The sequence below is a fragment of the Nerophis ophidion genome, linkage group LG10 (genome assembly GCF_033978795.1).
Source record: "Nerophis ophidion isolate RoL-2023_Sa linkage group LG10, RoL_Noph_v1.0, whole genome shotgun sequence".
Classification (NCBI taxonomy): Eukaryota; Metazoa; Chordata; class Actinopteri; order Syngnathiformes; family Syngnathidae; genus Nerophis; species Nerophis ophidion.
In genome coordinates, this window is record NC_084620.1 from 21,203,697 (window position 1) to 21,264,644 (window position 60,948).

The following is a 60,948-nucleotide window of genomic DNA, read 5'->3' on the forward strand; positions in this document are numbered from 1 at the left end:
GCAAAAATGGCTGAATCATTAGCATTTATTTTTATATTTAAATGAACCTTGGATTTGCAATGGTGTCATGTAGGGCTGGGCAATATGGCCTTTTTTTTAATATCTTGATATTTTTAGGCCATATCGCGATACACAATATATATCTCAATATTTTGCCTTGGACTTGAATGAACACTTGATGCATATAATCACAGCAGTACGATGATTCTATGTGTCTACATTAAAACATTATTCTTCATACTGCATTAATATAGTCTACTTTTAAACTTTCATGCAGAGAGGGAAATCACAACTAAGTCAATTGACCAAAACTGTATTTATTAAACAGTTATTAAGCAATGGCACAAACGTTCATGTCATTTCTAAAACCGAAAGTGCAAGATTGTCAGAGACATTTTAAGTGTTAAATAAAAAAGAGCTGCATAGTAGGAAATTAAATCGTGTTCGTCCTTCGCTATGTGGTAGGTTTCTACGGATGTTATTAAATTATATTTTTTTCATACGGTGTTGATGTGGAAATGATTCCCTTGGCATTTTGATGGTGTGACACCGAACGGAGATGTTGATTTTTTTTAAATAGGTGGAGAAATGTTGAAGTAATATGTTGAAATGAGAAAAGGTATTTTCGAAATTTCGCGAAAACCGGGAATTGTATCAGTTCTGATTAAGAGGAATGTTTTGACGGTGGAACAGTTGAAATGCGTTGAAAAAATGACATATGGGACATTTTTCCCATTCAAAATGAATTGGCCATTTTTCAAACTTACACCATTTCCACATTTTTCAACCTATTCAAACCATTCCCCCTTCAACAGATTCCACCATTCTGGAAATTCAAACTTCGTCTTTTCAACTTCCAAAAAATTCTAGGATTTTCCAGGATTCTTGCTGTTCCAAAGCCCCATTTCCACCCTTTTTTCTGGCGACTATCCCTCCGCATTTTTCCAATGCATTTCCATTGTTCCACCGCAACTGTTGCCTGAACAGCTATTAAGGTACGACGCCATCGGTGCCCATTTTAACTAACGAACTGTAACTTGAAAGGGTTGCCTGAGCATCTATTAAGGTACGACCCAATCGGCGCCCATTTTAACTACCGAACCGTAACTTAAAAGGGTTTGCTGAACAGCTATTAAGGCACGATGCCATCGGCGCCCACGTTAATCCCCAAACCGTAACTTAAAAAGGGTTGGCTGAACAGCTATTAAGGTACGATGCCATCGGCGCCCATGTTGACTACTTAACAGTAACTTAAAAGAGTTGGCTGAACAGCTATTGAGGTATGACGCCATCTGCGCCCATTTTACTACACCACCAAACTGTAACTTAAAAGTGGGCAGGCCATCACTAATGTTGCCGCAAGGCACAGCACGCGTTGGACTGCCTGGCCGCCGGGCAGGCCGCTTTTACCACTTATTACAGGAAATTCATTAAGGATTCAGCTCTTTGTAATTTTACATTTAATCAGGTTGTGTCTTCTGCCAAGGCATCTATTGACGTCTTGAAGAATTTTTCAATCCAATTTGTCTGAATGATCACACAAGTCATGAAATTTAAAAGTTCAAGGCTTTTATCTGAACTGAACTTTGTCAGACTTCTTTACTGTCAATGACTTTTTGAAGAATCAATCAAAACCACAAGTCAAATGACAAATCCAGTTTGCAATGTCACCTTTCAACAGAACTTTGTTTGGTCCTATTGCTCTAATATGTTTATTATCTGGGAGATTGACACAGGCATTTAACTTTTCCACACACCATGCTGAATCACGGTTTAAATCATAGTCCATGTTAACTTCCAAACCGTAACTTAAAAGGGTTAAGCCTTTAAGATACGACCTAGTTGGCGCCCATGTCAAGTACTGAACTGCAACTTAAAACATCTTTTAAGGTACGATGCAATTGGTGCCCATTTCAACACCGAACCGTAACTTAAAAGGGTTGGCTGAACAATAGTGATGGGTCCTGCAACAGCGATGCATCGGCGCATGCGTCAAGCTCATAAAGCGAAACCCTGTGTCGGTGCGCGTACCGCTTTTAGAAAGTCACGTGACCGATCATAAGCTGTTTTGGTTACATGACTGATACGCAAACTGTGTCGCACTGGCACGCCACCCTATGTTTATAAGGAAGTGCATTTGTCAACGAGATGCTGCTGCCAACAGAATCGCCGCACTTCTGTCGTTTTTTATAAATTTATCGTCGTCGGAGATCATGGAGCAGCCTCCGGCAAAAAAAAAAAAGATTTCTGCCGTGTGGGAATATTTTGATCTTACTGTATATCGGAAAAAAAGGTATGTGTGTTAATTTCCTTGTCGTTTCATCCTGTTCTCTCAAAGTTTCCACTTGATCTATTAGAATTCAAAATCTCTTCAAAATGATTCTTAGTGTAAAATTAATATTTTCTGCAGGTTAAATGTCGCATTTGTAGGACAGGATTGTCGTACATATACAAATCCACCTCCTCAATGCTGAGGCATTATAGGGCCAGGCATGACAATGAAATTACAGAGACACCCGGGATAAACTCAGGTATACAGCCATACAACTTCCTCAGGTTTTTTTTTGATAATTATTTCCCTACTTCTTTATCTCCTTTTTAACCATTAAGCTACCAGGAAGCAGATGCTGGATGAGGCTCTGCTGAAATGTATTGTCAATAACTGCCAGCACCACAGCATCGTGGAGAGTGAAAGGTTCAGGGAACTGGTGCAGGTCCTTGAGACATCATGTTTTGCCTACCAGAAAGGTTTGTGTGGAAATTATCTAAAGTTGTAGTTGATACATCCAATTTATTTAATATTTAAATTGAATATGTTGAGTTGCTTTTAGTTTGACTTGGTGTTATTTTCAGACCATCAAAAAAATGCTGGTGCAAAAATATGAGGAAGAACGGGAACGAGTGAAATTGGAAGTACAGCAAGCTGTGGTAGTGAGTATCACAGCTGACATGTGGACATCTGTAAACATGGAGGCTTACTTGACTCTTACCTGTCACTACATAAATGATAATTTGCAGTTGTGTACATCTGTGTTGGGAGTGCAATACTTTCCACAAAGTCACACTGCTGACAATTTGGCCCAGGTCAAAAGGGGCATGGTGGCAGACTGGGTCATAACTAATAAAGTAAAGTGTTTTGTGACCGACGCAGCACCAAACATCAATCAATCAATGTTTACTTATATAGCCCTAAATCACTAGTGTCTCAAAGGGCTGCACAAACCACAACACAAACCACTACCACATCCTCCGTAGGCCCACATAAGGGCAAGGAAAACTCACACCCAGTGGGACGTCGGTGACAACCTTGGAGAGGACGAAAGCAATGCATGATTGCATCCACTACACAGCTTCAAATTCGACACTCAATTTGCATTGCACATAGTGTTAATTTATTAGTTAGAAAATCATGTGACCAGATCCCCACACTTACATCCATCAGACACAAAGCTATAGGCACATAGTAACATAATTTAGATCGAGCCCTACAGCTAAGGAGAAGCTTACTAAAGTGCAGCAACAGATGGGACGGCCAACCCTGAAACTCATCAATAAGATGGCAACACGCTGGAACAGTATTTATGAAATGCTGTCAAGGCTACATGATGAGAAGGAGTCAGTGTGGGTATCTCTGGCCTCGCTAAAACAGATTTGACTCCACTTACAGCTGATGAGTTTAACATCGTCGGAGAAACACTTATTGTGCTTGTTCCTTTCCATCAAGCCACAGTGGAGTTGTCTGAGGAGAGGCGAGTGTCAGGGTCAAAGGTCATCCCGATGATGAAAATGCTCTACATTCCACTAGAGCATAGTGCTTCAACCTTGCAAACACAGGCAGCCAAACATCTCCATGAACGCTTGAAGCGTCGAGTCACAGACACTGCTTCCAACCTGGAGTCATTAAGTGTGTTGACCATAAGAACACTTCTTGACCCCAGATTTAAATCACTTGGGTTCCGCAGTTCGGGTAAATTGAATGACGCCATCATTCGGCTATGTTCCGAATATGCGTCTGTCATCGGATGCACAAATGAGCCCATGCCAGGACCATCTGCAGAACAGCTCTCTGCACCCACTTCAGGCATTTATGTTGTTTGAAATCATATAATAATATGCATATTTGTTGTTTTTAAGATAACCTTTGGAAACATCTGGATATGGAAGTGGGAAGGCAGACAAAAAACTCTACTGCAGATGCCATTCAAGACGTCCAACGTTACCTGGCAGAGGGAAATGTAGCTAGGTCCCAGGCATACTTGCCAACCCTCCCGGATTTTCCGGGAGACTCTCAAAATTCAGCGCCTTTCCCGAAAACCTCCCGGAAGAAATTTTTTCCCAAAAATCTCCCGAAATTCAGCGGAGCTGGAGGCCACGCCCCCTATAGTTCCATGCGGACCTGAGTGGGGACAACCTGTTTTCACGTCCGCTTTCCCACTATATAAACAGCTTGCCTGCCCAATCACGTTACAACATCTACGGATTTTAATAAAAAAACTGCACACACAAGGAGATGAAGCAGAAGAACGAGGAAGTTACATCCATGGCGACGCCGTCTGTAATAGAGTGATTCTATGTTGTCTGTCGCCATCTCCTGGTGAATGTTGGCTATAGCGTTATGGGGTTGCTTTTTGATTGGCCAACAATTTACGTGGTGTTGTGCACCTGACGGCAAGTGACTCTCGCCAGTACGCAAATGACAGAACAAAGGTTACTCAAATAGTGAAAGTTAAGTGTTGTTTTTTTTTAGTAACCAGCAAGCACAGTACAGTTAGTAGAACAACTGTGTTTTTATTACTGTGTATTTGATAGGTGCCGTCTGAAATTCAACCATTTTTTAATTTATATATATAATAAAATAAATACATATCGCTAGAATTCCCTGAAAGTCAAGTATTTCATACATATATATATATATGTATGAAATACTTGACTTTCAGTGAATTCTACCTATATATGTATATATATATATATATATATATATATATATATATATATATATATATATATATATATATATATATATGTAGGTGTGGGAAAAATCACTAGACTACTTCATCTCTACAGAACTGTTTCATGAGGGGTTCCCTCAATCATCAGGAGATCATCAAATCTCCTGATGATTGAGGGAACCCCTCATGAAACAGTTCTGTAGAGATGAAGTAGTCTTGTGATTTTTCCCACACCTACATATTGCGCTCTACCACGGTATCGAGCACTATTCTCTGGATAATCCAATCAAGACATATATATATATATACATATATATACATATATATATATATATATGTATATATATGTATATATATATATATGTATATATATGTATATATATATATATATATATATATATATATATATGTGTTTATATATATATATATATATATACATATATATGAAATATATATGAAATGCTCGAGTTGGTGAATTGTAGATGTAACTATACTCCTCCCCTCTTAACCACGCCCCCAACCACGCCTCCGCCCCACCCCCCACCTCCCGGAGGTCTCAAGGTTGGCAAGTATGGTCCCAGGACCCATTAAAATACTGGAACCAACAGAAGACCACCTTCCCAAACCTCTTCCAGGTGGCACTTAATTTCCTCTGCACTCTTGCCTCCTCTGTGCCCTGTGAGCTGGTCTTTTCTACAGCCTGAGAAATACTAACGAAGAAGAGAAATCGTCTCAAATTTAAGACGTTGGAAAAACGTTTTTTTTTTTTTTTTTTTATAAAAATGTGTAAATAAAATAAAAGAAAAAAAATTCCCAGTCCACAAGTATCCTCATTCACAACACGTTCTCTTAGATTTGCATGTTATGATACATGTTCACATTATTTATTGACTGTATCTAAAAAAGATAAAAAAATATTTTTATTTAAATGAAGATATGAAATAATCCTAAATTGAATACAATGACTTGGTTTATATTATTGTATATACAAGGTCATAAAATCAGTGTCAGTTGACTGTAGGAATTTTTAATGTCCAGCAGATATCAGTATTTAGTGACACAGTATCAATATAGTTTTGCAATGTGCCGAAACGCTACATGACGCCTCATCAACCCATCACTACTGAACAACTATAAGGGCTATACGCCTGCCGGGCAGGTTCTGGCTAATGTTGCCAACCAGTTCGGTAGTTAACATGGGCGCCTATAAAAACTGTAAGACAGGATGGTGTGTAGAAAAGTTAAATGCCTGAGTCAGTCTCCCAGATAAAAAAAACATTTTAAAGCTACAGTTTGAAACAAAGTTCTGCTTAAAGGTGACATTGCATACCGGATTTGCCATTGACTGCTGATTTTGATCAGCTATCCAAAAAGTCTCTGACAGTAAAAAAGACTCACAATTTTCTAATAAAAACAAAAGCCTTGGACTTTGAAATGTCATGACTTGTTTGATCATTCAGACTAATTGGTTTGAGAAATTTGTTGAAAACATCAGTGAATAACTCAGCAGAAAACAACTGATTTAAGTAAAACTACAAAGAGCTGAATCCTAAATTAATTACGAATTAGTGCTGTTTTTAATTATTAAGAACGGTACATTTCGGACTGCATTGTACCGAGTGTGAAATTTGGAGGAGGAGGAATTATAGTGTGGGATTGTTTTTCAGGAGTTGGGCTTTGCCCCTTAGTTCTAGTGAAAGGAGCTTTGAATGCTCCAGGATACCAAACCGTGGGAACAGTTTGGAGAGGGCCCCTTCCTCTTCCAACATGACTGTGCACCAGTTCACACAGCAAGGTCCATAAAGACATGGATGACAGAGTCTGCCGTGGATGAACTTGACTACCCTGCACAGAGTTTTGACCTGAACCCGATAGAAGAGTGATTCTCAAATGGGGGTACGCGTACCCCTGGGGGTACTTGAAGGTATGCTAAGGGGTACGTGAGATTTTTCAAAAATATTCTAAAAATAGCAACAATTCAAAAATCCTTAATAAATAAATTTATAGAATAATACTTCAACAAAATATGAATGTAAGTTCATAAACTGTGAAAAGAAATACAACAATGCAATATTCAGTGTTGACATCTAGATTTTTTGTGGACATGTTCCATGAATATTCAATCAGTCAATCAATCAATGTTTATTTATATAGCCCTAAATCACAAATGTCTCAAAGGACTGTACAAACCATTACGACTACTACATCCTCGGAAGAACCCACAAAAATATTGATGTTAAAGATTTCTTGTTTTGTGAAGAAATGTTTGGAATTAAATTCATGAATCCAGATGGATCTCTATTACAATCCCCAAAGAGGGCACTTTAAATTGATGATTACTTCATTGTGTAGAAATCTTTATTTATAATTGAATCACTTGTTTATTTTTCAACAAGTTTTTAGTTATTTTTATATCTTTTTATTTTTTATTTTTACCATTTTGAAGGCCTTTTGGAGAGATGTCACATGGTTTAATTTAGTAGAATAACTCATGTTATGCAAATGTACAGTGTGTCACAGGGAAGTCTTGTCTTGGTTTTTTCTGTCTTGTGATTTACGTATTTTATTTTGAAAAGCTACCCCCTTGTTTCAGACCACGGGCCCTTCCTCTTTTGTCACCAGTCTGACGTCATCCCTGATTCCTGATTGTTTCCACCTGTTCCCCATCACTCCCACATCCTATTTAAGCTCACTTCTCCGTTTGTCCTTTGCCAGATTGTCTCGTCTATCATGCCTTTCTAGCGTCCATGTCCATGTCCTTGATTAGCTCCTTGCTCTTCTCCTGTTTTCCTAGTTACCCTAGTTTTTGCTGTAATTTTGAGTTTACTTTTTCCTCCTTCGAGCGTCTTTGGTTATCCTTCGTCTTCCTAATTGGTGAGTTTTTGTTTTTCCAATTTTCGAATTTGTTGCCTCATTGATTGAGTGATTTTTTGTTATTTATAGTTAGTGTTTATATATAGGTCGTTTTTTTTTTGTGTGTGTTTTTTCCTCCTGTTGGAGCGCTTTTCGTTTATTCTTATTAATATTCTTTTTTTGTTAGAATTTCCTTAGATTAGTATTCCTCCTTATTTTTGTGGAGTGATTTTAAGTTAATTGTTTAGCCTCGGAATTATTTTTCCCTGTGTTGATTATTCTTGTGAAAAACGTTTTGCATTGGAGGTAAAAGTTGTTTCAAAATAAAAGCTTTATTTTTTTTTACTTATTCTCTGCATCTGGGTCCTCTCCTTACTCCGAGACGTAACACAGTGATTGAAAACTCATTTGATCAAAAGGCCATTAAAGGGTTAAAATAAAATAAAAAAACATTACAAACTTGTTTGGCTGAAGTTGATCGAGCGATTTGAGCCAAAATGTTTTTCATGCACCTTTAAAAAAGAAATCACTTTCATCTCTAGTTTGTCTTTGTGGTATTGTCCAATAACTGCCAGTGTATCGTACTGAGAAAGAATTGGACATTGACATTTTAAAATGTAAGATGAAATAACCCTTTGAAAAAAAGTAATGTGTAGTAGAGTAACACAACGTTTTTGGCCAAACAAAAACAGTCTGCCTCTGTCCCCAGATTAATTTAAAAATATTAATATTATTACTAGTATAAGTTCTATCCTTATACTAACAAATGAATCTCGTGTGACCAAAGAGACATTTTGCATCTCACGGTATCATTCATCATAAAGGGTGAAAGCGGAAAGTTTTCAAAATGCAAAAAACAGGAAAAGTTCAAGCGTCTTTAAAGGGACAATGTCAATAACGTTACACATGTATATGAACACAGAGGCAAGTAGAGCTTTAAACTGCTTTACAAATAACAGTGGGAAAAGTGAATACGTATGACAAAAACAGCATTTTTTTTTTTTTTTTACCCGAGACCATTTTTTATTTAAAAAGGAAAGTTAAAAACCATGAACTGATTTAAATGTAATGAGTTCTGAACAGCATTTCTTGACATAAAAATGCATCCATCCATACATTTTCTACCGCTTATTTCCTTTCGGGGTCGCGGGGGGCGCTGGCGCCTATCTCAGCTACAATCGGGCGGAAGGCAGGGTACACCCTGGACAAGTCGCCACCTCATCACAGGGCCAACACAGATAGACAGATTAAGTGTTTTTTTTCTGAAAATGCAAACAATCAGAAAAAAAATACTTAATTTGTCGTGTCTTTAGTTTATGGTTTAAACACAGTGGCCTGCCGCTTCCGCTTATAAAATGGGTCAGGAGTTGTTTGTGAGCTTACCGCACCGCTTTTAGGTGTCAGACGTTTTTCCGCTGAACAAATTTAGTAGACATGGAAATGAACACACTTCCTGCCCTCTGCGCACACAGCAAATATGCTCCATGCCTTGTTTTGACACCTCTGAATAAGCTACTGAAGTGTTAAATATGCATGTTAAATACGATGCATCTGGAAAGTATTGACAGCGCTTTACTTTTTCCAAATGTTGTTATGTTACAGCCTTATTCCAACATCTTCACAGTTCTACACACAATACCTCATAATAAAAATGTGGGGGAAAAAAGTTTTTAATTTTGCTAATTTATTAAAAATAAAATAATAAAAATCACAAATACCGGTAAATACGTATTCACAGCTTTTGCTCAATACTTACAATTATTTTTCAAAATGATGCCACAAGCTTGGCACACCTATCTTTGGGCTTTTTAGCCCATTCATCTTTGCAGCACCTCTCAAGCTCGAAAAGACTTGAGGCTGGAATTGCTGCCAAAGGTGCATCAACAAAGTATTGAGCAAAGGCTGTGAATACTTATGTGTATGGGATTTACCTTTTTTTTTTTTTATACATTTGAAAAATAAAATAAAAAAACTTTTCATGTTGTCGGAAATTTTATTTTATTTTATTTTTAATTTTTTGTTTTTTTCTCCCATTCCCCTCCACTTATTTACCTGTATCTCACCTTTTTTGTAAGGGGGCGCCTGAAGTTGGCAGACCCGTCAGCGATCCTGTTCTGTGTCCCTGTAATGTTTGTCTGATCTTGAATGGGATTGTGCTGAAATTTATATTTTCCCCTCAGGGATTAATAAAGTATTTGTCTGATTCTGATTCAGAATGGGGTATCATCTGTAGACATTTGATTACAAAAATTAACATATCTGAGAGATATTTTTGTATCCTGTTTTAAAAAGGGTTATTATATTTTTACATGCAAAATGTAATATTGTGAGAATCAGTTTGAACCAAGAATTGTGTCCGTATCATATCGTCGTCAGTTGTAAGATTAACCCTAAAAACTACACATGCATGCACACACACACACATATGCCATGGAAAGGAGAATGTGCCATCTGTCTTTTGATTGATTGATTGATTGAAATTTTTACTAGTAGATTGCACAGTACAGTACATATTCCGTACAATTGACCACTAAATGGTAACCGCGAATACATATTTCAACTTGTTTAAGTTGGGGTCCACGTTAATCAATTCATGGTCTGATTGTTGTATTTCATGAGAGGTCCCGAAAGAATAATTTTCGGAGGGACTTTCTTTTACAGGAATCAATAGAAAGACAAAATAATGCATCCAGTAAAAAAAATGGAATGATCGCTCGCTCTGTAATACATTTATACAAGTACAAAATGCAACTCAAATGAAAAGTCAATTAAATGTTTTTCTCAAAAGCTTCTCCTCGCTAAGGAAGGGCAATGGAGCCAACTTGTCCCGACCAGCGAGGCTTTCTAAGGGACAAAGACATTGAACAGTACGAATGTGCTGTTTTTGAGTTTGTTATGCAAGTAACATGAAAATATTTGATATTTAGAAAGGAGATCGCATGTGAATTCAGATCACATTTTCTGTGTACCGCCCTTTGTCACACATTGTGCAAAAGCAATGTTAGGAACAATAATAGAATAATGACTTTGCAAACATCAGTCTACATGTTTGAGTCTCACTCCAGCGTAGATGGTGTGCTCGGGGCTCTTCTGTCTCCTGCTGTTGGACTGTCTCTTTTTGAAGTCCAGAGCCACGTATGGCAAAGCGTCCTCAATCTGTCGGAAAAAGACATCCAGCTGTTCAGTTTTTGGAGAATGATCAACAATGCGAGTTCCATTACCATGAATTGATTAACGTGGACCCCGACTTAAACAAGTTGAAAAACTTATTCGGGTGTTACCATTTAGTGGACAATTGTACGGAATATGTACTGAACTGTGCAATCTACTAATAAAATTACCAATCAATCAATCAATCAATCAATCCCTTGACTTTAATGAGCTCACCTCATCATCCACATTGTCTTCCAGGACACTTGTCTGCATATTTGCTCCTGTCAGGACGATATAGAAACGTTACGCTGTGTTTATTAGCGTTAATCTTTGTTCGATTGATATTGATCGTACCGTCCTGCAGAAGCTGCTGTCTTCTGGACTTTTGGCAAGCAAGAGCAAGTAGGATGTTGAAGAATATGGACAAAAGCAGAGCTGCAATCAGGCAGGGTGTCAACCAAGTGTGGGTCTGTCCTCCAACATCCAGCCTGGAACCCTCGCCAAAAACTATCTCCCCACAGGAGGCCACTGCGCAGTAGTACAACCCCGCGTCAGCAAGGGTGACGTCCTTCTTGGACAGCATGTAAACGCAGCGCCGCTCGGACACTTTCGCACACCTGCTGCTGTTCTCCGAGTGGACGTACGTCATTCCAAAACAGGAGTCCCGTGAGGCCTCTCGGAACCAGTAGACCCTGTGATGTCCGTTGCTGATTCCAGGGTGCGTGGTGCATTGTAAGGCAGCAGAACTCCCCTCAGTTGCCGAGATAGATGTTGGACGCTGGCTAACAGATAGTCGGCTTGAATCTAGAACAGACATTTTGCTGACTTTAATGGCCATTTTTCCTATTGCTACAAAGAACTGCAATTAAAAATGGATTTTCATTTGGAAAATTGGACACCGCATACTCATTTCTTCTCTGTATTGACAAATAAAGAACAACTATTTATTAGGCCTGTCAAAAGTAACATGTTAATTCATATTAACTCACAATATTCATGTATGTACTGTGCGCCGGTAGAGCACATCATTTTGACTGTACATGCTCCTTTACCTTAAGCGTGGATAGTTACCTGAAAAACTGCGAGGGTTGTAATGTGGTTAGTGATCAGGTCAGTGCATGAGTCAGTGTAAAGAAGACTGAGGAGTGTGCTAGCTGGAAAATTCCACTTCAAATTACACCCAAGAATTCACTTTAGATAAAACTGAACAATTAAAACATGTTCCTGGATGACAAAATAAATTGCATTTGTGTCTAAATATTGGGGTCTCTTTTAAGTTAATTCCGAATTCATTAGTGTGATTAATCTGATTTAAAAAATGTGTAATTGGACAGCACTGCTATTTTTGCACTGAAATAATCAGTCCCAAACAAGTAATCGTTTATGTGTTATGGCTTTAAAAAGAGCACACATGTTTCCATGCTTCCAACGTAAAGATATATTTATCATTTGGTGTTCTCGCTCAGCACAAAAACTGGCAATATTGGGTTTATTTTTCATTTGAGCGACCTTTTTTTTTTTTTTTTTTTTAAATAAATTTCCAAAAACGTTTAATACATTTAAAACATTTTTTTTAATTAAATAAAACATTTAAAACATGTATATTTCATTGTATTTTTTATTTTACAGTGTGTTTTGTTTTTAAGTGTATGTTAAAAATGGACTTACTTTGTGATATTTAACCGACACTAATTGAAATTAGTGTCCTGCTCCTAATAAAATGTTATGGCACATGAACCATTCGAACGGGGGACGCACATTTGATTTTATCTTAAAAGTGACTCTCATTCAATTCATGTAGTCGGATAATTACAAAAACTTAAATTAAGGTATGACGGCTGAACCCTTTTGTTCCAGAGGGTTGCTTTTAAAATGGCCAGTCATTGAAGAAAATTACAGACTTTTGTGAAATACAATTGTATTAGTAATATCCTACTGAGAAGCAGCATCCTTTGTGTTTTTATGGTGAAATTATCCTCTGCATTTGACAGGGCATTTTTTTTTCTAAAATGTGTAACTCTGACAAACTACGTTTGTAAATAGATTAAAAACAAATGTCTACTGCAAAGGATCCGGGTTCTCAGAAAACTATGACAGTAGCTCAAGAATTAATATACCTTTCACAAGCAAAAATATTCCATTGTCAAAGCTGGTGACGGTGAGATGAGTCTGCCCACAATAGTACACAGCCGTGTCCGAGAGCTCCACACCAGAAATCTTTAGGTGGAAGAAGTTTGCTCCTTGGTGAGCTGTCAGTCGCTCGCTGAACACCCCCATTTTCTGATGGCTGTGGGAATTGTCCAAGTAGACGTAGTAAGAGAGGACAATTTCGGGCTTGTCACCTGCAACCTGCTTGTACCAGGACAGATATGTGGCCTCTGAGTCAAAGAAGCAAGGAAGGGTCACATTGTCGCCCAGGCTGGCGAAGAGGACCGTAGCATCTGAAACACAAACATGTTAAGAAAAATTATGTCTATTTTTTCCGTGCAGGAAAAACATTGTGCGTTAGTTTGATAACTTACGAGCTCTAAAAAGAGCAACCGCGAGCACGCAGAGTTTGAACATCCCTCACTCTCGCCTTTCAGGCTGTTTTTGGCCCAAATGGCATTGTCACGAAAAGGGGTCAAAGAAAAAAACACACTCCTCCTCTAATGGAAAAAAACGGTCTTTGCGTCAAATATGTGAAGATTTGTGTCGAACAGTGCTTTGTGCTTTAAAAGTTAACTCTCAAATCATCTTGCATGCGCCACCCCCAAACATTTGAATCATTTTCAGTGATTATTTCTTCGTACACCAGCATTGCCAAGGCTGTTAGCCTCTTCTTTGCTTTCATTGTCTTTATTTGCAACAGTCAAACATGAGCAATTAGTCAGCATCATTAGCTTGGTCTGTTTTTGTCATCTTACGCCCTAACAACTATTTGAAATTATATACTGTATACTTCAACTAGTTTCATACTGTGAAGATCAGCAGCTTTGGAAAAATAAAGAAAAAACATATTTTCAAACCTGCCGAAATGACTTCTGAGTTGAAGTCCAGCAACAGAGTAAACTGAGTTTAGGCTAGAGGCAGAAAACTCCAGGAAATGTTTTTCTAGGTTCAGGCGGGGCCCCAAAAGTAGCATATTCTCTGAAGGGAGGTTTGCTGTGTCTCAAACCTGATCTATGCAACTGAAAGATTATTATGGTCACTTCCCCTCTGTTCCTTGGCTTCTTGGTGGACTGTTGTGGTCAAAGTGATCTGTTTGCGAGCGTTTTGGCCCCGGCATGAGCAGGGTAGTGACCTCCGCAGCTCCAGCCGGGCGTCGGCACACAGAAAAATGTAGAAGAGAGGATCAAGCAGCGCGTTGAGGCTGGTCATCCCATAGCACAGCCGGTAGAGCAGGAAGATGGAGCGCTCCAGGGCGCACGGCTCGTCGGCCTGCAGCAGTGAGGCGAATCTGTACCCGCCCACCAGGTGGTAGGGTCCAAACACGGCAATGAAGTTGACTGTGATCACCACCAAGATGCCCACAATCTTGTGGCGCTCGTGGGCCGACAAAGAGGGAGAGCGGCGAAGGGTCACTCCAATGTGGGCTGAGGTGTAGCTGAAAGATGAAGGATGAAATTACTTTTACATCCAAAGATTTAATGTAATACTTATGCAAAACAAATCACAAACTCTTGTTAAAGGAAAAAAGCAACTCATTAAGTCTTGGTTAGAATCGGAAGATATCCAGGAATAGACCAAAACTAGATCTGATCAATCTAAGACTATGAGCATGAAATGATGAAGTCTGCTCTGCTGAAAAGCGAGTTTTGTCTTTTAAGACAAATTAAACACTGCAGTTGCGATCGATTGAATGCCCTGAGAATACGAACTGATAAAAGAGGAACATCCATAGACAGATTTCTTGACACAAAGAGTGCATTTTAAGCAGTGTGTTAAAGGCCTACTGAAACCCACTACTACCCACCACGCAGTCTGATAGTTTATATATCAATGATGAAATATTAACATTGCAACACATGCCAATACGGCCTTTTTAGTTTACTAAATTACAATTTTAAATTTCCCGGGAGTTTCGTCTTTGAAATGTCGTGTAATGATGACGTGTACGCACACACACAGCTAAATGTCGTCTGCTTTAACGACATAATTATACAGTTTTTTGGACATCTGTGTTGCTGAATCTTTAGCAATTTGTTCAATTAATATTGGAGAAGTCACAGTAGAAAGATGGAGTTGGGAAGCTTTAGCCTTTAGCCACACAAACACACGGTGATTCCTTGTTTAAAATTCCTGGAGGTGAAACTTTCCTATGGATCAGAGCGCGGTCAAGAGAACATGGATCCCGACCACATGTCAACTAGCAGGTTTCGGTGAGAAAATTGTGGTTAAAAAGTCAGTTCTTACCGGAGAAAAGCTGAGCTTGTGCCGTCCATAGCTGCCGTCGACTCCCCTGAGACACTGCGCGCTAAGACACCCGTGGAGACACCCTTCCGACTATCAGGTACTGTTTAACTCACTAAAACACTAGCAACAGAATAGAAAGATAAGGGATTTATTAACATTTAACCTAGTAAATGTGTCTAAAAACATCGGAATCCGTCCCAATGCAATCGCGTTTTTTTTTCTTTTTCTAGTCCGTCGCTATCAATATCCTCAAACACGAATCTTTCATCCTCGCTCAAATTAATGGGGAAATTGTCGTTTTCTCGGTCCGAATAGCACTTTTTGTTGGAGGCTCCCATTACAAACAATGTGAATATGTGAGGAGCCATCAAACATGTGACGTCATTGTCTACAACTTCCGGTAGAGGCAGGACATTTCTCTTAGCCCCGAAAGTTGCAAACTTTATCGTGGATGTTCTCTACTAAATCCTTTCAGCAAAAATATGGCAATATCGCGAAATGATCAAGTATGACACATAGAATGGACCTGCTATCCCCGTTTATATAAGGAAATCTAATTTCAGTAGGCCTTTAATGCAGCAACCTATCATATTTCTGTGATCTGCATCCTAGCTCACCCAAGTATGGTGCACGGCAACAGGAATCCCAGAGCCACAGTGGTGATTTTGAAGTGGGCGTATTTGGGGCTGACTGGATACTGCTCCAAACACAGCAATCGATCCGGTTCGAAAACAGACGGCAGAAGTCCAAACAGGCAGAAGAGAAAGGTGAGCATCCACACCGCCACGCCTGACACCGCAGCCACCTTGATCGTCCTCACCCTGCGGCTGCTTATTGGGAACACGATGGCCAGGCAGCGGTCCAGCGCTATCAGGCACAGGAACATGACGCTGGCGTAGACATTGACGTAGAACACGTAGCCTACCAGCTCGCAAGTAAGTGGGCCGTAGGGCCAGCGGTGGCCTCCCTGAAGGTACAGGATCCACAATGGCAGGGTGAGCAACTGCAGAAGGTCGGATAGCAGCAAGTTGAGGATGTAGACTCGCTGGCAGCCTCCGTTACCTGTGCGACCCAGGTGGTAGAGTCCCCACAGGGACAGCAGGTTGCTGGGCAGGCCCAAGGAGAAAACTAGGCCATAGATGCAAGTCAGGCCAAAGACGTCTGTGTCCAAGGGAAGGCCGCAGCTGTCATTGGACATGTCTCTGCTGGACAAACGCCTTCACATGCGAGTTCTTTATGTCATTATCCTTTCTAGTTGGGTTCCAACTCACAAATCAGCACAGAGCAGGTTGCCATCACGTGGACAACAATCCACTCCAGTTTAAGCTTTCTCACCTCAGGATGCGGCTCGCTCTCAATCTCACTGTTGCTGCTATGACCTGCGCTCAGCAAGTGCTGGGAACACGGCGTCTGGACCAACATTTGTCCATTCTTTGATCGTTTCCTACCACAGGAAGTCAACGTTTTCGGCCTTAGGGGCAACATCCTGAGGCAGGAGAACGCCTATCGTGCACAGAAAAAAAACACACACTCGCTTTCAGCCAGCAAGGAGACGTGGCGATCAGGCTCGCTTCATGCATGGCTATCACTTATGTCCTTTAGTATTTGGCATTTGACACATGGACATCTTTGATAAATGTATGCATCAGCTAGCACGTGCAAAAGCACCTGCCTTTTTACCCTGCATTAGAAATGTGGCCTTTTTTCTGGGGCCCAATTTTTTTGTTTATTAAGGAACAAAAATCATCTGATGGGAAATATATTGGAGTTCTTATGAGAATTCCTCCACAACTGCTCGATGGTGCTCATAAACCTCCAATTCCCTCTTCTCCCTCGAGTGTGCTGTGTGTCAACTTATACGGCTGCAACCTACGGCATGTTTCCTCTGACACATTTTACAGAAAAGTAATAATGTTTGTAAAATCATGACTTTGTTTGGTACAAAATGAACCAAAACAGTAGAGCTGCTGAAAACAAACAAAATGGAAAAACAACTCAAAGCATTGTCCAGTTGTTTACTGATATTTGTCATATTTAGAAAAGGGAGAGAGAGCATACCTGACAAGACCTGCTCAGTGGCCTTGTGGGTAGTGTCCACCCTGAGACTGGAAGGTTGTGAGTTCAAACCCATACCAAAGACTATAAAAATGAGACCCATCACCTCCCTGCTTGGCACTCAGCCTCAAAGGTGGAATTGGGGGCTAAGTCACCAACATGATTCCCGAGCACGGCCACCGCTGCGGCTCACTGCTCCCCTAACATCCCAGGGGGTGAACAAGGGGATGAGTCAAATGCAGAAGATAACTTCACCATACCCAGTGTGTGTGACTATCTTTGGGACTTTAAATGTTTACATTTTTATTTTGATAAATGGGGAATTTACGGGGAAAATGGAAACAAGAGGGTTTCATTTCAGTTACAAATGGCTGTTAAGTCGGTGAAAAAAAATATATACCGATGTCATGATTCAACTGGGGCAAATTATATAGGGATCCTAGATGTGAGCTATTTAGCGGAATTCCGCTATTCTTTTAGCCAAAGTGATATATTTTTTAGATTTATGTACAACACCGCTAACTCAACGCTCTCCGGCACATAAATGTTAAAAGGTTGTACTTGTATAGCACTTTTCTACCCCTTTTTAAGGAGCCCAAAGTGCTTTGACAGTATTTCTACATTCAGCCATTCACACACTGATGGTGGGAACTGCCATGCAAGGCGCTAACCAGGACCCATCAGGAGCAAGGGTGAAGTGTCTTGCCCAAGGACACGACGGACGTGACTAAGATGGTAAAAGGTGGGGATTGAACCAGTAACCCTCAGATTGCTGGCACGGCCACTCTACCAACTTCGCCACGCCGTCCCCATATTGGTTAGCTGGCTGCTTAGAGCTAACCACAGCTTAGAGCTAACCACGCTAGCAGGTCGAGTACAGACTGCGAGTCCAGCCGACATTAATTGACTTGTTCAGGTTTTCTGGCGCACCTGGGCTAGCTGGCTGCAGAGAGCCAAAGGTAGCCACGCTAGTAGGCCTAGTGCAGCCTAAAGATAGGAGGTGAACCTTTTGTGAACAGAACTAGTGCAGCCCAGGTGTTTTAGTCATTTTAAAAGAATGAGGTGATCTATTGTATCAAAGGCATCGCTAAGATACAGTAGAACCAAGACTGACCGTTTTTGAGAGTCAGCACTCAACCTGAGATCGTTCACGATCTTTAAAAAGGCCGTCTCCGTACTGTGGTTCACCGTAAAACCAGACTGAAACTGAAACTTCTCCAAAATATTGCAAAGAGTTGTTTAAAAACAAGTTTTTATAAAATGTTACTTAAAATGGTAAGTTTGATACAGGTCTGTAATTATTCAAATTGTCAGCATCCAAATTGCTCTTCTTTGTCGGGGGCCTCACCACGACTTTTTAAAAAAAATTCCTCTTAAAGAATTTTATGATATTCTAAAAAAAAAGGTTGTAATTTAATCTAACAGACATGTAGTGGGTTTTAATGTGGAAAAAACTCTGTCAAGCACCTCAGCTAACGAGGTGTTTAATAAATTGAGCGTGCTCCACCCAAACAAGGTCACCGGCCTTGACAATATCCCCTCCAGATTCCTCATGGACTCTGCCACCACCATTGCCCCAATAATCGCACATATAATAAACCTCTCAATCAAACAACGCCAAGTACCTAAGGATTTTAACCCCCCTTTATAAAAAAGGAAGTAAATTAGAACCTGGTAACTATCGACCTGTTTCTATTCTCAATTCCATTTCTAAAGTAATGGAAAAAATAGTTTATGAACAGGTTGATAGATAGGATAGGATAGGATAGGTCTTTATTGTCATTGCACAAGTACAACAAAACTTTGTTTTCAGCACAAACCTGTTCAAGATTAGACAAACAAACAGTGTACAGGGTTACAGAACAAGAACGCTGATGGGTCGCCGTAAGGCGCACCGTAAAAGATGGGAAAAAGGTAAACACTGGGGAAGGATGAGTAAAAAAAGACAATCCAGACTGGGCTCCTAAGGGGGCACCGTGCCCCCTCCCCTCTCAATAAACTGTGGAGTCCCCCAAGGCAGTATACTAGGACCTTTACTGTATATATACATAAATGACATGCCATCAGCATGCGACTGTGAATTGTTCCTGTTTGCGGATGACTCGTCCCTGCTGGTATCCGTCAAGGACAAGTCACAGATGGAACAAATCCTCATATTTGCACCTGGCTCACTGACAACAAGCTATCCATACACTTAGGTAAAACGGAATCCATCCTATTTGGGTCCCATATCAACCTTAAGAAAGTCAGTGACTTCACTATAAAAGTGGGTGACATTGTTATGACCAGGAAAGATGAGATCACCTACTTAGGTTCCATTCTAGAGGCCAATCTTTCCTGTGATAAAACGGCAACCAAGGTAATCAAAAAGGTCAACCAAAGAACGAGATTCCTCTACAGAATCTCCTCTCTGGTCAACAAAAGCACCTTGAAGATTCTAGCAGGAACTCTCATTCAACCTTTTTTCGATTACGCTTGCGAGAAGGACTTTGGGTTTATTCTTATTGTTTTCAACTACTGTGGAGAAAAAAAGTGTTTCTTGCGTTATTAACCGCTGTGTTGTATATTTTTTTTCTTTTCATGTAATATTTGATGATTAGTCATTAGTTTAGTTTTCCTCCCTTTCCTCTCGGCTAACCTGCAATTTTTTTAATTTTTAATTTTTTTTTTTACTTTACTCATCATTTCTCCATGAAGGCATTGATTTTACAATTACCTTTGTTGATTTTAGAAGATGCAACAGCATCAAGGCTGTATTTGAGGTTCTGATCAAAATTGTCAACAATAAAATCACAGGGTGCAGGTAAAACTATCAGAGGATAAGTATTAAAAACTGTGATAAAATTTGCAGCCACTTCAGAAGTTTGATAGCGCTTCATCACAATTTACACTGAGGTCTCTCGCTGGATAAAAGCTGTGGTATTAAAAAACACACAGTAGTTGTCGGACACAACCAAGTCGACAAAAGAGTACACACAGGTGGAGAGACCATAAGTATTGACCAAATCCAGAGTTTGTCCTTTCTTGTGAGTTCGCTGTCTGACATGTTGGGTAAAATCCATGAAATCTAACTTTAAAAACTCACTTGAAACAGGGTTTAAAACCTCATCAGTGTGTAGATTAAAATCCCCAGCTAAAATTATCATAATATATGTTGAAATAATGATTGATAAAAACTCAGAAAAAACATTTATAAAAACAAAACCTTTCTTTGGTGGTCTATAAACAGCAGCGCACAAAACTGGGGGGCTACTAAAACAATAGCATGACATTCAAAAGTGGAATAGTGGTCTAATACAATCAGTTTTGATGTTAGGGAATGCATGGCTATTGATGCTGTGCAACCTCCCTTCCTGCCACTTCTGACTGTAAAAAGCAAAGTTAAAATTGGATGGAGAGGTGCATCTCTACCCAGCCGTATCTCAGTTAAAAGCTAATTTTTGGTCTAAAATCAAATCATAATAATAAAAGACTTAATGACCAGAGAAGGAATATTTAAAAGTGCAATGTTAATAGTGTATTAGTGACTGTTGTGTGAATGTGATCTGTATCGTTCTGTGTTAGTGATGATGGTTGGAATACATGAATGATTTGTGGAAAAATTAAGTCCAAATCCAGTGTTGTGTACAAACCCAGTTTCCATATGAATTGGGAAATTGTGTTAAATGTTAATATAAATGGAATACAATGATCTGCAAATCCTTTTAAACCCACATTCAATTGAATGCACTACCAAGACAAGATATTTGATGTTCAAACTCATAAACTTTATTTTTTTTTTGCAAATAATAATTAACTTAGAATTTCATGGCTGCAACACGTGCCAAAGTAGTTGGGAAAGGGCATGTTCACCACTGTGTTACATCACCTTTTCTTTTAACAACACTCAATAAACGTTTGGGAACTGAGGAAACTAATTGTTGAAGCTTTGAAAGTGGAATTCTTTCCCATTCTTGTTTGATGTAGAGCTTCAGTCGTTCAACAGTCCGGGGTCTCAGCTGTCGTATTTTACGCTTCATAATGCGCCACACATTTTCGATGGGAGACAGTTCTGGACTACAGGCGGGCCAGGAAAGTACCTCCACTCTTTTTTTACGAAGCCACGCGGTTTTAACCCTTGTCTTGCTGAAATAAGCATGGGCTTCCATGATAACGTTGCTTGGATGACAACATATGTTGCTCCAAAACCTGTATGGACCTTTCAGCATTAATGGTGCCTTCACAGATGTGTAAGTTACCCATGCCTTGGGCACTAATACACCCTCATACCATCACAGATGCTGGCTTTTGAACTTTGCGCTAATAACAATCCGAATTGTTATTTTCCTCTTTGTTCTGGAGGACACCACATCCTCTGTTTCCAAATATAATTTGAAATGTGGACTTGTCAGACCACAAAACACCTTTTCACTTCACATCCGTCCATCTTAGGTGAGCTCAGGCCCAGCCAGGCCGGCGCGTTTTAGGATATTGTTGATAAATGGGTTTGGCATTGCATAGTAGAGTTTTAACTTGCACTTACAGATGTAGCGACCAACTGTAGTTACTGACAGTGGTTTTTTGAAGTGTTCCTGAGCCCATGAGGTGATATCCTTTACACACTGATGTCGGTTTTTGATGCAGTACCGCCTGAAGGATCAAAAGTCCGTAATATCATCGCTTACGTGCAGTGATTTCTACAGATTCTCTGAACTTTTTGATGATTTTACGGACCGTAGATGGTAAAATCCCTTAATTCCTTGCAATAGCTCGTTGAGAAATGTTCTTCTAAAACAGTTCGTCAATTTGCTTAAAAATTGGTGACCCTCGCCCCATCCTTGATTGTGAATTACTTAGCATTTCATGGAAGCTGCTTCTATAGACAATCATGGCACCCAACTGTTCCAAATCAGCCTGCACACCTGTGGGATGTTGCATATAAGTGTTTGATGAGCATTCCTCAACTTTATAAGTATTTATTGCCACCTTTTGCAACTTCTTTGTCACATGTTGCTAGCATCAAATTCTAAAGTTAATGTTTATTTGCAGAAAAAAAATGTTTATCAGTTTGAACATCAAATATTTTGTCTTTGTAGCATATTCAACTGAATATGGGTTGAAAATTATTTGCAAATCATTGTATTCCGTTTATATTTACATCTAACACAATTTCCCAACTCATATGGAAACAGGGTTTGTATATTGCAGTTAAAATAAATCCATAGGGGCTAGGACCAGGGGCACATCAGGATATAGAGGCATGCAGATAAGAAGCGGCTGGCCTTATTATAATTAGCATTTCTTTTAACTCACTTTTATGTCCCCTACTATTTTATTCCTTTCTTCTACAGCAGCGGTTCTCAAATGGGGGTACGCGTATCCCTGGGGGTACTTGAAGGTATGCCAAGGGGTACGTGAGATTTTTTTTTAAAATATTCTAAAAATAGCTACAATTCAAAAATCCTTTATAAATATGTTTATTGAATAATACTTCAACAAAAAATGAATGTAAGTTCATAAACTGTGAAAAGAAATGCAACAATGCAATATTCAGTGTTGACAGCTAGATTTTCGTCCCATTAATATTGATGTTAAAGATTTCTTTTTTTGTGAAGAAATGTTTAGAATTAAGTTCATGAATCCAGATGGATCTCTATTACAATCCCCAAAGAAGGCCATTTAAGTTGATGATTACTTCTATGTGTAGACATTTTATTAATAATTGAATCCCTTGTTTATTTTTCAACAAGTTTTTAGTTATTTGTATATCTTTTTTTCCAAATAGTTCAAGAAAGACCACTTCAAATGAGCAATATTTTGCACTGTTATACAATTTAATAAATCAGAAACTGATGACATAGTGCTGTATTTTACTTCTTTGTCTCTTTTTTTCCACCAAAAATGCTTTGCTCTGATTAGGGGGTACTTGAATTAAAAACATGTTCACAGGGGGTACATCGCTGAAAAAATGTTGAGAACCACTGTTCTACAGCCTCCATTGTAACCAATTACACAAATGAGACAACTATATAATTGTTCAACCCTCCAGCTACTTTATGTGACGATCTGTCACATCTCATGTCACTTGTTTGTCATATTTCCTCAGTTTTATGTTTATTTCTTGGTCAGTGCTCTTATTTAAGTTCCACTTCCTGCATCTCTTCTTGAACGCTCGTTCCGTCACCTGTCCCTGATTATCAGCCTGGCACCCCTGAATGCAGTCGCCAATCAGGCTGCTATTTATGCCTGCCCCGCCCTCAAGCTCGAGGCTTGATCTATTTTACTGACTTTTAGCGCATCCATAACTGCGCCTCCTGTGTTGAGTATAACGAAAGACTTGTCTTACTTGTACGACGTCTTCCTGTCTCCTGCATCTTGGGGTCACAACTACCACAGCCATTCAAGTCCCTGACACAATAGCTTCCTTCCAGAAGGGATTGAGGACAGTGAGGATGGAGATTTGGAAGAGCAAATAAAGGAAAACATAGATGCTAATGATGAGACAGAAGAGCCAGGAGAGAAATCACTGGAGATGATTTCAGTTTCTAATTTCTGGTCAGAAAAGTATTAGGAGGCCATAGTGCAGGGAATTTTGCCGGAGGTGAGGACATCATTCTAAAACAGGCCAAATCAGTGTTAAAACGGCCAACATTTTTTCAAACACATCACGCCACTGAAGTCTCACTTTCGGCATTCCCACTTGTGCACGAGAGGCACACTGCGCATTGCCAGCAGTCACATTAGAGCAGTGGTTCTCAAACTTGGCTCTCAAAGTACCACCACAATGACCAACATTAAAGTATGGTAGCGTACTGGGCCCAAATATCGATTAAAAACAGTACAGAGGTTTTTCTTTAACAAATATATTCAAAATTTTGGCCACTGTAACATTACAAACAACTTGAACAGTATCACTGTGTCTGAATATTGGAAAATAAAATACTGTACTTTAATCAAGTGATTTTTTGGCGTACCACTAGATTGAGCCCGCGTACCACTAGTGGTACACGTACCACAGTTTGAGAATTCCTGCATTAGAGAAAGGGAATGGAAATTTGAATTTCACCTATAAGTATGAAATGAGAAGAAACTGAAATATTTGGCAAATCAGACTAATTCAGTGCATGGAAACATGTTGAGTGTAAAAAGTGACAAGATGTCAAACAAAGCTGCATAAATAATAAATGATTACTTTCAAAGTAGTAAAACAAACCTGTGCTGTCATCTTTGTCAGCAGAAATGTTCAGGTTTCAGTCTACAAGAATTCCACTTCCAACTAGAGAAAACATGCCGCAGTCAATAGTATATGATTTTTGTTTTGCACACACACACAATCTATGGTTGGAGCCCAAAAAACATTAATAAATAGCTACTAAATAAATCAAAAGTTACTCACATGTTATCCAATACTTGAGGAGTTTTTTCACAAAATACCTACTCTTACTCAAGTATTTATTTTGATGACGTTTTACTTTACTTGAGTAATATTAGTCTAAAGCAGTGGTTCTCAAATGGGGGTACGCGTACCCCTGGGGGTACTTGAAGGTATGCCAAGGTGTACGTGAGATTTTAAAAAATATTCTAAAAATAGCAACAATTCAAAAATCCTTTATAAATATGTCTATTGAATGATACTTCAACAAAATATGAATGTAAGTTCATAAACTGTGAAAAGAAATGCAACAATGCAATATTCATTGTTGACAGCTAGATTTTTGTCCCATTAATATTGATGTTAAAGATTTCCTTTTTTGTGAAGAAATGTTTAGAATTAAGTTGATGAATCCAGATGGATCTCTATTATGCTCACCAAAGAAGGCCCTTTAAGTTGATGATTACTTCTATGTGTAGAAATCTTTATTTATAATTGAATCCCTTGATTATTTTTCAACAAGTTTTTAGTTATTTGTTTATCTTCAAGAAAGACCACTACAAATAAGCAATATTTTAAACTGTTATACAATTTAATAAATCAGAAACTGATGACATAGTGCTGTATTTTACTTTTTTATCTCTTTTTTTCAACCAAAAATGCTTTGCTCTGATTAGGGGGCACTTGAATTAAAAAAATGTTCACAGGGGGTACATCACCGAAAAAAGATTGAGAACCACTGTTCTAAAGTAACAATCGTCCTACCTCAGTACAATAATACGGTGCTCTTGTTTTAAGTTGAAATATTGAAAGTCTAGTGAGGAATATTATTATTATACACATTCATTATTTATTTTGTTCCTTGTGATGTATCCATCAAAGATTGATAACAGGACTGTATTGTGATATTGGTGTTAGCGTGTAGGTCGCACAGTCAGGAGTTTGAGGATTTTCATGTGTGGAGTTTGTATGTGTCAGTTTTCTCTGGGTGTCTTTTAAACATCGTCTTTTATCAGGTCATTGTATTCTCCAGGCTTTGAATCAATAGCAGCTATCTAATTCTGGTATGTCTAAGGCCCATTCTACACTAAGCCGGCTTAGTGTAGAATGTGGGTAATTCCCACATAACCTTATCCATGTCCACACGCACACAATGCCACCATTTAAGACCCCCCCTCCGTCCACCGGCGCAACGTGACCTAGTACGCATGCGTGGAAAATGCGCACGTCTTAGTCACTTCCAGTGTTGCTTTGTGTGACAGTTCTTGAATTAAATTTAACTTGTCTGAACAATATCCAGTGTTGTGGTATTTCAATGAACTGGAATCCAGTGTGCTGTGGGGCCCCATTGTAGTGAATCACACCTGAGCCATCATAAATTATCCATCCATCCATCCATTTCCAACCGCTTATTCTCTTTAGGGTCGCTGGGGGCGTAATCAAATCTTTAATGGACATGTGAAAGTAAACAGTGTGATAAAGAACATTTTACATCAATCAATCTAGGAATCTAGATATCTGGTCAGAACACTCCACACGTTTTTGCCTTCACCTTCATTGTCCATTTGTTTTTGGTGACTTTATATACTCTGGACCTAGACGTTGAATCCGCGACATACATGGCGGACAATAACTAATACAGTCTGCTTTACATGTCCAAATGCATTCAAGGTTTTCCGTGGTCTTCCCTGGACGGCCAGGTAACAAAAAGCACACGCTACCTTTTTGATCACACCTATGGGAGCCCGCATTTTTGATGTCTCTCCTTTAACAAATGGACAAAGTTTTTCGGTAAGTAGAATCTCAGCTGACCTGGACATTTCAAAGTTCTCTTGCCGTCTGAAAAGTGTTGTATCCCAAATAGCTGCAATCGCACATTTCCTTCTATTGAGGTATTCATGTGTGATTTCCACAAGCGTCTCTACATGTCAAAGGAGAAACATGGTCATGTCTGGATGACTCGCCTTCATATTTCCAGTGGTTAGCTCCCAGTTACAAAACTGCTTTATTATGAAGCTGGCTGTGGCGCATTCTTTCTGACGTCACTTCGTCTCCAAACTCAGTTTGTAAATGATCGATGAGTCCGTACTAAGCTAAGAGCTGGAGATTCAAGAAATACACAAAGTCCTGGCATATTTGTGGTAATTTCAAATATTTTATTCAACTGGAGAAAGAGGGCACACATTTTAGCTCCCATTATCTATTTTCGTGACCATCTATTTTGGCAAAGATTTAGGTTTGTCTCTTTTTGATAACGTATGCACTGTGGCCAAGAAATATCACAACTATGCAGATTGATTGCCCACTGATTGGTATCAGCCATTGCTGATTGATGCCTTTTAATGCTGATCATAAACACTGATCCGCTCGCGCTAAAATAGGGGCAAGCAGCTATTTGTGTACCTCCATACAGTTTGGAGCCACTCCCCTAAACTAATAATAAGCATCTCCATTGCGGGGAAAAACTGCACTTCTCAGTATCTTAAATATAATTTTTAAGCATTATTATAACAGGAGGACTAGAGTAAATATGTTACACACTAAGAAAAAGCCAGGAACAGGCATGCTAATAGCTCAGCTAACCTTGTCGATTCCAATGTTGCTTCAAGTTGTTGTATTATGGCTGAAAGAGATTGTGTTATGTTGTTGTATTATGCCATACCAACTTTATTTTCAAACCCCTTTAATTATGGCTGAACATGGTTGGGTTGTGGCTTTAGTATGTTGATGTATTACGGCTTAAAGTGGTTGTCTTGTGGCTTTATGTTGTTGTATTATGGCTGAATGTGGTTGTTGTGGCTTTATGTTGTTGTATTATGGCTGAATGTGGTAGTGTAGTGGCTTTATGTTGTTGTATTATGGCTGAATGTGGTAGTGTAGTGGCTTTATGTTGTTGTATTATGGCTGAATGAGGTTCTGTTGTGGCTTTATGTTGTTGTATTATGGCTGAATGTGGTTGTTGTGGCTTTTTGTTGTTGTATTATGGCTGAATGTGGTAGTGTTGTGGCTTTATGTTGTTGCATTATGGCTGAATGTGGTTGTTGTGGCTTTTTGTTGTTGCATTATGGCTGAATGTGGTAGTGTAGTGGCTTTATGTTGTTGTATTATGGCTGAACGTGGTTTCCGTTGTGGCTTATGTTGTTGTATTATGGCTAAATGTGGTTGTTGTGGCTTTTTGTTGTTGTATTATGGCTGAAAGTGGTTGTGTTGTGGCTTTATGTTGTTTTTATTATGGCTGAATGTGGTTGTGTTGTGGCTTTATGTTGTTGTATTATGGCTTAAAGTAGTTGTGTTGTGGCTTTATGTTGTTGTATTATGGCTGAAATTGGTTGTGTTGTGGCTTTTTGTTGTTGCATTATGGCTTAAAGTAGTTGTGTTGTGGCTTTATGTTGTTGTATTATGGCTGAACGTGGTTGTGTTGCGGCTTATGTTGTTGTATTATGGCTGAACGTGGTTGTGTTGTGGCTTTATGTTGTTTTTATTATGGCTGAATGTGGTTGTGTTGTGGTTTTATGTTGTTGTATTATGGCTTAAAGTAGTTGTGTTTTGGCTTTATGTTGTTGTATTATGGCTGAAATTGGTTGTGTCGTGGCTTTTTGTTGTTGTATTATGGCTGAATGTGGTTGTGTTGTGGCTTTTTGTTGTTGTATAATGGCTTAAAGTGGTTGTGTTGTGGCTTTATGTTGTTGTATTATGGCTGAATGGGGTTGTGTTGTGGCTTTTTGTTGTTGTGACATGGCTTAAAGTACAAACCCCGTTTCCATATGAGTTGGGAAATTGTGTTAGATGTAAATATAAACGGAATACAATGATTTGCAAATCATTTTCAACCCATATTCAGTTGAATATGCTAAAAAGACAAAATATTTGATGTTCAAACTGATAAACATTTTTTTTTTGCAAATAATCTTTAACTTTAGAATTTGATGCCAGCAACATGTGACAAAGAAGTTGGGAAAGGTGGCAATAAATACTGATAAAGTTGAGGAATGCTCATCAAACACTTATTTAGAACATCCCACAGGTGTTTAGGCTAATTGGGAACAGGTGGGTGCTATGATTGGGTATAAAAGCAGCTTCCATGAAATTCTAAGTAATTCACAAACAAGGATGGGGCGAGGGTCACCAATTTGTAAGCAAATTGTCAAACAGTTTTAGAACAACATTTCTCAACGAGCTATTGCAAGGAATTTACGGATTTTACCATCTACGGTCCGTAAAATCATCAAAAGGTTCAGAGAATCTGGAGAAATCACTGCTTCATACAACCACTGTCAGTAACTACAGTTGGTCGCTACATCTGTAAGTGCAATTTAAAACTCTACTATGCAAAGCGAAAGCCATTTATCAACAACACAAACAAACGCCACCTGTTTTGCTGGGCCTGAGCTCATCTAAGATGGACTGATGCAAAGTGGATAAGTGTTCTTTGGTCTGACGAGTCCACATTTGAAATTATATTTGGAAACTGTGGACGTGGTGTCCTCCGGAACAAAGAGTAAAATAACTATCCGGATTGTTATAGGCGTAAAGTTGAAAAGCCAGCATCTGTGATGGTATGGGGGTGTATTAGTGCCCAAGGCATGGGTAACTTACACATCTGTGAAGGCACCATTAATGCTGAAAGGTCCACACAGGTTTTGGAGCAACATATGTTGTCATCCAAGCAACGCTATCATGAACGTCCCTGCTTATTTCAGCAAAACAATGCCAAGCCACGTGTTACAACAGCGTGGCTTCGTAGTAAAAGAATGCAGGTACTTTCCTGGCCCGCCTGCAGTCCAGACCTGTCTCCCATCGAAAATGTGTGGCGCATTATGAAGCGTAAAATACGACAACAAGACCCCCTGTTGAACAACTTAAGCTGTACATCAAGCAAGAATGGTAAAGAATTCCACTTTCAAAGCTTTAACAATTAATTTCCTCAGTTCCCAGATGTTTATTGAGTGTTGTTAAAAGAAAAGGTGATGTAACACAGTGGTAAACATGTCTTTTCCCAACTACTTTGGCATGTGTTGCAGCCATGAAATTCTAAGTTAATTATTATTTGCAAAAAAAAAAAAAAAGTTCGAGTTTCAACATCAAATATATTGTCTTTGTAGTGCATTCAATTGAATATGGGTTGAAAAGGATTTGCAAATCATTGTATTACGTTTATATTTACATCTAACACAATTTCCCAATTCATATGGAAATGGGGTTTGTAGTTGTGTTGTGGCTTTGTTGTTGTTGTACAATGGCTGAACGTAGTTGTGTTGTGGCTTTATGTTGTGGTATTGTGGCTTTTTGTTGCCGTTTTATGGCTTAAAGTGGTTGTGTTGTGGCTTTATGTTGTCGTATTGCAGAGGTGAGTAGTAACGCGCTACATTAACAGTTACATTTGAGTTTGAGTTTGAGTTTATTTGGACAATGCATGCATACAACATGATACATCACGATTTTCAGTTTCTCTTTTCAACATGTTCGAAAATTTTACATTACAGTTGCTAAAACTTTTGTTCACTTCATTTGTTCTCAATTCACAGTATACTCCATAATTAATCACAATAAAAATAAATAAATACAGTAAATAAATAAATGATACTCTGTGATGTAAGTTACATTTCATTTGATGAGATAAGTAAGATTATTTAAAAAATAACGGATGGATGGATGAAATAAATTCAGAAAGTTAATCATGGTTCTTCTTCTTTGTACTTTGTAAACACTTTAAGTTTGAAAAGTTTCTTGGAGTGGATCATGTTAGTACATTGTTTGGTTGCTTTGCTTAATCCATTCCACAATTTAATTCCACATACAGATATACTGAAGATCTTAAGTGTTGTACGTGCATACAATTGTTTTAAATTACATTTTTCTCTAAGATTATATTTCTCCTCAATTTTGAGAAAGATTGTTGTATATTCTTGGGTAGCAGGTTATAGTTTGCTTTGTGTATAATTTTAGCTGTTTGCAATTTCACTATGTCATGGAAGTACAGTATTTTTGATTCAATAAATAAATGGTTACTTAAGTACATTTTTAAATAAAATGTACTTGTCAGTGTAGTTTCAATGCAACACACTTTTTACTTTTATTTGAGTATTTTTGTGAAGAAGAAATATTACTTTTACTCCGTTACATTGAGTTTCATTCCGATCGTTACATGTGTTTATATCACAATTAATATCTAATCTATTGATTAGGCCTTGCAAAGACGTGTTCATTTGTCAGCAAGCCTTCCTCCAACAGGCACAGTCACATGACCCAGTTTCACCAATCCAACTTAAGCCCTCGTGTCGTTTGAAACCATTTCACTAATAAATTGGAGCTTACCTGGTGGGGTACAACAAGCAGGTGGTGGAAAGGACTGTTTTATAAGCTGAAATAGGTCAGTGTTTTAAAGTACTTGATAAAATAGAAACCTGCTTGTTTAATAAGTGTCATAATGTTCCCTAAAAAGAAATTTTAATTCTGTGACATGACGTCAGCACATCCCGGCTGTTTGAGAGAACTGGTGAACAGATACCTCCTAAAACAGTTGACTAAATAGCGTTTTTTTTTTATATCTCTGATGATCATAATAACCACAAGTTTCATTTTAACACAATACAACATTACAAACACCAACTAGCTGTGGAAAAATGTATTTGTTAGATACAAAGCTTAAATGTTACTTGCGCTAGCTTATTAGCACATAGCATTCTTTTTCTTTACTGTCGCATTAGAGATATACAGCATGGAATCTAGGACTTCACATGTAGGTGTGAAAATAGAAGAAAGGAAATTATTTGACAAATCTGACTCATTTAGTGCATATGTAGCCCAGGTGGTTTGGCCCCTGTGTCTTTTTAACCACATTCCGCATAGGGACTTACTCCCTGGTTGTTGGTATTGAGAGGTGAGTGTGCTGACCGCTGGACAGAAAGTCAAAGCTGGCAGCCTAGCAGCCAGCACTAGAGAGTGAGGTTTACCAACGTACATCTGGCACAGCCGCACTGGCTGACCCCATTCTTGCTTACCCTCTCGATTTTCCCGGGTGACTCCCGAATTTCAGTGCCCCTCCCGAAAATCTCCCGAGGCAACCATTCTCCCGAATTTTCTTCCCGATTTCCACCCGGACAAATATATTGGGGCCGTGCCTTAAATGCACTGCCTTTAGCGTCCTCTCTCACCTGAAAAGGAGACTATTATATGTGTCTCCGTTATCCATAGGTTTATCTAGAACCCATAAAGTAGGCAGGTACGGAGCTGTTTCTCAGCGTGTGTTTATTTCAGCCGGATTAAAAAAAAAAAAGCGAATTGCCTTTGACTGTGAACATAACCTTTTAGTAATTGTTATGAACTTTGCTTAGGGACCTCAGGAAAGGAACATACAATTGAAATTGTTTCGTGGGAAGAATAACTGCATGGAGACAATGGCTCTAAGGAAGTGTTTTTTACCACGTGGTGTAAAAGGGAGAGCTTGTTTGTGTCCAGTCATTCATTCATATCCAATCACCCCCTTGAAAGTGCAGCCAGTCTGAGTTATCGACAAAGTCCAACATGATGACTCACTAACACTCTCACCACACACACCAAAGACCTTGACTTGTCCGTCTTCTGTACCAATGTAGAGTAAATGTTTAGCAAAATGCTCAATTTGCGCCTACTGACAATGACATCAATAAACAAAAACGGGTGCTCAGGTTTATTAGACACAACTAATTATTCTGCTTTAATCTTCCTCCTCAACCTTCGGCAGCAAAAGGTCTTACAGATGAAGACGGAGGTCCATATAAAGGCTATGATGACAGCAGCCAAGACAAGAAGCACGTCCAGGCAAAGGTAGGAGTACCAGGCCAGGCTGTATGATGCCGGCTGCAAATGGGGCGCTCCTTGGTGCCTGAGGACGTACTCAATCCAAAAGATGGCCTCGTCCAATGGAGACATGAGGTTGTCGTTGTGGAGACGTGAGAGTCTGCGTATGTTGTCGCGGTATGACGGAGTTTCCAGAATGTCTTTAATAGCCTCAAGGAAGTCTTCCTGGTTGAGCGATTCTGCCTCCAGCACCCGGGCAGCCCCACGTACCTTCAGCCGGAGGACGTTATCAAACTGGTCAAAGAGCAGCGGCAGACCTACAACCGGAACCCCGTGGTAAATGGCCTCATACATGCCATTGGTGCCCCCGTGGGCAACAAACGCCCGTGTTTTGGAGTGGCCCAGAAGGTCGTTCTGAGGCAGCCAGTCCACCAACAGAGTGTTGTTCCCCAAAGATGAAGGCTTTTCTCCCTTGATCCTCCAGATCACCTTTTGAGGCAGCTGAGCAAACGCAGCCGCGATAGCTTCAGTGACCTCTCGAGGCAGAGCAGAGACCAGTGTCCCCAAGGACATGACCACCACCCCGTGTTCCCCGGAGCTCTGCATGAAGGCCTCCAAATCAGTAGGAAGGGGCCGAGCTTTTTTGCACTGAAACCCGCCGATGTAGACTACGTTAGGCATTGTTGGGCGAGGAAATTCAAAGACGAAATTGGACCTCACCAGCCAGATATCTGCCGCACGTTCTAAAGACAGCAAGTCTGTTCCAGGTGGGAAGTGCCTCTGGAAGAGATCCGAGTACTTTGGGTTTATGTAAAAGTACAACTCAATAACACTATAAAGGTAATGCAGCATATTCTTCAGCCTTCCCTGAAAATCCATTTGGTCATGTAGTTCACTTCCGGACACAGGGACAAAGGAGACTGGGGAAGGGGACGTAACGAAGTGGCTCTCTCCATTATTAATCCAGCGTACATTGAAGACCATTGGCAATTTGAGGTATTTTCCCAGGAGCACCCCCACAGTCAGGCCTGGGTCAGTCAACATGAGATCAAACTTGGCATCCTGAAGCTTCTTTACAAAAACCAGATCATCCAACATCTTGCCGACGGCCGCGGCGAGAAGACCGTGACCTGCTGACAGCATTTTTGTAATAATGCGCTGCTGGCAAAACGTCTTCAGGAAGTTGGTGGACTTGCGGCATTCGATAACATCCACAAGGATCCTATTGTAGAAGTTCTTTTTGGTGCCGTCCTCCAACATGGGCATGGTGATGGACGTGTAGAAGGAGGCATTAGTGGGAATGTACCAGCTGTGGGGGGAGTGCAGCACGGTGAGGAGGTGGCCTCGGGAGTGCAGCTCCTTGAGGATCACCTCCATGTTGATCCAGTGGCTACCGTCCACCGGCACCACCAGGATCCTGCTGCAGCCAGCAGGCCCGGGGGACAGGAAGCCAAGAAGTGCAAGGAGCACTGGAAAGATGTTGGACATTTCCTGGCAGCAAAGATAAGACATAAGACACAATTCATTTTTGAACGTGTTGACATGTATGCCGCTGAGTCATTAAATACACATTTGAACAATAAAACAGTTACACTTTAAACAAACTCAAATTATCCTAAAAAGAGACAGCTTTTCCCATTTCAAGTGAAAAGGTGTTGTTAATAACATGGTAAGCAAAATATGCTTTGCTGGAATTCCTAAAACGAGAATATTTTTCTTGTGATTTTAAGAACATATGAAATCGAGAAATCTGCCTAAGTTTAAGCAAATTGTTCTTATCACATAACAAGATTTAAATAAAATGTCATTGATACAAAGTAAGATTAAGCTACATGTTCCTATTAGATTCATAAATTAAGATAAAATGTACTTTTATGAGGCTAGATTTAAGCAAAATGTTTTAACATATTCTAGATTTAGGATTATTCCTCTCTATTGGTCTGTGTTTAACATAACATTGTAAGTTTTTCCAATGTTATCATTCTTTTAAGCAGAAATTTAATGATTCCTATTCCATGTAAAAAGGAGATCAACCCTAAAAAAACAGACACCTCATCCATAATTATTTCACTTTTCTGTCTTTTTTTATTTTTTTATTTTTTTATGATATGCCGAGAGGCAAATGAAAAACCGGCTGTGGGCCAAAAACGGCCATATTTTGGACAGCTCTGCACTCGGTCACAGTGTGGCCCCTTATTATTAATTAATTTATTTTTCCTTAAAATAAGTATTATACATATACTGTAGAGATCGATAGGTCGTGAGTTCATACCAAAGACTATAAAAATGGGACCCATTACCTCCCTGCTTGGTACTCAGCATCAAGGGTTGGAATTGGGGGTTAAATCACCAAAAACTATTTTCGGGCGCAGCCACCGCTGCTGCTCACTGCTCCCTTCGCCTCCCAGGGGGTGAACAAGGGTGATGGGTCAAATGCAGCATCTCTGTCTGGACTGGAGCCTGCAATGCCTCAGACTGGAAGTCTCTCCAGAGAGTGGTGAGGACGGCGGAAAAGATTATCAGGACTCCTCTTCCTCCTATCCAGGAGAGCGCAAAAAGCCGCTGCCTGACCAGGGCACAGAAATTCTGCAAAGACTCCTCCTACCCCCATCAAGGACTGTTTTCACTGCTGGACTCTAGGAATAGGTTCCGCAGCCTCCTTAGCAGAACCTCCAGGTTCTGTAACAGCTTTTTCCCTCTGGTTGTAAGACTCTTGAACGCATCATAATTAAATTATTCCCTCAACTCCCCCCAAAATGGATTAACTTGCTGGAATAAAAAAGACAATATAACATACATCCATAAACATGGACGCATGTGAAAAAGTGCAATGTAATTGTCTGTACAGTAATCTATTTATTTATATCTGCACCTTATTGATTTATTTTTTATTTTTATCCTGCACTACCAAAAGCAAATGAAACTAAATGTTGTTCTTATTTGTACTGTAAAGTTCGAATTTGAATGACAATAAAAAGGAAGTCTAAGTCTAAGTCTAAGTCTAAATGCAGAGGGTAATTTCACCACACCTCAAGTGTGTGTGACAATCATTGGTACTTTAACTTTAACTTACATTTTTTATGTGTGGACGTGTTGTTAAATTTAGAAAGTCAGGGAACCGGTTTTATTCTTAATTTATGACGAATATTTTTAATATATTGTGGTTTTGTAATTATTTACAAAAATCTGGATATATACTTTTCAAACAATAGATCCTTTTTTGTGTAAAAAATAAGATATTTTTGCTCCTGAGGAAACAAGTTGTTGTATTTACCGCGGTGTATTTATTTTACATGACTCATTTTTTGCATTACTTTGAACACCTGACGACAAACATTACACAACAGCAGGTCAATTTTTGAATGCTGTTTGTTTCCCTTTTTCTTTTATTGACTATGTGCTCTCGACATGCCTGAGGGATTCTTCCGAGATTAGATAATGGGCAATTGGAATGATTCAATAAAAAGGAACAACACAGTCATTTTTGGTGTAATATGTTCAAAAATCTCACCTCAGTTGGGTTTGTTGTATCAGAATCCACAAGTTGGCCTCCTGAGGTCCTGCAAGATGTATTCAATGTAACACCAAACGGCTGCAATAATGTCACACAGCGCCTGACCTGCAGGGTCAAAGTCCACATTGGCGGGTTATCAGTTTAGCAACCTTAACTGTTGTGGGTGCAGTAGGTGTTAGCACCGTCTTTTTACGCAAGTTAGACAACACGTCTGGAATCACTTAAAATTCTTCCTTTAAAACAGACTTGGGGTCTCTTTTGTTGCCATGGTGACCTCGGATGAACCTGCCTGTATACCTGGAAAGAAACATTTGTGCATTGGTCTGTTCTATTAGTATTGTGCAAGCTGTAGGTGGCGCCCTTGAGAAAATGAAGTCTGAGGGTGTCTTTCGTGACCTTGTGTTGTGTCATCATATGAAAGTGTTTGTGAAAACATATATTCCATAAAGATGAAAATAGTCATAAATATATTCAATATATAGCGACGAAGCAGACAAAACGTGGGATGTCGTGTCAAAAAAATGCTCTGAAAACAACAATATCAATAATAATAATAATAATAATAATAATAATGACATTTCCTTGCACCTTTTCAAGGTCGGTCTGGAAGCCAACAAGCTCCTGGGACGCTCGCCGCTTCACAGGCGCTTCCTTCCTGCAATTGTCCCCGGCCTCAAGATCGTGGCTCATTTACAATCCCCACGTAGTCCTCCGACACCCACCGACGCTCATTTGTTTTCCAGGCATGAGTCACTTTTTATGACACAAAGATTTTGCTGGTATTTCACACGATGCTGTGTTTACGCATCCCCCCCCGGCGACTCCCCTCCAGAGACAGCTCTGGAAAGTTCCATCCATGCCGTGGAACTTTAAGTCATGGTTGATATGGACACATAGGCCCCCAATCTAATGACATCCAATGCAACATCTTTATCGCAAATTAGGTGCTATCCCCATAGCAGGAGCAGTTTAGGAGAGAATATTTGTGAATGAACGGGATTGGCCAAAGTAGGACAAAAATATGTGTACTTTACCAACTCAAGGCCGAATACATTCATCATGTTGATAATTACTTCGGATTTATAATTATAGAAAAAAGGCTAAAACTGATCCAATGTTGACATTAGATTAGATTAGATTAGATAGTACTTTATTTATTCCGTCAGGAGAGTTCCTTCAGGAAAATTACAATTTTCAGCACAATCCCATTCAAGATCAGACAAACATTAAAGGGAGACAGAACAGGATCGCTGACGGGTCTGCCGGCTTCCAGCGCCCCTTACAAAAAAAGATGAGATACAGGTAAACAAGGGGGGGAGAAAAAAATAGAAGATTAAAATAAAATAAAAAAATCGGTCTTAGCCTGGGCCCTGGAGAGTGGGTGCAGACTGAGGCCAAGGGAAAAAAACAACAACTCATAGCCATAGTACACATCCCTCTTACATGTGTGTAAGAGGGAGACATCAAACATCAAAGAACACATAGGATATTAAAGACATTAAAGCAGCAGATACAACTAGACACTTCTACATACAGCTATGAATAAAAAGTAAAAGAAACATATCCACTGTGGTGGCCTCTGCGGTGTTCCACGCCATCGTCCGCTGGGGTGGAGGGAGGATGGCCAGAGACAGGAGCAGACCCAACAAAGCAACCAAGACAGCCAACTCCACTCTCGGCCAGTGTCCAGTCCGCATGGATGAACGATGATACGTCCAAGGTGACTGAGGTGTCCGACACCTGCTCACCCAGCCAAGACACCGCGAAGCCTCTCCGTCCCAGCGCTCAGTGCCAGCTCCGCAGCCCTGTCCCCTCATCCGCATCTCCTCCAGTCCCTCCAAAGCGACTCCGGTGTGGCAGAGACCCAGCAGCTAGTCTCCATGGCCAAAAGGCTCCCGGGAGGCAGATCCAGAAGTCCACAAAAAAAGCACCACAGAGGTCACGAAAGTGACACCCCTTGTCACACAGTCCCAAAGGGTCCCGGACCAAAAGGCCAAAAAATATAATAACACATGAAAACAAGAGGGAAACACAAAAGGATGATACAAGAGCACAGAGCTCCTGCCTACAGCAGCCACTACAGCAGCGCCATCTTGGAAAAAACATGCATACAAATATGTCGTACAATATAAAACAGCCTTGATCTCAGCTCTGTGTTAAAGGTGTCCCATTTTAAGTTAGAGTTAAGGTTAAAGTACCAATGATTGTCACACACATACTAGATGTGGCGAAATTATTCTCTGCATTTGACCCATCACCCTTGATCACCCCCTGGGAGGTGAGGGGAGCAGTGAGCAGCAGCGGTGCCGCGCCCAGGAATCATTTATGGTTAGATAACCCCCAATTCAAACCCTTAATGCTGATTTTGATTTATTTTTTAGATAATATAGACATGTCACCACCGCTATCATTAGTTTCTTGTATTATGTATTATTTCCTGTCTCGCGCTCTTATTTTATGTTCCAATTCCTGTTTGCCTCCTTTTACCACCACTCCTCTGGTCTGAGCGCTGGCTCCCTCACCTGTCCCTGATTTGCAATCAGGAAACACTCGTCCCAGGTTGCCAATCAGGATGCTTCTTATGCCAGCCCTGTTCTTTGTATTTTGCTGTGTTTGCTTTGCTTTTCACTCACATTTTACTCTTTGTGCCTTTCCCAGCATCAGATCTTGCTTTTTTATGTGTTGCCTGCGTTTTTACGAATAAAAAGGGCTTCTTTCATGCGCCTGCATCCTGGGGTCCTGACTTAAACCAGACATAGCAATCATGACATATAAAGATATACAATATTATGTCCCAGCCGTAGTAGAAAAGTGCAAATGTTTTAATGGTTAGTTTATTTGGTATATATGAGCCCAGTACAGTTTCAAACTTTTCTTTGCAGATCAAGTACTCTCACCTGTGGCTGTTAACCAGGGGCGTATTTAGTCATTTCGGGGCCCAAAGCAAAGCTATTGATTAGGGACCCCTATATAACAAAAGCAACATAGTAATTTAGCATGTCATTAGAAACTACCATGCGAGTTGCACATCAAAGCTTTAAAGCACAGTTTTCAAACTCAAAGGCATGCCAGATCTGGCATGCCAAATCATTAAAGTGAGCTTCTTAATCATTAAAGTGACCCTCTAAATTATTTAATGCAGGGGTGTTAAACTCATTTTAGATCGGGGATCACATGGAAAATAATCTACACCCAAGTGGGCCAAACTGGTAAAATCACGGCACGGTAACTTAAAAATAAAGACAACTTTAGAGTGTTTTCTTTGTTTAAAAATAGAACAAGCACATTCTAAAATTGTACGAATTATAATGTTGGGTTGTTGTTTTTTTACACTTACCTGTTGCGGTTAATCTAATATTCTACCTTTTATTTTTCGTCATTCATACTTTCTGAAATATTATGTGATAATGTTCAACAGTCAGTTAATTTTCAATCTATCAAGATAAAAAATTATATCAAAATCAAATTACAGTTTGTTAGTTATGTAGTTTGCTAATTTTTCTCGACTGATGTACTAACATCATGTGGTTTATTTTGTACATATCTAGCATCACCTACAAAGATACAAAGAATTGCTATCACGACATCCAGTGGACACATTTAGAACAGCTGTTTCTTTCATTCAAAAAAATTCAGGTTAAAGGCCTACTGAAACCCACTACTACCGACCACGCAGTCTGATAGTTTATATATCAATGATGAAATATTAACATTGCAACACATGCCAATACGGCCTTTTTAGTTTACTAAATTGCAATTTTAAATTTCCCGGGAGTTTCGTCTTGAAAACGTTGTGTAATGATGACGTGTACGCAAGACGTCACAGCTTTTTAGGAAGTATGAGCGCTGCGCGCACACACAGCTAAATGTCGTCTGCTTTAACGGCATAATTACACAGTATTTTGGAGAACTGTGTTGCTGAATCTTTTGCAATTTGTTCAATTAATATTGGAGGAGTCAAAGTAGAAAGATGGAGTTGGGAAGCTTTAGCCTTTAGCCACACAAACACACGGTGATTCCTTGTTTAAAATTCCTGGAGGTGAAAATTTACTATGGATCAGAGCGCGGTCAAGCGAACATAAAACACGACAGAATGGCAAACAGCAGGTTTCGGTGAGAAAATTGTGGTTAAAAAGTCGCTTCTTACCAGAGAAAAGCTGAGCTTGCCCCGTCCATAGCTGCCGTCGACTCCCCTGAGACACTGCGCTTAAAGACACCCGTGGACGTACACCTCCGACTATCAGGTACTATTTAACTCACTAGCAACACAATAGAAAGATAAGGGATTTCCCAGAATTATCCTACTAAATGTGTCTAAAAACATCGGAATCCCAATGCAATCTAGTCGTCGCTATCAATATCCTCAAACACAAATCTTTCCTCCTCGCTCAAATTAATTGGAAAATTGTTGTTTTCTCGGTCCGAATAGCACTTTTTGTTGGAGGCTCCTCATTATAAACAATGTGAATATGTGAGGAGCCCCCACACTTGCGACATCATCGTCTGCGACTTCCGGTAGAGGCAAGGCTTTTCTCTGAGCACCGAAAGTTGCAAACTTTATCGTGGATGTTCTCCACTAAATGTTTTCAGCAAAAATATGGCAATATCGCGAAATGATCAAGTATGACACATAGAACGGACCTGCTATGACCGTTTGAATAAGAAAATCTCATTTTAGTAGGCCTTTAATTCTTATAGTTGGCAAACTCATCCCGCGGGACGGATAAAACCTGTTCGCGGGCCTGATCCGGTCGTACGTTTGACACCCCTGATTTAATGTGACCAGCCCCCATAAATATAAAAATGAAATGATCAAATAAATGAAAATAAGACGGAATGCACTTTCTGGTTAAATGTATTTGTTCTATCAATTTTGAAAGAAAAATGTACTGCATGTTATCAAACATAAATACCTAATATGTCGCAGGTCACCTTGACTTATGATTTCAAAGCAAATTATCCGTCAATCTGTAAGTAAAACACATAATCAAAAATATTTGCCTAAGCAAATGCTATTGTAGGTTTGTATTCACAAATTATTACCGGTTACAGTAAGTCTAAAAGCCACTCAGACTTAGGTTACATTTAAAACCGTCTGGAGCTCAGCTTTGTGGGAGTAATACCAACATTTCAATGTATTCCCTGTCTTTTTTTTTTTTGCTGTTGTTTTTTGTAGTTTTCTTGTTTTGTTTATTTATATTTTTAGGTTTAGGACACATATGGCTTAGTGTACAAAAGCTTGATAATATTTACAAAGGACTCTAGCAATGTCACAGAGGTCAAGTTTCTCATGCCATATAGTTGTTAAATATGTTCCAAACTTTAATAAGCTGCTCTGTGGCATTCCAAGAGAGGCAATCCCAGATCTTGTCAGTGTCTTGCACTGAAGGAAATGGACACACAGCGCCTTTGGCTTCAAGATGGCGCCGAAATAATTGGCTTGGGGGCGCTTTTTTCTCCTTCTTCCTTTCCTTCAGTCGGCCATGTTGACAAATGTTATGGGATTCCTTCTGACTTGCATCTCTCGGGCTATTTGGCACCATGAGCATGGCCCGCAGCAACAAGCGTACACACAATCGTTGCAGACTGTACCCTGGGGACAAAACACATCCAGTCAGATAAACAGGAAGATAACACCTTCAACCAAAATCCACTAAACTTCTTTTTGGACAGTGTGACGTTGTTGTCTACCTCGATATTGTAGCGCTGACGTACAGACACCCTCAGAGCGGTGGTTATGGGCGGGATGATCCCAAAGGTGTCCAGCAGCGGTAGACAGAGACACTCTCCGGCATCCACTGACGTTTTACACGTGAAGCATGGAAGGCACCAGCAGGCGAAACAACCTGTAAAGAACACATTGTGCCATTATTGGTCATTTTTGATCCGGGGGCCGCATTGGGTTAAAACCATTTGGCTGGGGGCTGGGCTGTATACTGTGTGTGTGTGTGTGTGTGTATATATATATATATATATATATATATATATAGCAGGGAAACTTGCGAAACAGGCATTTTGGGATGATATAGCCTCTTGTGTGTTTTCCTGACCTAACGTATATTCCGCTCTCCCCTGGTACTTAGTACTGTGTACTGTATAACCAATAAACCACAGTAACCTCAACCTATATATATATATATATATCAGTAAATTGCTATCCTAAGTATTGTAAAGCTGTAAGTGGGATGGAGTTGAGTTTTTCTTTAATCAGATGAATGGAAAAAATATTAATCAAATATTTGCTTAGCTATAGCATAATTAACCTATTTGTGACTTTATAAATGCAGTTTTTAACATTTTGAAAGCCCATTTGACGTAAAATAACACCCTTCCGTCACCTTTACGCTAGTTTAATCCAACATATTAATGCTGCCGTGCATAGGCTGAGCCAATTGGTGCCCACGATACTGAACAGTGTGATCTGATAAGTTTGGTCTCCTCTAGTGGCCAATACTACTGTAGTATTATTACTTTGTTTTATTCAGCCGTTTTAAGGCTTCAACATGCTTAATTAAGCCCAAAAATATGCTTAAATATTTTTTGGACCCCTGTCAAATCTCACATATATTTGAAACATCTCCACTGCTGGTGATGAGGATCAGCTGGAGCTGGTTAACAATCACCTTCATGGGTTCCCCACTCAGCCGTGTCTCTCGTCCTACGCCAGGCTTTTAAGCTTTTGCTCCTTGCGGCCCCTTGTGTGCTACATTTTTGAGGATTTAGTTATACTTTCCTGTTGGCAACTTTTTACTCTTTTGTTTGAGCAAAAGCTTTCCTTCCTGCCTGTTGCTCTCACATCACACTCCCACTGCTACCCCAGGGCCTTTTAGTGCTCCTAAAAGTGCACGCAGTTCAGTGTTTTATCATATGGGGCATCATATCATAGTGCCTGCATATTCTCAACGCTTCAGCCATCTCCTGTCTGCAGCATTCCTGCAGGCTACATCAGGCCCAGCCATCAGCTTCGTGCTCACACTTGGTCGAGCACGAGGACAAAGGGGCTCACTCACAAAAAGTCAAATCCTGGAAGCAGTCGCAAATGCCCGAGCTCCACTGGTTTGACATGGACGTCATGGTGGTCATAGTGAAGGGCTTGGGTTGGCTCAGTTGTTGAGACATGGCTGGCTGATGGAGAAAATACATGGGAAGAGTTGTGCGTTGATAATAAAAATAAAAATAATAATCACCTATCTGGCTGATTTTAAGAGTTCAGTGCATGCATCATTATAGGCCATTCAATTCCCCCAAAAGTCAAAGTAAACAAGATACTGTCGATGGACATCTTACCAGAGTGCACGCTGTGTGTGGCCAGGTCTGCAGAGAAGGCGACTGATGCATGAGCACCTGTGCCGCGCTTATTTTATAGACATGCGTGTAGCACCAACAGGTCAAGCCAGTCGTATAGCGTGCCAAATCGGACGTGTCCAGCAGACCGATTGAGATAAGATTAAGATAAGATATACTTATTGAAAAGTGCGTCAGTGTAAATTTGTTCTCGAATACCAAATAGGAATACTTTTTTTGTGCTGATCGGACAATATGATTAAAGTCAGTGTTTTACGTGACAGAACGTGTCAAACCCAGCAGTGTACACGGTGTAGCATCATATTAGGACAGGTGCAAATTCCATTCGGCTTTAAAGGCTGAGGTCCAGAACAAAAATGACAAAAAGATGCTTGCGCGGCATTCACACTGGTATTACTGTTATGGGACCGAACATAAAGTACGCACGAGTAAAGACTTGATTGGAAAGTTTAGGATTCATGATTTACGTGACGTGACTAAATTGCTCTGAAACAAAATGCCGTTTCATGGGTCGAACACATAGATCATTTTTATTTTCTGTTATTTTTAATAAGCTTCTAAATAATTTTCTAAAATCTACTTTTTAAGAGTTGTCATTGGGGAATAGTCTCGCTTACATTTGTTACCAATTCCTGGTAGATCGGAATCGATACTAGTACTCAACGTTACCAATTTTTGCTACTTGTGTTAATAAAAGTCTCTTTTTTGTTAAACATTTAACAGTGGGCTGATAATGAGGGTTGGACTCCGCCAAGGCTGTCCTTTGTCATCGATTCTGTTCATAACTTTTATGGACAGAATTTCTAGGCGCAGTCAAGGCGTTGAGGGGTTCCGGTTTGGTGGCCGTGGGATTAGGTCTCTGCTTTTTGCAGATGATGTGGTCCTGATGGCTTCATCTGGCCGGGATCTTCAGCTTTCACTGGATCGGTTCGCAGCCGAGTGTGAAGCGACCGGAATGAGAATCAACACCTCCAAGTCCGAGTCCATGGTTCTCGCCCGGAAAAGGGTGGAGTGCCATCTCCGGGTTGGGGAGGAGACCCTTCCCCAAGTGGAGGAGTTCAAGTACCTAGGAGTCTTGTTCACGAGTGGGGGAAGAGTGGATCGTGAGATCAACAGGTGGATTGGTGCGGCCTCTTCAGTAATGCGTCTTCGATCCGTTGTGGTGAAGAAGGAGCTGAGCCGGAAGGAAAAGCTCTCAATTTACCGGTCGATCTACGTTCCCATCCTCACCTGTGGTCATGAGCTTTGGGTCATGACCGAAAAGATAAGATCACGGGTACAAGCGGCCGAAATGAGTTTCCTCCGCCAGGCGGCGGGGCTCTCCCTTAGAGATAGGGTGAGAAGCTCTGCCATCCGGGAGGCACTCAAAGTTAAGCCGCTGCGCCTCCACATCGAGAGGAGCCAGATGAGTTGGCTCGGGCATCTGGTCAGGATGCCACCTGAACGCCTCCCTCGAGAGGTGTTTAGGGCACGTCCAACCGGTAGGAGACCACGGTGAAAACCCAGGACACGTTGGGAAGACTATGTCTCCCGGCTGGCCTGGGAACGCCTCGGGATCCCCGGGGAAGATCTGAACGAAGTGGCTGGGGAGAGGGAAGTCTGGGCTTCCCTGCTTAGGCTGCTGCCCCCGCAACCCGACCTCGGATAAGCGGAAGATAATGGATGGATGGATGGATAATGATAACTCCGCTGTCCTGTTGTATCTTGTTTTCTTACACTTCTGAGTCTCATTTGCAAGTTTTGCATAGTGCAGGGGTTCTCAATCTTTTTGACCTTGGGGCCCAACTAAGGCTGGGCGATATATCGATATACACAATATATTGCGGGTTTGTCTCTGTGCGATATAGAAAATGACTGTATCGTGATATTCGAGTATTCGTTCTCACGCAGTTGCTTTTAGCTGCGGGCATTACACTACAGGCTCTTCCCACTCCTTCCTGTATCTCCTTCTCACAGACCAGCAGGCGCACATTCTTACACACGTCACAAACTATCACGTCATACGTCACATACGTATACGCCCTCACGGAGCAGAGAGGTAGCAGACTGGGTAGCATTAGCTGTGATGCTAGCAGAGCCGTGCAAGTGGTAATACGAGAGAAAGAAGGTGCGAATGAAGGAAGAATTCATTCCCAAGAAAAACAGCAGGGGGTCCATCGTCTGGCGGTGGTTTGGCTTCAAGTGGGAATATGTCGAACATCCATCCATTTTCCAGCGCTTATTCCCTTTGGGGTGGCGGGGGGCGCTGGTGCCTATCCCAGCTACAATCCGGCAGAAGGCAGTGTACACTCTGGACAAGTCGCCACTTTATCGCTGGGCCAACACAGATAAACAGACAACATTCACACTCACATTCACACACTAGGGCCAATTTAGTGTTGCCAATCAACCTATCCCCAGGTGCATGTCTTTGGAGGTGGGAGGTAGCTGGATTACCCGGAAGGAACCCACGCAGTCACGGGGAGAACATGCAAACTCCACACAGAAAGATCTCGAGCCTGGGATTGAACCCAGGACTACTCAGGAACAGAAAACCGTAATTTGTCAAGTATGGGCCAAAAACGTTGCTATAAAAAAGTAGCATCACTGCTAATATGTAGCATCATTTCAAAAGTCACAAGCTAGAGAATGAAGAGAATTTCATAACGTCCTATTATGCAGCTCATTTTTATTTGACAGTTAAAATGTGTCTGACAATCTTGCACTTTCTGTTTTGGAAATGACATGATCGTTTGTGCCATTGCTTAATAACTTTAATAAAATACAATTTTGGTCAATTGACTTAGTTGTGATTTCCTTCTCTGCATGAGAGTTTAAAAGTAGCATATATTATTGCTGTATGAAGAAGAATGTTTTAATGTAGACACAGAATCATCATACTGCTGTGATTATATGTATCAAGTGTTCATTCAAGGCTAAGGCAAAATATCGAGATATAAATCGTATAACGCGATATGGCCTAAAAATATTGAGATATTAAAAAAAGGCCATATTGCCCAGCCCTAGGCCCAACTTTTTCCACTACACAGGGGCCTGGGACCAACTCAAGCATTAACACCGTAGTGGTAATCTCACTCCTAATTTGAATGATATTCAATAATTATATCTAACCTCACATATGATATGAAACCATGTATTATTCACAAAGATTATTATCAAGGCTGAGGTCGGGCGAATTAGAAAAATAATTACTAACCAAATATACTGCGTAAGAAGGAACTCATAAATGACTGGCTAACAATACATTCACATACAATTATGCTGTGCTAAAATAAATAAACAAAATTAATTATGATTATGTTTGTTAACTATAACCAAACGATGGTTCAGAAACCCTGATATAGTAGATGGCATGCAGTTATAATATCAAGACGTTAGATGGTAGTCCTGTATACACTACGAAGTGTTGTCTAATCAGGGAGTAATTTTTGCCTTGACACTGAATTATTTTTTGTTGAGCCCTACAAAGTTCTTAAACTGTAAGTATTTTACTTATTACACACTAACTCTTTGATTGTAACTTGCATCTTACTTGTAGTTTCCATACCTAATTTGGTGGTGTTAAAACGGCCATGTAAAATCCGTATTGCTAAACAGTATCATGTCTATGGCAATGCCAATGTAAAATAGCATCACGCGAGCGCACCTTGAAATGCCTGACTGTACGTTTGTGTGTTTTCTATTAGGCATACTTGATTTGTTAGCATGGACAATTCTATCCATCCATCCATCCATTTTCTACCGCTTATTCCCTTTTGGGGTCGCGGGGGGCGCTGGCGCCTATCTCAGCTACTATCGGGCGGAAGGCGGGGTACCTTTCTGTGTGGAGTTTGCACGTTCTCCCCGTGAATGCGTGGGTTCCCTCCGGGTACTCCGGCTTCCTCCCACCTCCAAAAACATGCACCTGGGGATAGGTTGATTGGCAACACTAAATTGGACAATTCTAACATTACTTAAAAGCAGGTTGGCTTAGTGCTCTCCAAGTGCTGCTTGACTGCTTGTTTCCCCGCCTAGTGTTTGACATACTTGCCAACCTTGAGACCTCCGATTTCGGGAGGTGTGGGGTGGGGGTGGGGCGGAGGCGTGTTTGGGGGCGTGGTTAAGAGGGGAGGAATATATTTACATCTACAATTCACCAACTCGAGTATTTCATAATATTTCATACGATTGTAGCTGAGATGGGTGCCAGCGCCCCCCGCAACCCCGAAAGGGAATAAGCGGTAGAAAATGGATGGATATATATATATATATATATATATATATATATATATATATATATATATATATATATATATATATATGTATATATATATATATATATATATATATATATATCTATCTAAATATATATATATATATTTATATATATATATATATATTTATATATATATATATATATATATATATATATATATATATATATATAAATATATATATATATATATAAATATATATATATATATTTAGATAGATATATATATATATATATATATATACATATATATATATATATATATATATATATATATATATATATATATATATATATATCTATATGTATATATATATATATATATATATGTATATATATATATATATATATATATATATATATCTATCTAAATATATATATATATATTTATATATATATATATATATATATTTATATATATATATATATATATATATATATATATATATATATATATATATATATATATATATGTGTGTGAAATACTTAACTTTCAGTGAATTATAGCTATATATATTTATGTTATTATATATATAAATAACATAAATATTTTAATTTGAGACGGCACCTATCAAATACACAGTAAGAAAAACACAGTTGTTCTATAACTGTACTGTGCTTGCTGGGTACTAAAAAACAACAACAACACTTACCTTTCACTATTTGAGTAATCTTTGTTCTGCCATTTTTTTCTTAATTTTGCTTGTCGACGGTGTAATATATTGGGTTGGAATCAATAACCAGGCGAGGTGATGGAGTTACGTCTCTTTACTGTGGGTTTCAGTCAGAACAGACTTCCTCACTTGCCGTCAGGTGCCCAACACCACGTAAATCGTTGGCCAATCAAAAAGCAACCCCATAACGCTATAACCAACATTCACCAGGAGATGGCAACAGACAACATAGATTACAGACGGCGTCGCCATGGCTGTAACTTCCTCATTCTTCTGCTTCGTCTCCTTGTGTGTGCAGTTTTTTATTCAAATCCGTAGATGTTGTAACGTGATTGAGCGTGGCCTCCAGCTCCATCTGAATTTCGGGAGATTTTCAGGAGAAAATTTCTTTCGTGAGGTTTTCGGGAGAGGCGCTGAATTTCGGGAGTCTCCTGGAAAATCCGGGAAGGTTGGCAAGTATGGTGTTTGAGCAACCGAACATGACATTACGTGCATCAACGGAATTTAATATATGGCACCAATTGATTTAATGACTAGATACCAGGTAGAATCTACTGAATCTGGTACCCATCCCAATATCACAGAGAGAGAGAGAAACAGAGAAAAAAGTGAATAATCTGATTACAAAAAAAAGCTTTTGACTAAAATGACATTTATTTTGGCATTTATTGACAGCAAATCTGAAGTCAGCCCGATACTTTACCACATGAAATTCCCTTCAGTCTCTTTCTAGAGCACCAGTTAATTAAAGCCCCAAAATCCAGCGAGTCCATGTGATTCAGACCAAGTGCGACCCCTGCAGGAGAGGGAGTGTAGTGTATTTGGCTGCAGAAGAAGAAGAGGATGATGATGATGAGGAGGAGGCATGAGCTGCAGCCCTTCTTTTCAGCTCCCTGGAGATCTGCAGCCAAGATAGCGTGTAGCAGCAGCATCCGTACAAGCAGTCGCTCCACACGCTGCCCTGCAAGGGAACACGAGTGGGAAGCTCAGGATGAACACATGATCCTTAAAAATCATATCTAATCACACATGATTCTTGTCTTCATGTGCACTCTTCCAGGTCGTAAACAATGTTACCAGCAAACTAGACTGGCACCACCAAAACGCAACATTCCTAATATTGATATTATCACCAACATGAATGAATGTTCCTGCCAGGAGAAACTAAGATTTTTTTTTATTTTTTACATGCTCTGAGCTTTTATCCGTACTGAGAACGATCCGCGGCCCACTCCGCCTCCGAAGGAGCCAACATTACCAACCACCTCCTTCTATCGTGGCAACGCTCCAACTCCTACCGCCCCCACCTCCATCTTTCTTTCTACTCCTCGATCTTGCTGAGCAAAGCATCTAAAAAGTCCTGTTAAGGTTGCAGCACCACGCCTTTGGGTTGGACCCCTCGATGCTAATAACGCTATGAGACATTTCACACCAAAGGTGTCAAACTCAAGGCCCGGGTGGCCAGATCTGGCCCCCCGTTTTAGGAGCAGCCAGTAAATAATATGCGTCAATAAAGGACTTGAATTTTTTTTTTTAAATGTTGTGCTTTCTTTCCATTTTGATAGAAACAAACGTGAGTGCATATCTGTTAAAGGGGAACTGTACTTGTTCACAATCAATATGAAAGACATGACAACTATATACATATATATATATATATATATATATATATATATATATATATATATATATATATATATATATATAAATAAATATATATATATATATATATATATTATATATATATATATATATATATATATATATATATATATATATATATATATATATATATATATATATATATATATATTAGGGCTGTGAATCTTTGGGTGTTCCACGATTCGATTCAATATCGATTCTTGGGGTCACGATTCGATAATATATCGATTTTTTCGATTCGATTCCCGATTCAAGAACGATTTTTTTCCGGATTTAAAAAATACATAGGATTTCAGCAGGATCTACCCCAGTCTGCTGACATGCAAGCAGAGTAGTACATTTTTGTAAAAAACTTTTATAATTGTAAAGGACAATGTTTTGTCAACTGATTGCAATAATGTACATTTGTTTTAACTATTAAACGAACCAAAAATATGAATTATTTTATCTTTGTGAAAACATTGGACACAATGTGTTGTCAAGCTTATGAGATGGGATGCAAGTGTAAGCTACTGTGACACTTTTTACAATTTTTTATAAATGTCTAATGATAATGTAAATGAGGGATTTTTAATCACTGCTATGCTGAAATTATTACTAATATTGATACTGTTGTTGATGGTATTAATTTTTGTTTCAATACTTTTGGTTTGTTCAATTTTGTGTTTGTGTCTCCTCTCAAGTGCTCTGTTTATTGCAGTTTTGAGTGTTGCTGGGTCAGGTTTGGTCTTGGAATTGGATTACATTGTTATGGTATTGCTGTGTAGTGGTTTGTTGGATTGATTAAAAAATAAATAAAAATAAATAAATAAATAAATAAATAAAAAAGCGATTTTTAAAAACTAGAATCGATTCAGAATCGCACAACATAAACGATTCGATTCGTATTCGAATCAATTTTTGCCCATATATATATATATATATATATATATATATATATATATATATATATATATATATATATATATATATATATATATATATATATATATATATCATAAGCTTGACAACACACTGTGTCCAATGTTTTCTCAAAGATAAAATAAGACATATTTTTGGTTCGTTTAATAGCGAAAACAACATAAACGATTCGATTCGTATTCGATTCGTATTCGAATCGATTTTTCCCCCACACCCCTATCTATCCATCTATATATATATATATATATATATATATATATATATATATATATATATATATATATATATATATATATATATTAGGGGTGTGGGGGAAAAATCGATTTGAATACGAATCGAATCGTTTATGTTGTGCGATTCAGAATCGATTGTAATTTAAAAAAAAAAATCGCTTTTTTTTTTTTTTTGTTGATATACATATATGTATATATATATATACATATATATACATATATATATATATATATATATATATATATATATATATATATATATATATATATCAATATATATATATATGTATAAAGCATTTTACACCAAAAATAAAAGTCTGCTTATAGGAGAACCAATGGACGGTCCTCTATTCTGCCCATAGAACCCAATAAAAAGCACCAACAATCCTCTATTTATATTTCGTGACTTGATATTACTGATATTAGTATTTATAGTATTTATATTTATTTATTATAAGCGGTAACACGGACAAACTATTTATAGCGGTGCAGTGATCACTGTGCCTATGTTTATGAGTGTAAAGCTGCTTCCTTGCTTCCTTTGCTAGTGAAATTTATTGGAGATCATAAACCTCACACCTGGACAGTAGAAGGATGATGATATAATCCAACAAGTTGGTACACATTGACAGGTTCTGTTTGTCTTGTCCTTTCAATCATAACCCCTATTGGGGCCAGACTAGTGAGGCGAACAGGAAGTAGCACTGAAAATAATATAAGAGTGCTGAAAAATAAACAATACCAAACACAATAAAGAAAATAAACAAAGTCCAAACCTGTCATGACAGTCATGAAAGTTACACCCCCCAACAACAACATTCTATCAGTTGGCATCCTAATGACAGCAGACATTGTACAGTAAGTGCCATCCATCCATCTTCTTCTGCTTATCCGAAGCCAGGTTGCGGGGGAAGCAGCCTATGCAGAGAAGCCTAGACTTCCCTCTACCCAGCTATTTAGTCCAGCTCTTCCCAGGGGATCCCGAGGCCTTCCAGGCCAGCCAGGAGACAGTCTCTCCACCGTGTACTGGGTCTTTCCCGTGGTCTCCTACCGGTCGGACGTGAGGACATTCTGAGCAGATGCTTGCACCACCTCATCTGGCTACTCTTGATGTGGAAGATTAGCTGCTTTACTCTGAGCTCCTCCCGAATGACAGAGCTTCTCACCCTATCTCTAAGAGAGTACAGCCACCCGACGGAGGAAACTCATTTCAGGTGTTTGTACCTGTGATCCCTTTAGTCATAACTCAAAGCTCATGACCATAGGTGAGAATGGGGACGTAGATCGACAGGTAAATTGATTGCTTTGCCTTCCGGTTTAGCTCCTCTTGCACCACGACGCACCGATTCAAGGTCCGCATCACTGCAGACGCTGCACCAATCCGCCTGTCGTTCTCACGATTCCACTCTTCCCCCACTCGTGAACAAGACCCCGAGGTGCTTGAACTCCTCCACTTGTGGAAGGATCTCCTTCGCAACCTGGAGATGGCACTCCATTCTTTTCCTGACAAGAAACATGAAGTCAGACTTGAAAGCGCTGATTTTCATCACAGTTGCTTCACACTCAGCTGAAAACTGATCCACTGAGAGCTGAAGATCCTTGCCAGATAAGCCAGAAAAAAAGCAATGATCTAATCTTGCAGCCACCAAACTGGATCCCCTCAACGTCCTGACTGCACCGAGAAATTGTCTCCATAAATTTAATGAACATAATTGGTGACAAAGGTCAACCCTGGCAGAGTACAACCCTCACTGGAAATGGGTTCGACTTACTGCTGGCAATAACAAGTCGTTATCCATGGCTTTGCCAAACTCCTCCCGTGTCAGAGTTTTTGCCTGTGCAACCGCCAAAGCCGCACACCGGAGTCCCATGAGCCAAAAGGACCCAATAGGACTCCTTCAGCTTGAAGGCATCCCTCACCGCTGGTGTCCAGCAGGGGGTTCTGTGATTACCGCCACAGCAGGTACCGAGCACCTTGGTAGATCGCCTGCCTCGACAATAGAGGCACGGAACACGGTCCACGTGGACTCAATGTCTAGTGCCTCCTTCGTAACATATTTGAAGTTATTCCAGAGGTGGGACTTAAAACTCTCTCTGACAGGAGACTCTGCCAAACGTTCCCAGCAGACCCTCACTATGCCTTTGGGTCTGCTAGGTCTGTCCGGCATCCTCCCCCACCATCGTAGCCGACTCACCACCAGGTGGTGATCGGTTGAAAGCTCCGCCCCTCTCTTAACCCGTGTGTCCAAAACATGAGACCGCAAATCCGATTAAACATCCACAAAGTCAATCATTGAACTGTGGCTTAGGATGTCCTGATGCTAAGTGCACGTATGGACACCCAAATGTTTGAACATGTTATTGGTTTGGGACGATCTATGACAAGTACAAAAGTTCAATGACAAAACAAAATACGCTTTGAGTCTCCCAGTAGAACAAGGGAATCACCAGAGGGAGCACTCTCCAGTACTCTAGGGCAGTGGTTCTCAACCTTTTTTCAGTGATGTACCCCCTGTGAACATTTTTTTTAATTCAAGTACCCCCTAATCAGAGCAAAGCATTTTTGGTTGAAAAAAAAAGAGATAAAGGAGTAAAATACAGCACTATGTCATCAGTTTGTGATTTATTAAATTGTATAACAGTGCAAAATATTGCTCATTTGTAGTGGTCTTTCTTGAACTATTTGGAAAAAAAGAAATAAAAATAACTAAAAACTTGTTGAAAAATAAACAAGTGATTCAATTATAAATAAAGATTTTTACACATAGAAGTAATCATCAACTTAAAGTGCTCTCTTTGGGGATTGTAATAGAGATCTGTCTGGATTCGTGAACTTAATTCTAAACATTTCTTCACAAAAAAATAAATATTTAGCATCAATATTTATGGAACATGTCCACAAAAAATCTAGCTGACAACACTGAATATTGCATTGTTGCATTTCTTTTCACACTTTATGAACTTACATTCATATTTTGTTGAAGTATTATTCAATAAATATATTTATAAAGGATTTCTGAATTGTTGCTCTTTTTAGAATATTTAAAAAAAATCTCACATACCCCTTGGCATACCTTCAAGTACCCCCATTTGAGAACCACTGCTCTAGGGACTCCAAAAAAGGACTCAGACTCTGAACTCCTGTTTGGTGCGTAAGCACAAACAACAGTCAGGACCAGTCTCTTTGATCACATGAATTTAATATTTAGAATGAATACAAAAATAAAAACATATGTGTTCTTGGCTTCCATAAGGCACGGCGTGGCGCAGTGGTAGAGGGGCCATGTGCAACCCGAGGGTCCCTGGTTCAATCCCCACCTAGTACCAACCTCATCACGTCCGTTGTGTCCTGAGCAAGACACTTCACACTTGCTCCTGATGGGTGCTGGTTGGCGCCTTGCATGGCAGCTCCCTCCGTCAGTGTGTGAATGTGTGTGTGAATGGGTAAATGTGGAAGTAGTGTCAAAGCGCTTTGAGTACCTTGAAGGTAGAAAAGCGCTATACAAGTACAACCCATTTATTAAATTTTTTTATTTATAAGGATTGTGAACGATACGCAAAATTCCTCAAAAAGTGCAGTTTCCTTTTCAACTTTAAAATTGCACAATAATGTAAAATATATTGTAGTAACATACATTTTACTGAAAAAAAACATATATATATATATTTTTTTCCATTTGCAGTAATACACTGTAAAAACAACATGTGATGATTTTTTGGTAAAAACTGGCAGCTCAGTTGTTTATTTTTTAATAATTTATTTTTCAAACTGTGGTACCGTTTTTCCATTTAGAGTAATATGCTGTAAAAAACAAAAAAAACCACCGTCAATTTTACGGTAAAATTCTCGTCACTTTTTTACCGTCAAATCTACAGCTATTATTATACAGTGCACATAATCAAGTGCATAGGCAATTAAGAAATATCATGACAAATATACTTCGATACATAGTACTTTATTGATTCCTTCAGGAGAGTTCCTTCAGGAAATATATATTATATATTATTAACTATAATTAATTAATTATACTGACGATTATATAAATTAATTAATATAATTTTTGATTATTAAGTAATTATACAAATATATTATTTTATATTCACTGTTACTTGCGGCTCTCGGAGGGCAGCCATAACTGCGATGTGGCCCTCAATGATATCAAGTTTGACACCTCCGTTTTACACCATTGTACGCTTGCAACACTCCTGGTGCACAAATCAAGGTCCATTAAGGCCACAAAGAACAAGAATGGACATCAGTGACGTGACCACATGATACCTGTATGCCGTATCGTTCCCTCACAGAGGCCCTCATGGCAAGGGAGGCTGGCGGCACGCAGCCGATACAGTCCAGCAGGGGCAGCAGTGGGCACGCGCCCGCCTTGCTGCTCACCTTACAGGTGAACACCGGGAGGCAGCAGAGGGCAAAGCAGCCTGCAAACACACACACACACACACACACACACACACACACACACACACACACACACACAGACACACACACACACACACACACACACACACACACACACACACACACACACACACACACACGCACACGCACACACACACACACACACACACACAGGCTCATTGCACACAAAATGTCTCTAGCTTGTCAGGTCATAACTTACTTACAGTCGCCCATGTCTTCATGACACGCACACAGACCCGTGCTCCATTGCCCGGCCTCTCGTTTGCCCCTACTTTGCGGCTGGACCCGGATCACATGTCGGGGCATCGATGACCTTTCAAGATGTACTCAAAATTACCACTGAATATTTATTTATTTTTTCTGGGTCACACGACACATGAACATTAAATAATGTTATGATAGTCTGCGCGGGGCAGCACGGTGGAAGAGGGGTTAGTGCGTCTGCCTCACAATACGAAGGTCCTGAGTAGTCTTGGGTTCAATCTCGGGCTTGGGATCTTTCTGTGTGGAGTTTGTATGTCCTCCCCGTGACTGCGTGGGTTCCCTCCAGGTACTCCGGCCTTCTCCCACTTCCAAAGACATGCACCTGGGGATAGGTTGATTGGCAACACTAAATTGGCCCTAGTGTGTCAATGTGAGTGTGAATGTTATCTGTCTATCTGTGTTGGCCCTGTGATGAGGTGGGGACTTGTCCAGAGTGTACGCCGCCTTCCGCCCGGTTGTAGCTGAGATAGGCACCAGCGCCCCCCCTGCCACCCCAAAGGGAACCAGCGGTAGAAAATGGATGGATGATGGTCTGCCCAAGGTAGCGTTCTGGCTAACAAAGCTCAGTGGACCGGATTCGAACCTGTGGGACTCCATTGACTTTTTCCTCATTTTCAGTCAATGTTCTCCTTATACTGCTACAAAGTAAATAGGAAAGCAGAACTTACCTTTCAGTGTAGTCCTCCAAACGGATGTTGTTGCACTTCTGTGTCTGCCTGCTACCCCTTTAACTCCCCGTGTGCTTGACCTGCAGTGTTTTGGTGTAAACACTTACAGTTAAAACTGGTTTCGCTGAGACTACTGCTTGCACAAACAATGTTGACATTGATAACTTTGTCATTTTAGTAAGGATGCTGTGACAACATTTAAGCGACATTTCTATCAAATGAAAACTTGGATACACTTAAGAGCAGTCAGTGTACAGCTTCTAGAGCAGTAGAGTGGAACTTCAATTTACGAACATAATTGGTTCTTGAATAAGGATAGTAAATATAAACGTTTGTATATGGAAGCAAATTTCTCCATAAGAAACAATGTAAATATCAATAATGAGTTCTAGCCTCAACTAAAGTCCATTAAGGTTTGCATACTTGGAACCCAATATAAAATGCAACACCTAACACTGAATATCAAACAAACACAACAATGTTGAGATGGCTCAACGTTCTATTTAATAACAAAGTCAAAACAAGAAGCTGAACTGTTCTTAATTGCAGCTGCACTGCCAACACACACACACACACACACACACACACACACACACACACACACACACACACACACACACACACACACACACACACACACACACACACACACACACACACACACACACACACACACACACACTGTCACTAGCCCTGTGGTGCACTCGGAGTTTGAAATCACAAAACGTTTTCACATTAGCAACCAGTTTCACTTTAGCAACCAGTTGATTACAATGATAAAGAATGAAAAATATATCCATTTTACCTTGTTGGTTAATTTTCTTTGCTTGCAGCGGAAGGATGAGGCAGTGTCGACAACCCTGTGGATACTTCCTGAATATTTCAAACCACACATTGCTTGTTCATTGCTCTCTTTGGACTCATATTGAGCTAGCAAAACTAGAAACATGTTGCAAAATTGCTCAAAACATAGCACTGCTCTGCTGACTGAACAACCACCGGCAGTAGATCGGCTTGCCCGCAATTGCCGCCCCCTATGAACGTGCTGCTGGGTTGGGGTAGAGCGGCTGTGCCAGCAACTTCAGGGTTGCAAGTTCGATCCCCGCTTCCGCCATCCTAGTCACAGCCGTTATGTCCTTGGGCAAGACACTTTACCCGCCTGCTCCCAGTGCCACCCACACTGGGTTGAAAAAAAAAAGTAACTTAGATATTGGGTTTCACAATGTAAAGCGCTTTGAGTCCCTTGAGAAAAGCGCTATATTAATATAATTCAATTTAAAAAAATACAAAATGGTTGTGTTGCAAGGCACACAGTGGGAGGATGAAATGTTCCTACAGTGAGACAAGGTTCGTGCACGAAAGCATATTTTTATTCAGTCTGTTTATTAAACCGAACAGTTTGTACAATGAGTGTGTATACAATCGAGGTTTCAAAAGTGAAACAAATTCAAGACAACCATTATTGACTAAATATCTGCAACACATGAGTGCAAGTGACTAACTTTATAATTCTGAATGGAATTATATTTTCCTATGTTTTCCATGTTCAATTTTAACATGTTGATTTTAAATTCCTTCATATATCAACAATACACGGGTGAATCATTTCAACCTGGTTAACTACCACCAGAACACAAATTCCTCAAGGAGTTTTGAGATTCATATTATTTTTGTACATTTCACTTCAGTCCAAAATAAAAAATATAAATTATACTTTTGTTGATTTTAATTTAAATTATTTTAACCTTTTAAAAGTATAATTTTTTTATTTAGAAAAATGTGCATAAATTGAGTTTTCCATACCGGGGTAAAGACTTTAGGCCTGTAAGATTAGCAATACAACTAATTTTGATGCATTGTAGCTATTTTTCGGACTAAAGGGGTTTCAATTTGGAGTAAATGTGTATGATGTGTCATTATTACTGTTTAGGAATTAGATGGAACAATTTGGGGAACATTTACTATACGCTCTTAATTCAGCCTCAGAGGATTATACAACAATGGCACTTGTGTTGACTAATTTTTAATGGACAGTAAACATATACTGCCATATATGCTGTACATTTACTACTCTAAATTATATATATATATATATATACATATATATATATATATATATATATATATATATATATATATATATATATATATACGTTTCTTTGGTATTATCCCCCATGAAGAATTTCTAGGACAAAGCCCACATGATGTTTCCAGTGATCCTCCCTGGAGTTGTTATTCCTGTTTGTCCCCAATGGAGATGAGTTCAGGTCCTCTGGTGGGAGTTTCAGCCATACCTGCTTGTGGATAAGGGCCATAGCAGCTGACTCGGTTAGATGGTTGGCTAGATTAGTTGAAAAAGTGGCTCTTCATGTGGAGACCATCAGCTTGAAGGGTAAAGTTCATGTTGTTTTTGGAGTTAATTTTAACACTTGAGACATTTGCAAATCTTCAGCGGATGTGAACCTTGCTCCCATTGCTGCAGGATTGACGGACCAAATACATCAGCAAATAAAGAACACAACAGTTAATATGTCACAGATTCATCCTGTCCACAACGGTGCAAAAGACACATCTTTTGTCACTTGTCATACATCAACTCTGACCCATGAGATAACAATTTCTTTTTTTGTGGGGGTATCAGAATATTTATCAGCAAGGATAGCATACATGATGTAAAGGCCCTTAAAGAGACTTGGGACCTCTTTGGGTCTTTTTTTTTTATTGCATTTGAAGATGACGAAATGCCAGATAATTTTCATTTTAAAAAGTCTGCGAAATGAAATATGGCCACAGAAGTTGTAAGGGAATTAATCAAAAAATTGTATTGTCCGTTCTTATTTATTATATTATTTTTAGCATGAGCAATTGAGTGAGTGTATGTTAAAGTTAACTGGGACCTTTTTGGCTCCCATTGACTCCCTTTTATAACGGCCATTTATCGATATAATGTAAACCTGTTGTCTGTGAATGTTCTGATTCATCCAGGTCATTGTCATCTCAGGGCATTCAATCGATTGCAACTGAACTGCTTAGTTGTTCTTGGAAGACGTTTTGCAGCTCATCCGAGTTGGCTTCATCAGTTTGTGTTCATAGACTTAGATTAGTCAGATCTAAGTCTGATTAATCTACGCGGGGTATCTTGACTATTTTGGACTGGTAGTAGTCAATCCATAGCAATCGTTCTGCCACACAATACCTCAATGCTAACGAGGGACATTTACACTTCACTTTGCTTGTTTGCATGAAAACAGTTGTTTTTCTCACTGGGATAGGGCGAAAGCATCCTTGCCCAGGCACAAACTCCTGATTTTTGTAGTATAAATATTTGGGGTGTTGGTATCAGTCGGTGGACTAGGTCTGAGTCTGTGAGCACGAACAGATGGAGCTGAGCAGCAAAATGTCTTATTAGACAAACCAAACAGTCCAGTTGCAATCGATTGAATGCTTTAAACTAGTTATTTTACAATGCTTTTTCCATGAAAACCAACTGATTCTGAGCTTTTCCTTTTGAGATGCATTAACATATTGGAGGTATAATTCTACCCCTCAACTACTAGAGTACCATATATATCCATATAAGACGCATAGTTGCTTTGAATGTGCCAACAACTTCATCCATCCATCCATCATCTTCCGCTTATCCGAGGTCGGGTCCGGGGGGCAACAGCCTAAGCAACCCAGACTTCCCTCTCCCCAGCCACTTCGTCTAGCTCTTTCCGGGGGATCCCGAGGCATTGCCAGGCCAGCCGGAGACATAGTCTTCCCAACATGTCCTGGGTCTTCCCCGTGGCCTCCTACCGGTTGGATGTGCCTTAAACACCTCCCTAGGGAGGCGTTCGGGTGGCATCCTGACCAGATGCCCGAACCACCTCATCTGGCTCCTCTCGATGTGAGGGAGCAGCGGCTTTACTTCGAGTTCCTCCCGGATGGCAGAGCGTCTCACCCTATCTCTAAGGGAGAGCCCCGCCACACGGCGGAGGAAACTCATTTCGGCCGCTTGTACCCGTGATCTTATCCGTTCGGTCATGACCCAAAGCTCATGACCATAGGTGAGGATGGGAACGTAGATCGACCGGTAAATTGAGAGCTTTGCCTTCCGGCTCAGCTCCTTCTTCACCACAACGGATCGGTACAACGTCCGCATTACTGAAGACGCCGCACCGATCCGCCTGTCGATCTCACGATCCACTCTTCCCTCACTCGTGAACAAGACTCCTAGGTACTTGAACTCCTCCACTTGGGGCAGGCTCTCCTCCCCAACCCGGAGATGGCATTCCATCCTTTTCGGGGCGAGAACCATGGACTCGGACTTGGAGCTGCTGATTCTCATTCCGGTCGTTTCACACTCGTCTGCGAACCGATCCAGCGAGAGCTGAAGATCCCGGTCAGATGAAGCCATCAGGACCACATCATCTGCAAAAAGCAGAGACCTAATCCTGCGGTTACCAAACCGGAACCCCTCAACGCCTTGACTGCGCCTAGAAA

General features: G+C 39.9%; 6 protein-coding genes and 1 long non-coding RNA gene across 9 annotated transcripts in view; 1 reads left to right on the forward strand and 6 right to left on the reverse strand.

The window, feature by feature from the left end:
• LOC133560367 (uncharacterized) overlaps positions 1 to 315 on the reverse strand; it is a 4,001-nt gene extending 3,686 nt beyond the window's left edge. The window contains exon 1 of one of the 2 annotated variants that reach the window (XM_061912826.1): positions 1 to 310. This exon is cut by the window's left edge and continues 327 nt beyond it. The gene's annotated coding sequence lies outside the window, so the exon portion shown is untranslated. The other variant, XM_061912828.1, reaches the window with a different exon arrangement.
• LOC133560368 (uncharacterized) overlaps positions 1 to 4,837 on the forward strand; it is a 6,474-nt gene extending 1,637 nt beyond the window's left edge. The window contains exons 1-3 of one of the 2 annotated variants that reach the window (XR_009808431.1): positions 1 to 2,748; positions 2,854 to 2,931; positions 4,135 to 4,837. The exon at positions 1 to 2,748 is cut by the window's left edge and continues 1,637 nt beyond it. This is a non-coding gene — a long non-coding RNA (uncharacterized LOC133560368). The remainder of the gene's footprint in view (positions 2,749 to 2,853; positions 2,932 to 4,134) is intronic. The other variant, XR_009808432.1, reaches the window with a different exon arrangement.
• Positions 4,838 to 9,684: 4,847 nt separating this feature from the next.
• On the reverse strand, positions 9,685 to 13,618 carry LOC133560370 (uncharacterized). Its single transcript, XM_061912830.1, has 5 exons — positions 13,478 to 13,618; positions 13,073 to 13,396; positions 11,310 to 11,759; positions 11,190 to 11,236; positions 9,685 to 10,958 (listed from the first exon to the last, which is right to left on the reverse strand). Exons 1-5 carry the CDS (start codon positions 13,518 to 13,520, stop codon positions 10,839 to 10,841), a joined length of 984 nt encoding a protein of 327 aa, XP_061768814.1. The 5' UTR covers positions 13,521 to 13,618; the 3' UTR covers positions 9,685 to 10,838.
• Positions 13,619 to 14,111: 493 nt separating this feature from the next.
• LOC133560369 (G-protein coupled receptor 4-like) lies at positions 14,112 to 16,729 on the reverse strand. Its single transcript, XM_061912829.1, has 2 exons — positions 15,968 to 16,729; positions 14,112 to 14,541 (listed from the first exon to the last, which is right to left on the reverse strand). The coding sequence occupies exons 1-2, from the start codon at positions 16,546 to 16,548 to the stop codon at positions 14,118 to 14,120; spliced, it is 1,005 nt and encodes a 334-aa protein (XP_061768813.1). The 5' UTR covers positions 16,549 to 16,729; the 3' UTR covers positions 14,112 to 14,117.
• Positions 16,730 to 31,848: 15,119 nt separating this feature from the next.
• LOC133559860 (UDP-glucuronosyltransferase 2B31-like) lies at positions 31,849 to 36,121 on the reverse strand. Its single transcript, XM_061911874.1, has 2 exons — positions 36,047 to 36,121; positions 31,849 to 34,026 (listed from the first exon to the last, which is right to left on the reverse strand). The coding sequence occupies exon 2, from the start codon at positions 34,021 to 34,023 to the stop codon at positions 32,443 to 32,445; it is 1,581 nt and encodes a 526-aa protein (XP_061767858.1). The 5' UTR covers positions 34,024 to 34,026; positions 36,047 to 36,121; the 3' UTR covers positions 31,849 to 32,442.
• A 2,746-nt stretch (positions 36,122 to 38,867) lies between these two features.
• On the reverse strand, positions 38,868 to 43,407 carry LOC133560371 (cornifelin homolog A-like). Its single transcript, XM_061912831.1, has 4 exons — positions 43,337 to 43,407; positions 43,060 to 43,174; positions 41,741 to 41,895; positions 38,868 to 41,642 (listed from the first exon to the last, which is right to left on the reverse strand). Exons 1-4 carry the CDS (start codon positions 43,385 to 43,387, stop codon positions 41,523 to 41,525), a joined length of 441 nt encoding a protein of 146 aa, XP_061768815.1. The 5' UTR covers positions 43,388 to 43,407; the 3' UTR covers positions 38,868 to 41,522.
• A 5,508-nt stretch (positions 43,408 to 48,915) lies between these two features.
• LOC133560372 (placenta-specific gene 8 protein-like) lies at positions 48,916 to 56,549 on the reverse strand. Its single transcript, XM_061912832.1, has 4 exons — positions 56,464 to 56,549; positions 55,735 to 55,844; positions 55,376 to 55,530; positions 48,916 to 49,241 (listed from the first exon to the last, which is right to left on the reverse strand). Exons 2-4 carry the CDS (start codon positions 55,835 to 55,837, stop codon positions 49,059 to 49,061), a joined length of 441 nt encoding a protein of 146 aa, XP_061768816.1. The 5' UTR covers positions 55,838 to 55,844; positions 56,464 to 56,549; the 3' UTR covers positions 48,916 to 49,058.
• Positions 56,550 to 60,948: the final 4,399 nt, after the last annotated feature.

What these genes read in the sequence shown, in the direction of transcription:
- LOC133560370 (XM_061912830.1), bottom strand. Translation starts at nt 13,520, where the DNA reads ATGTTCAAACTCTGCGTGCTCGCGGTTGCTCTTTTTAGAGCTC. An exon ending in GGTTGCTCTTTTTAGAGCTC is followed by an intron (nt 13,397 to 13,477) that starts GTAAGTTATCAA and finishes TTTGTGTTTCAG; the next exon opens with ATGCTACGGTCCTCTTCGCC. An exon ending in AATATTTTTGCTTGTGAAAG is followed by an intron (nt 11,760 to 13,072) that starts GTATATTAATTC and finishes TGTCTGTTCTAG; the next exon opens with ATTCAAGCCGACTATCTGTT.
- LOC133560369 (XM_061912829.1), bottom strand. Translation starts at nt 16,548, where the DNA reads ATGTCCAATGACAGCTGCGGCCTTCCCTTGGACACAGACGTCTTTGGC. An exon ending in TTGCCGTGCACCATACTTGG is followed by an intron (nt 14,542 to 15,967) that starts GTGAGCTAGGAT and finishes TTCATCTTTCAG; the next exon opens with CTACACCTCAGCCCACATTG.
- LOC133559860 (XM_061911874.1), bottom strand. Translation starts at nt 34,023, where the DNA reads ATGTCCAACATCTTTCCAGTGCTCCTTGCACTTCTTGGCTTCCTGTCC.
- LOC133560371 (XM_061912831.1), bottom strand. Translation starts at nt 43,387, where the DNA reads ATGCATCAGTCGCCTTCTCTGCAGACCTGGCCACACACAGCGTGCACT. An exon ending in CACACACAGCGTGCACTCTG is followed by an intron (nt 43,175 to 43,336) that starts GTAAGATGTCCA and finishes TTTCTCCATCAG; the next exon opens with CCAGCCATGTCTCAACAACT. An exon ending in GTCAGCGCTACAATATCGAG is followed by an intron (nt 41,643 to 41,740) that starts GTAGACAACAAC and finishes TTTTGTCCCCAG; the next exon opens with GGTACAGTCTGCAACGATTG.
- LOC133560372 (XM_061912832.1), bottom strand. Translation starts at nt 55,837, where the DNA reads ATGCCCCGACATGTGATCCGGGTCCAGCCGCAAAGTAGGGGCAAACGA. An exon ending in TCATGAAGACATGGGCGACT is followed by an intron (nt 55,531 to 55,734) that starts GTAAGTAAGTTA and finishes GTGTGTTTGCAG; the next exon opens with GCTGCTTTGCCCTCTGCTGC. An exon ending in GGGAACGATACGGCATACAG is followed by an intron (nt 49,242 to 55,375) that starts GTATCATGTGGT and finishes GTTCCCTTGCAG; the next exon opens with GGCAGCGTGTGGAGCGACTG.